The 72089-nt window shown below is 38.5% G+C and overlaps 1 pseudogene; it reads right to left on the reverse strand.

Annotated features, from left to right (window-relative positions):
• Nucleotides 1-19648: 19648 nt before the first annotated feature.
• Nucleotides 19649-23614, reverse strand: LOC147609309 (uncharacterized; annotated as a pseudogene).
• Between the last annotated feature and the right edge of the window lie 48475 nt (nt 23615-72089).

Consider the following 72089-nt stretch of genomic DNA (forward strand, 5'->3'; position numbering starts at 1 on the left):
ATGTTTATTTATGTCAAACAGTGTGGTAGGATTAATTAGAAAACAAATTGACGCATGAGTAGGGTGGAAAGTGGGAGGATGGAATGCCCCGACGGCACCACCCTACAGACGGGTGGACCTGATTAGTCGGGTAGCTTTCCAACATATTAAGTGAAAGCCCTATGCTAGATAAATAGGTTCTTGGGCAATCTATTCTAGAAGACTAGGCCAGCGGCTGTGCCTTGCATGGATGACGAAAAAAGCGTTGCCTCTAGATATCAATTCTAGTAGTTGCCCAATTTATGATCAATTACCCTATGGGTGATTTGATTTTTAGAAGATCACGCTCTCCCAACCGGATAGGACTAGGGGTTACCTATGAATCGTATCCTTGAATCTCTACATGGTCAAGGTGTCAATAAATAGGAAATTTTCTTCAAGTTAAGACTTAGTGGACTATCTTAAGTGTTTCCCCTATTTTAGAAGGGGGGAACCTTACAGGTACCAAGGGAAAGAGTTCGCAAGTCCCCTAGCCTGTTCTCATGCAAAAATTAAATAGACACACCACCTATGCACCCCAATATGAAATTGCCTTTTCTTAGATTCACTATTTCCAAACGGAATTGCAATAAAACCACACTGTTTCCATCATAATCCTTAGTATTCCATTTCCACGGTCCAATTTTCAACTTTTCCACTTAGGTCCACGACCTCATTCCAAATCCAATTTCCAGTCATATTCCCTAGCTCATAGTACTGTGACATGAAAATTTGATATCTTTTATTTTCAATTTTGTGCATATTTTGATGGTTTCTCAATGTAATAAGGTGGAAGCTTGTCCAAGAAGATTGCGGCGCCCACAATGGAATAATGGCGTGGTGATGTGGCAGCTTGGCGGCTACCCCGATAACAGCATTCTATCTTCAAATATAATGGTTTTACTTGATTTAGGGTGTACACATTGTAAATGCCACAAGTATGCTTGATAAATACTTTGGTATGGTAGATAGGCTAGTGATGTGGAAAATAAAAGTGGGCCTTCATGCTCACATGGACTTTAATTGTATTATTAATATGGTATTCACCATAAGGCTACAAGTTGGGGAGTGTGGAAGGCATGTGGAGGAGTGTGTGTGGAGGAGTGTGTGTAGGTGCAAAATTGGGAAAGATTCTTCTAGAATGCCTACATGGAAGAGGAGAATTCCGCCATGTGTAAGTGGGATATCCACCTAAATGCCACTTGGACTTGGCTATTATCTCATCACACTTTCAAAGTAAAAAAGTCTTCAATTTAATAATCAATAGAAGACTTAGCCTAAGAGGACAATTGATGGTGACATCTACCCTTATGTCACTGAAGGGTTGAAGATTTTTATGTTGTAATTTGTAACAATGGAAGAGAGGGTGATTCTCCACCTATAAAGGGAGCCCTCCTCTCCCTTTCAAATCAAGGAATGAGCCTCCTCAATTGAGCATTTTGTGTCATTGCCATTCTCTTATCTTTCAAACCCCTATTCAAACACTCTCTTTACATGTGAATGTCTCATTTAGCATTAGCTCCTCATGCTTAACCCAATTTTGGACCTCTTTGATGATTCATGATAAGTGGGATAAGGAGTTATTATCTTGGCGGGCCTGTGACTTCTCAAGGTAACCCTTGCCTTATTGCCGCTCTCCTTTGGAGGTACCAATGGTTTTAGTGGTAATGAGCATATGGAAAGACTTTGGGGACCATAGGTAAATCTTTACGACTGTCTGCTGAGCAATGTTAACCCTTACCCTCTAGCTTGTATCATGAAGGAGATGAGAGGCAAGAGGCTATGTGAAAATTGAGGTTTCATGCAAAGAGAGGGAAGTGCAGTTTTTGTGGTCCAATACCCAAATTTCAATCGGTAATTACTCATCACTCGGGTATTGGTTTCTAAAATTGATCATATGTCTAGGAAGCTCTTTATATGCTCTTTCCAATCATGTAACTAATTTCTTAATCCCTTACTTCATTGATGATCAGAATTTCTTCCAAAGTTGCTAACTTTTAGGCAAATTTTGACAGTTTTACAGTCTTGTAGTAAAATGCTCATAACTTTTCGCTCGGTTGCCCGTTTTTGAAAGTTTTTATATAGGCACAAAGCTCTCTTCAAGCTCTACGCACCTATGTAATCCTCTTTTGTAGAGTCTATATGGATTTAAAACTGCAATTCACTTTGTATCTCTGTTTTTATAGACTTTTGGCCATTCTTTCTTCTTAATAATGATTAATTCCTCTTAGTCTCTTATCAAAAGGCCAATTCCATGTGTCTTATCCTCTTGTAAGTGATTGCTATATTCATTTGCTTTAATATGTTCCGACCAAATTGCCCAATTCGAACGGATGAACCTTACCAATATTCCCCGTATGTTTCCATTCACATAATTCTGAGTCGGAAGATTTTCTTCTAACAAAGAATTGCCCTCTTGTTTGGAGCTGCAAGACTGGTAGAAATTCTTGCTTCTCCGGAGCCTTTCATCTTTCCTTCCATGAATTATGATCTCACATTTGATGTATATATCTTTATCTTAACTTAGGGAGAGAAAGGGAGGTGAGGAGGCTGTGAGGTTTCATTCAAGTGTGTTTTGATTCTAAGAAGTGACCGAAGTCAAAACCCCAACTTCGTGTCACATCTTTTGGTGGAGACGGCGGGTAGGTTTTACTTAGAATTATTCTATTTTAACCTCAAGGTCCCGCATGATTAAAGAAAATTTATTTTGAAAAAAGTAAATTTTTCTTGTCGCTACTCATCTTTTGGTGCAAGATGTTCAACATTCCGGTGTTACATGGATTGGAAGGAGAAGACCCGAGGAGTTATCTCCGAGAGTTTAACCAAGCATACCGCTTGACGGGTTGGTCTATGAAGAAGAGGGCAGAAATACTTCCAGATTTCTTGGAGGGTGTGGCTTGGCATGAGGCTTTGCCAGAGGAGTCCAAGAATGATTGGGAAAGGTTGACCAAAGCAATGAAGGAGAGATTTGGGACAGTGGAGACACCAAATGCTTTACTATTGCAATTGGATCAAATTTTCCAAAAGGAAGGAGAGTCAGTTTCTACCTTTTCAGTAAGGTATGAAGCCTTATTCATCAAATATCAACAAGCTGCTTTACATGTTGTTGCTTCTTCTTCTTCACCTTCTATGGAAGATTCAAAGAGTTCTTTAGCAATGGAGCACCTTAAGATGAGCAAGTTTATCAGGGCTTTGGATCCCCGCTTGCATGGAAAAGTTCTTAGCAAAGATCCCAATAATTTTAAAGAGGCTCTTTGTATTGCTTTGAAGAAGGAGGCCACTCTTCATATTGAGTCCACATTCCAATCTTCTCCGAGTGTGCCAACCCCACCACGAGTAGAGATAGCCTCAACATCTCAGGTACAAGCTCCATCCTTGGATCATAACATTAACTTATGGCAGAATTTGCTGATTTGAAGTTACACTTAGTCAATGCAAGGCCACCTAGGGTTCCACGAGCTGAGGATAAACCTAGGGATAGAAGTAGTGTCACATGCTATGAATGTCAAGAGAAGGGGCACTATCGCACTGAGTGTCCAAAATTGAGGAAAAGAGAGGATAAAAGTTTAGCACTTTTAGAGGAAACATGCTCAGAAGAAGAAGAGGAAACATTGATGCCATTAATGGCAAAAAGGGGTCGTAAAACTAGAAGCCAGGAAGAGGAAGAACAAGAAGATAAATCTGAAGAAGAGAAGAAAAATAAGAAGAAGAAGAAGTCGTCTAGGAGAAAAATTGGACAATCTGACTTTCCTCTTGGACAAGGATCTCTTAGTTATGACCTCTTAACAGATCTTAGGGAGAAAACAACACAAATCACATTTGGGCAGCTTTTGGCACTCTCTCCAAAGCTCAGAAAGGAATGGGGTAAGCTGGCTAGCACAAGGGAATCTAAGAAAAAGAAGAAGAGGGATAATGGGACTCCTATGGTTCAAAAGGTGGATATTGATGTAGGAGATGATGTGCCTATGATTGATGTCATCATTGAGGGGAAAACAATTTCTAATGCATACATTGATGGAGGTGCGCCAATCAATGTCATGAGTGAAAAAACAATGAAAGATACCGATTTAAAGTTGTCTTCTTCTAACTCTCCCTATCGCATCAAACTTGCTGATAATACTAGGGTGAAAACCTTGGGAATTGTCAGGAATTTGGGAGTGGATGTATGTGGTATTTCTGTGCCTCTACAACTTTTTAGGTCATTCCTACAAAGCTTGATGCTAGGGCTTACCCATTGATATTGGGTAGGCCATGGCTTCGCCAAGTAAAGGCGATTCAAAAGTGGGAGACAGGTGATCTTATTCTACAAGGTGAGAATAAGAAGGTCCACTACAACATCAAGAGTCGCAAGAAAGTGGTGTGCGCTTTTGTCGCACGAGTCGTAGATGGGGACTTGTCGAACACCGTATGTGAGCCACGAATGGCTGCAAGCATACAACCAGGAAAGCAAGCTCGAACAGAATGCAAAGGTGTGTCACTCACCATTAAAACCGCCGCCGTGAAGGATTCCTGCGTCGCAGTGAAGAAGGAGTCGCTGTCGCTGCTCTACCGCCTCTCCACCGTCGTGCCGCTACAAAGTTCTCGATCGCTCTCTCACTCTCTCACTCTCTCTCTCTCTCACACGCAGGAGAAGGAAACCAAGAAGATAAGGCAAGAGCACTCTTGTATTCAACACATGAGAATAATGGTTTTAGGGTTACATTTGACTCTTATAGGTGACTTGGCCGTTCACACATGGGCTCCCATACATGGCCGGCCGATCCTAACCCTTATCCTATTGATATTCAAGGTGCGCCTCTCATCGGCGATCACCCAATCCCTTTATCCTTTGCATATGGTGCCGACAAGCCCGGCCCATGACTCAGAATACTTAAACTAATTACATGACGTAAAACATAGTACGTCTCAATGTCTGTCACATAGGTTAACATGCCCCCTTCCTGATGTAGATTCCGGAAGCTATGGTATGGTAAGCTCGATAGGGTTGTTGTGGTAGACCATCTGCAAAACAGGGAAGTAGAGTGAAAGTATGCTGGAATTCAAAAGATATAGTGTATAAATTCAAGCATGTTAGACCACAATGGATGTTGCTATGAGACTTAGTTTAAGGGGTCACATGAATGAGCTAGTGTAGCAAATTAACAGGAGTTTAAAATTATTGAAAGTAAATCAAGAGTTAGCAAGGTGTCAAAGGTTAATCAAGGTTTATAACTGGCCTAAGTCAAGGAGAATAACCAAGCTTAATAAATAAACAGATGACCACACTGTGTCTACTCTAAGAACAAGTTAATACCGCGAGCCTAGGGACACAAGAAACATCAAAGTTACAGGAGCCTTTTGCCTTTATTTTTTTATGCACGTGACAATTTTTACACACAATGGCGACCTTCCTAAGGTAAAACTAACATCGATCCTGGTACCATGTTTAACACAAGACATTATCCAGGAATCTATTAGTTCACCTTTGTAAGATTCCTCCCCCAACCCCCTTTTTGATGTCTAGTATCTTCCCCTGTAATCAATCCCTCTTCAGAAATATAAAGACCTTGTTTCTAACTGTTTTAGCCTAGAGAGAGAAAATTATTCTAGAGAGAGAATATTCAAATTATGAATATTTTTGGATAGAAAAATAACTCATCTTATTAAAATAAGTTCCCCTGAAACAGAAATTCAAAAAGAATTTTTCAATGTGCAATTGGAATTAATTGAAAATAAGTATAAAGAACCTTAGTCTAAGGGTCTAGATTTTCAGAAATTTTTGGATTATGGTCCAATTAAGGTTCCTATGGGCCAATAGCATCAATCCATGTGTAGGGAGGAGATAAATCCAAATTGTAAAAAAGAAAATACCCAAAAATGAGTAAATGCTCACATGAGGTGAAGAGTTGAAAATGTACAAGGTTTATTAGTAAAAAACTATGAGCAATATTAAAATGATTCCATTATGACACATATGTAAGGAAGGAGAGTTCTTTAAAGGAGGTGCATATTTCACATAAGATGAAGAGTTAAAAATGTACAAGGTTTATTAGTAAAAAACTATGAGCAATATTAAAATGATTCCATTATGACACATATGTAAGGAAGGAGAGTTATTTAAAGGAGGTGCATATTTCACATAAGATGAAGAGTTGAAAATGTACAAGGTTTATTAGTAAAAAACTATGAGCAATATTAAAATGATTCCATTATGACACATATGTAAGGAAGGGGAGTTCTTTAAAGGAGGTGCATATTTCCCTTAAATGATTTTATTATGACACATATGTAAGGAAGGGGAGTCCCTTAAATGCTCACATAAGATGAAGAGTTGAAAATGTACAAGGTTTATTAGAAAAAAAACTATGAACAATATTAAAATGATTCCATTATGACACATATGTAAGGAAGGGGAGTTCTTTAAAGGAGGTGCATATTTCACATGCTTGAATGAGTTTTAAACTCATAAAAATTGAGATATTTCATCTCTCCTCTCTCCTAATCCAAGTCTAGTTCCAAAAAGTTAGCTTAACTGACCTAAAAATGGTCAAAAAGTGACCAAACTGACTTGGAAAAATTCTAGAATCGGTTTGTTTGGTTAGGAGCTCAAATTTTCCTATAAATAGAAGCCTTCCCTTGTTGAAAAAAATATAGAGTCTTATGCCTTGTTACTCTACTCCACCTAAGCCAAATTAGATAGTGTCTTATGCTTTGTTACTCTACTCCACCTAAGCCAAATTAGATAGAGTCTTATGCCTTGTTACTCTACTCCACCTAAGCCAAATTAGATAGAGTCTTATGCCTTGTTACTCTACTCCACCTAAGCAAAATTAGATAGTGTCTTATGCTTTGTTACTCTACTCCACCTAAGCCAAATTAGATAGAGTCTTATGCTTGTTACTCTACTCCACCTAAGCCAAATTAGATAGTGTCTTATGCCTTGTTACTCTACTCCACCTAAGCCAAAATATAGAGTGTCTTATGCATTGTTACTCTACTCTACCTAAGCCAAGAGTTGTGAATGCTTTAATAATTCACTAGTTTTTGATACTTCTCTCTTTCTTCAATCCCCATTGGTGGCTCCATCAACATACTAAACCAATTGATTGGTTGGGGGCCTCTACCGTGAATAAAGAATCAAGCAAATCATAAGGTAAGTATATTGAATTTTGATCTTTTCTATAATTTCTCAATGATTCTCTCTTCTCAACCCCTCTCAAGCTTGAGAAGCTTAATTAGTATGGTTTTTTTAAATGCTATTACAGTTAATTGGTGAGTAGTAGGGAAGAGTTACATAATTTAATAAATGCTATAGGAGTTAATTTCCATTTATGTTTAAATTCAAATGGTTATTATGTAATTTTTCTCTCTCTGTCTCAAGAAATGGTCATACTCATGACCCATTCTCAATCCAAATGAAGCTTTTCATAAAGCTTTTCCTTAATCCAAGATTAAGCTATGCTTGAGGCCAAATTAATGGCTTTTTGCTATGCTTTTAGTTGATGCACATTGATGATTCAATCCATTATGGATTGATGATCCAATTAGAGACCATTCTAATTGTTTTCTTAATGATTCAATTAGAGACCATTATGGATTGATGATCCAATTAGAGACCATTCTAATTATATCTTTAATGATAAGCTTTATTCCTTAGAAAAAAAAAATTGAGATTTATCAGTCATAGTAGCGGAGCTATGGCAAAATTTTTATAGAAATTACGCATAAAATAAATTCATTCAAAGAATATAAAAGGAGGACTTCCTACCATATTCTAGAAACTATCATCCTAGATTAATTAAAAGAATTTTATTATGCATGGAGATGTGGATGTTTGCATGTAGATGTAGATGTATAGATGTAGATGTGGATGTGGAGGTGGATGGATGCATGTAGATGTAGATGTATAGATGTAGATGTGAATGGAGATGTGGATGTATGCATGTAGATGTAGATGTGGATGTGGATGGGGATGTATGCATGTAGATGTAGGTGTATAGACGTAAATGTGGATGTAGAGGTGGATGTATGCATGTAGATGTAGATGTATAGATGTGGATGTGAATGTGGAGTGGATGTATGCATGTAGATGTAGATGTATGGAGGTGAGTGAGAATGTAGATGTGGATGTGGATGTATACATGTAGATGTAGATATATAGATACGGATGTGGATGTGGAGGTGGATGTATACATGTAGATGTAGATGTATAGATGTAGATGTGGATGTGGAGGTAGATGGATGCATGTAGATGTAGATGTATAGATATAGATGGGAATGGAGATATGGATGTATGCATGTAGATGTAGATGTATAGATGTAGATGTGGATGTGGAGGTGGATGGATGCATGTAGATGTAGATGTATAGATGTAGATGTGAATGGAGATGTGGATGTATGCATGTAGATGTAGATGTATGGAGGTGAATGTGAATGTGGATGTGGATGTATGCATAGAGATGTAGATGTATGCATGTAGATGTGAATGTACGCATATAGATGTGGATGTATGGATGTGAATATACGATATGCGATGTGAGGGAATCTGAAGTGATGAGATAGAAATGATGTGATGGGATGAGTATACATATAAATGGAATATGGAATAAGTAATGTAGATTGATGAGGGATAATGTGGAAAAATGAAAGTTAAAATAGAAATTGTGTTGTAAACTGTTTGTAAATACTGTTTGTAAATGCTGTTTGTAAATGATTGTTTTATGTCAAGAATGCTGGGGGGAGCATTTTGACCGTCTTGTGATTAAAGTCGTGATGGTAAAGTTGCAACTGCTGACGGGGAGTCAATGAAGGACGTCTCGCGTAGCAAGGTCGGCCGAGGTCTTGACCAGCCTCGGTGCGATTAAAATGGTGAGCTTCCGGTACGGTGGATGAGGGGCCAAGGAAGCGGCCTATGCGTGAAGCGCTAGGTTACCTGCGAAGGATCCTAGAGGGTGCTGACCATACGGTGCTCGGGCTCTGGGTTGCCTAGGATACCCACGCGTGCGTCGAGGAAGATATTGGAACAGAGTTGGAGTTGTTTTTTGAAATCGAGCATGGATCTGGTTGATTGACCTTGCTGGTCTTCAATGGATGAGTCCATGGCTCCTTATATGGATCTGTTGGTTGATCTTGCTGATCTTCAACGAGAGTCCATCTTGTTAAGTGATTATATTGCCAAGTATTATGGGCTAGGAACTATCGAAACGGCTCCTGAGCGTTCTAGTTGCCAATGATGCCATAGATACTCTGATGAAGGAATGATGGAAAATTAAGAATCAATTGGATAAATTGGAAGATGGTGATCAATGATACTAGGGTTTTATTAAAAGATTGTTTTAAACTGGTTGAATCTGGTTGAAAAAGGCAATTTCATATTGGGTGTGTGAGTGGTGTGACTAGTTTTATTTTGCATGAACATCTGGCTAGGGGGCCTTGGAACTCTTTTCCTTGGTACCCGGGACAAAACCTAACCAAATTTTTAATTGGATCCCATCACTACAGTGGTTGGGCGGTTGGCTAACCCATGGGATCGGATGGGGTTAGGCTGGACTGATGGATCCGTAAATCGAGACTCAAACTTTTGTTTTTACGATAGAAAAAAAAAAAATCCCGGACAGTAACTGTTCTATGGATAGGAATCAACGGCTGTGCCTCTTGAATGGGAAAAAAAGCGTTGATCCCAATGATCCAAGTGCAAGTTTCTTCCTTGAACTGACTAAGTATCTTATAGATGTAATTGGATCATCTCGATCAGAAATGATCTTGACTACGTTAGAGTAAAAAGTTATCCTGGTGGAATCGCCCGTGCTTCCGGTTAAGAAAGTTTTTCCGGGTTTGGTTTTGAAATAACCGACGGATTAGTCTCTTATCCGGATATCCGTGGGCGAGGCCCCGAGTGTGGGACCCCTGTCCCGCGCGATAAGTGCTACTTCCGCTGCCAGTACCCCGAATCCGTTACTCGGTGGGAACAGGGATCTTACAGTTGGTATCAGAGCATTTGGTTAATAAAGATCAACTGAGAAGACAAATATGTCAAAAATTTATCAAGAAACACAAAAAGGTTATAATTGTGTGATATAATTCATACAATTTGATATTCAAACTGAAACTCGTAATTTTGGTAATTGGGTAGTACCGCAATTATATAGAAACCCTGACTTGCTTGAGGCCTAGACATGATAGTATTTACCTTATAATTCCAAGGGCCGTGACTACCCGTATATACCGAGAGTATACTGCAGCTCTTTACTGACAGTATATACGAGTAAATCTAAGACTTGAAATTATAAGCGTTAATGCTATCTAGATGATGATTTCGAATGTGATTGATATGATTTTTAATTATGTTTGAGAATGAATGAATTGATTTGGATTCTGATTGAAAATGCTGATTGAAAAATGTTGCTTTTTTAAAATTAGTTGAAATATAATGAAACCACAATGAGGGGGAATGGGACGAGTCCCTGTGATGATATTCATAACTAGAATGATGATAACGAATTCAGCAAATCACTATGAGATTAGTGGGTTGTGCTGTCAGATTGCTACTGTTAATACTTGACCGGTAGATCAAGTTAAAGGATGTCAAATTGAGAACTTGCTTGACTGAAATTTCCGTGTGGAGGAATGTTCCGAAGGGAACTTTTCGGTCTAATGGACCATTATCATGTTAAAGACATGAATGATATAATCTGAATGAATTGTTATTTAATGATGAGTTCTATATAAGGGATATTTATCCCAGTGTTCTGTGAGTTGACCAGAATATAAGCAACCCCAGAATAAAAATTGGATCTTAAGAATAAGAGCTGTCCTCTACCTTGCGAGATGAGGACATCTCGCACTTTTTAAGTGGGGTAGGATGTAAGATTCCTCCCCAGCCTTCGAGGTATACAGGAGTAAGAATCTCCCTTTCTGATCTTATAATTATTCCCTCTCTAAAATAAAAGAAAGTTTCTGTTTAAAAAAAGGAAGACCCTTTCCTAGAATACTTCTCAGGAGTCACGCCTATTTTAAGGATTCAAAACAATGAGTTCAGAAGTGAAAATCGGTGTTTTGGATACCAAGATTTTGGTTTTCATTCGAGTACGGCCCAAAAGAAGTTCTTTATCTCTTGGGGAGTATAAGAAGTTATCCCCCAGATATTGTGATCCTTATATCTAAATTCAATGAAAGTAGGTGACTTAGCCTACAAGTTTCTTTTATCTCCTCATCTCAAAATTCTTAATGCCTTCTATAGAAAAATGTGTCAAACTCAAATCATGGAAAGACGGTAAAACTTCAGTGGCAAGTTACCGTTGGCTTCTAGGTTACGCTAGCTCCTTCCTTTATATAAGTCGTAACTTTTACTTGTCGATCACAGTAATCTTACTCCCATCAATCTCCTTTCTTTCTTAATCTCCTTCATGGCTTGGCAACAGGAACTAGTTTTATCCCTGATGATTTCTCACCTTCAAGACGCAAGAGAGTCTGTGAAGAAAGACTTTATAGAACAGTATGAGCGCTCACTTTTTCCTCACCTAGGAACTTCTGTAGCGCAGACCAAATGGCGGACCTATCAAAACATAACTAGGGTAACACCCTGGGGTCAGCAGCACTTTCGTAACAATGTCCGCTTGGCCATGGTTATCAAAGCCTTGGGTTTGGGTCCCCGATACTACTGCGTCATGAGATCAAGGCATCTTGGGTTTTCTGAGCGGGTTTTCTTACTGGCATGTTTTCTTCCTCATGAGAAGATATGCCTTTACCCCGTTTTTGGCTTGCCTCTCAGAGGTCCTTTTGTTAGATCACCTCATACCACTGAGATAGGTGCGGCAATAACCAGCAGAATCATTCCCATAGATGAGTTACCCTATACTTGTGCAGCTTGTGAGGACTGCTTTTGTGACCATATGATGGACGGGCTTATGGAAGTGTAAAGAGTTTCTCTATCTTTACTGTATAAGTTCCGAGAATGAATAAAGTTTAAATCTTGTTCTTATTTTGAATCTTGCTCTCTTTAAGACTTTTCTTGGTGGTTAATCGTGATTAAAATTTTTCTCTAAGTCTCATATTCGTGCATCTTGCGAAATTATTCCAAGTTGCGAGATGAGGACATCTCGCGTTTTTTAAGTGGGGTAGAATGTAAGATTCCTCCCCCAACCCCCTTTTTGATGTCTAGTATCTTCCCCTGTAATCAATCCCTCTTCAGAAATATAAAGACCTTGTTTCTAACTGTTTTAGCCTAGAGAGAGAAAATTATTCTAGAGAGAGAATATTCAGATTATGAATATTTTTGGATAGAAAAATAACTCATCTTATTAAAATAAGTTCCCTTGAAAAAGAAATTCAAAAAGAATTTTCCAATGTGCAATTGGAATTAATTGAAAATAAGTATAAAGAACCTTAGTCTAAGGGTCTAGATTTTCAGAATTTTTTGGATTATGGTCCAATTAAGGTTCCTATGGGCCAATAGCATCAATCCATGTGTAGGGAGGAGATAAATCCAAATTGTAAAAAAGAAAATACCCAAAAATGAGTAAATGCTCACATGAGGTGAAGAGTTGAAAATGTACAAGGTTTACTAGTAAAAAACTATGAGCAATATTAAAATGATTCCATTATGACACATATGTAAGGAAGGAGAGTTCTTTAAAGGAGGTGCATATTTCACATAAGATGAAGAGTTGAAAATGTACAAGGTTTATTAGTAAAAAACTATGAGCAATATTAAAATGATTCCATTATGACACATATGTAAGGAAGGAGAGTTCTTTAAAGGAGGTGCATATTTCACATAAGATGAAGAGTTGAAAATGTACAAGGTTTATTAGTAAAAAACTATGAGCAATATTAAAATGATTCCATTATGACACATATGTAAGGAAGGGGAGTTCTTTAAAGGAGGTGCATATTTCCCTTAAATGATTTTATTATGACACATATGTAAGGAAGGGGAGTCCCTTAAATGCTCACATAAGATGAAGAGTTGAAAATGTACAAGGTTTATTAGAAAAAAAACTATGAACAATATTAAAATGATTCCATTATGACACATATGTAAGGAAGGGGAGTTCTTTAAAGGAGGTGCATATTTCACATGCTTGAATGAGTTTTAAACTCATAAAAATTGAGATATTTCATCTCTCCTCTCTCCTAATCCAAGTCTAGTTCCAAAAAGTTAGCTTAACTGACCTAAAAATGGTCAAAAAGTGACCAAACTGACTTGGAAAAATTCTAGAATCGGTTTGTTTGGTTAGGAGCTCAAATTTTCCTATAAATAGAAGCCTTCCCTTGTTGAAAAAAATATAGAGTCTTATGCCTTGTTACTCTACTCCACCTAAGCCAAATTAGATAGTGTCTTATGCTTTGTTACTCTACTCCACCTAAGCCAAATTAGATAGAGTCTTATGCCTTGTTACTCTACTCCACCTAAGCCAAATTAGATAGTGTCTTATGCCTTGTTACTCTACTCCACCTAAGCCAAATTAGATAGAGTCTTATGCCTTGTTACTCTACTCCACCTAAGCAAAATTAGATAGTGTCTTATGCTTTGTTACTCTACTCCACCTAAGCCAAATTAGATAGAGTCTTATGCTTGTTACTCTACTCCACCTAAGCCAAATTAGATAGTGTCTTATGCCTTGTTACTCTACTCCACCTAAGCCAAAATATAGAGTGTCTTATGCATTGTTACTCTACTCTACCTAAGCCAAGAGTTGTGAATGCTTTAATAATTCACTAGTTTTTGATACTTCTCTCTTTCTTCAATCCCCATTGGTGGCTCCATCAACATACTAAACCAATTGATTGGTTGGGGGCCTCTACCGTGAATAAAGAATCAAGCAAATCATAAGGTAAGTATATTGAATTTTGATCTTTTCTATAATTTCTCAATGATTCTCTCTTCTCAACCCCTCTCAAGCTTGAGAAGCTTAATTAGTATGGTTTTTTTAAATGCTATTGAAGTTAATTGGTGAGTAGTAGGGAAGAGTTACATAATTTAATAAATGCTATAGAAGTTAATTTCCATTTATGTTTAAATTCAAATGGTTATTATGTAATTTTTCTCTCTCTCTCTCAAGAAATGGTCATACTCATGACCCATTCTCAATCCAAATGAAGCTTTTCATAAAGCTTTTCCTTAATCCAAGATTAAGCTATGCTTGAGGCCAAATTAATGGCTTTTTGCTATGCTTTTAGTTGATGCACATTGATGATTCAATCCATTATGGATTGATGATCCAATTAGAGACCATTCTAATTGTTTTCTTAATGATTCAATTAGAGACCATTATGGATTGATGATCCAATTAGAGACCATTCTAATTATATCTTTAATGATAAGCTTTATTCCTTAGAAAAAAAAATTTGAGATTTATCAGTCATAGTAGCGGAGCTATGGCAAAATTTTTATAGAAATTACGCATAAAATAAATTCATTCAAAGAATAAAAAGAGGACTTCCTACCATATTCTAGGAACTATCATCCTAGATTAATTAAAAGAATTTTATTATGCATGGAGATGTGGATGTTTGCATGTAGATGTAGATGTATAGATGTAGATGTGGATGTGGAGGTGGATGGATGCATGTAGATGTAGATGTATAGATGTAGATGTGAATGGAGATGTGGATGTATGCATGTAGATGTAGATGTGGATGTGGATGGGGATGTATGCATGTAGATGTAGGTGTATAGACGTAGATGTGGATGTAGAGGTGGATGTATGCATGTAGATGTAGATGTATAGATGTGGATGTGAATGTGGAGTGGACGTATGCATGTAGATGTAGATGTATGGAGGTGAGTGAGAATGTAGATGTGGATGTGGATGTATACATGTAGATGTAGATGTATAGATACGGATGTGGATGTGGAGGTGGATGTATACATGTAGATGTAGATGTATAGATGTAGATGTGGATGTGGAGGTAGATGGATGCATGTAGATGTAGATGTATAGATATAGATGGGAATGGAGATATGGATGTATGCATGTAGATGTAGATGTATAGATGTAGATGTGGATGTGGAGGTGGATGGATGCATGTAGATGTAGATGTATAGATGTAGATGTGAATGGAGATGTGGATGTATGCATGTAGATGTAGATGTATGGAGGTGAATGTGAATGTGGATGTGGATGTATGCATAGAGATGTAGATGTATGCATGTAGATGTGAATGTACGCATATAGATGTGGATGTATGGATGTGAATATACGATATGCGATGTGAGGGAATCTGAAGTGATGAGATAGAAATGATGTGATGGGATGAGTATACATATAAATGGAATATGGAATAAGTAATGTAGATTGATGAGGGATAATGTGGAAAAATGAAAGTTAAAATAGAAATTGTGTTGTAAACTGTTTGTAAATACTGTTTGTAAATGCTGTTTGTAAATGATTGTTTTATGTCAAGAATGCTGGGGGAGCATTTTGACCGTCTTGTGATTAAAGTCGTGATGGTAAAGTTGCAACTGCTGACGGGGAGTCAATGAAGGACGTCTCGCGTAGCAAGGTCGGCCGAGGTCTTGACCAGCCTCGGTGCGATTAAAATGGTGAGCTTCCGGTACGGTGGATGAGGGGCCAAGGAAGCGGCCTATGCGTGAAGCGCTAGGTTACCTGCGAAGGATCCTAGAGGGTGCTGACCATACGGTGCTCGGGCTCTGGGTTGCCTAGGATACCCACGCGTGCGTCGAGGAAGATATTGGAACAGAGTTGGAGTTGTTTTTTGAAATCGAGCATGGATCTGGTTGATTGACCTTGCTGGTCTTCAATGGATGAGTCCATGGCTCCTTATATGGATCTGTTGGTTGATCTTGCTGATCTTCAACGAGAGTCCATCTTGTTAAGTGATTATATTGCCAAGTATTATGGGCTAGGAACTATCGAAACGGCTCCTGAGCGTTCTAGTTGCCAATGATGCCATAGATACTCTGATGAAGGAATGATGGAAAATTAAGAATCAATTGGATAAATTGGAAGATGGTGATCAATGATACTAGGGTTTTATTAAAAGATTGTTTTAAACTGGTTGAATCTGGTTGAAAAAGGCAATTTCATATTGGGTGTGTGAGTGGTGTGACTAGTTTTATTTTGCATGAACATCTGGCTAGGGGGCGTTGGAACTCTTTTCCTTGGTACCCGGGACAAAACCTAACCAAATTTTTAATTGGATCCCATCACTACAGTGGTTGGGCGGTTGGCTAACCCATGGGATCGGATGGGGTTAGGCTGGACTGATGGATCCGTAAATCGAGACTCAAACTTTTGTTTTTACGATAGAAAAAAAAAAATCTCGGACAGTAACTGTTCTATGGATAGGAATCAACGGCTGTGCCTCTTGAATGGGGAAAAAAGCGTTGATCCCAATGATCCAAGTGCAAGTTTCTTCCTTGAACTGACTAAGTATCTTATAGATGTAATTGGATCATCTCGATCAGAAATGATCTTGACTACGTTAGAGTAAAAAGTTATCCTGGTGGAATCGCCCGTGCTTCCGGTTAAGAAAGTTTTTCCGGGTTCGGTTTTGGAATAACCGACGGATTAGTCTCTTATCCGGATATCCGTGGGCGAGGCCCCGAGTGTGGGACCCCTGTCCCGCGCGAGAAGTGCTACTTCCGCTGCCAGTACCCCGAATCCGTTACTCGGTGGGAACAGGGATCTTACAACCTTAGGCAAGGCTACCCCCTACCAACCAAGGCATCGGTTTGGAGTAGAATACTCCTCGCCTACCAAGTATCAATAAGGTGATAGGCCAACATTAGAGCACATCATAGACTTGTATTGCCATTTATTGTAGGCCTTTTTTTTCTTTTGATCTTCGCTCCTGAACTATAATTTGTCTTGCATCCTTTCGACAAAGGGGTAAAAGCTATGTCCTAGAGGTCAACACACACATGGCCAGGTGTCAAACATTAAGATGGTTTGACCCTAGACCTAAGACAATCGTATTCCAAGGTTAACTAAAAACGTCATGCTGACTAGGAATATATTCAATAAAGTTAAGCTCATTAATGATTTACACTAGCACGTCAAGCAACTTCAAAAACTAAGTAGTACATTGACAATTTCCATGTGGTCATGCATTATAGTTCATGCAATTAATTGAACAGTAAAAACGAAAGAGAGTGGGTATGGAAGAATAACACCTGTATTTTTGAGATCTCCTTGATTCGACGAGAAAAATGCCTGCAATTTGATGAGATATTTATGTATGAGCGTTGCGGCTATCTCAGGACTTGAAAGCGAACCCACCTCAAACTTTTCTACCTGTACAACCAACTAACAAGCACTATACCTCGAGAGGCACATCAGTGTGAAAAATTAAAGACTCGTTTAAGGAATCCAAACTAGAAAAAACTTGAAAACACTAACCTACCTACGAGTCACCACACTACTACTGACGATACGGTAAGAGGATGTTGTAGAGTCCTGGCTCTAGCCCTAAGGCTAAGCCTCTATCCGCATCATCCAAATAAATAAAGTCAACCTCAGTAGTGCCATGAGTTTCATCCGTCCATTCATCATTGTCAAATATTTTCTTTTCATTTTCCCATCCACATAAACTCATCAAGAATGTAACCATGCGAGGATAGTCATCTTGTGGAAAAGGAAAGCATTGGGCTATCGGGATATGTCCTCTACGGAGTAGGGGTCAGTCATGGTCAATAGGCGAATTAGCCATTCTAATTCCTCAACATTTTCCTCTCTGGCTAGTATAGTACATCTATATGATCCCATTCAATTTCAATTTACAGGATAGCACATGTGAAATATCTGAGAAAGGTACAGATGATACCTCTCACCAAAGGTGGGAGTGGATGAAGTGTATGATGATCGTGCATTTGCCATATCTGCAAACACAGATATAGCATCAGTAGGTTTATGACAGGTCAATCTAGTTCTTGATTGTATATACGGATATTTCTGCTCTTAACGTGCTCTTGCTCTTTTTACTATTTTTTGCTTTTCTTTTCTTTTCTTTTCTTTTCTTTTCTGTGTATGAAGCTATATATATACATCCCCTTGAAGTGGAAATTACATGGTCACGGGAGAAGGTTAAGGAGGAAGCATTAGAATGTCGAGCGTGAGTACATGCTCCCCCTTTCCTTGGGTAGATCATATTTTTTGCAATGATGTTGCAGCCTTTTGGGACCAATTTGTCCAGAGAGTCATAGGTTGTGATGTGGGCAGATAGCTTTTTATGACCCTTGTGGCCACATCCAATTGCAGAGATGTTAGTGTACGCTCCCATTGACGAATGGAGGAAATGGTTTTCGACGATACTATTACAAGGGGAGACGTAGATGCTTGATGATCCACATAGAAAACAAACTTGATGGCAAGGAGGTAATAACAAAATTTCCTTACTGCATATATCATTGCCAACCCTTCTCGCTTCGTAGTGGTGTAGTTCATCTCAACATCGTTCAACTGGCGACTGGCAAAGCTAATGGGGTAGTCTAGTTTGTGTTCTCCAGGTTGAGTTAACACACACCCAATAGCAAAGTTTGATGCATCAATATGCACATGGAAGAGTAAATCCCAGTTAGGCATTCTCAAGATTGGAGCACTCGCCAAGGCCTTCTTCAATAGCTCATAGGCACGGTCACATTCTTCGGTCCAAATAAACTCGATGAGAAGCTTATACAATGGTCGAGCTATCTCGGCGAAGAATGAAATAAACCTTCGATAATAACCAACATGGCCCATAAAGCGTTGAACTCCCTTATAGTTGGTAGGTGGGGGCAATTCCAGAATGACCTTGATTTTACTCTCGTCAGTGGAAATCCCATTTTTGGACACTATATGCCCTAAGATAACTCCGTGTTTAACCCAAAATTGGCATTTGAAAGGATTCAATGAGATGCGATATAATCTACACCTTTCAAATATTTTTCGTAAACACATCAAGTGCTCGTCCCAAGAGGAATGAACACAAAGATCATCTAAGAAAGCTTCACATAAGTCCCTTAGATATTCCTTAAAGGCCGTGTTTATCAATTGTTGGAATGTTGCAGGTGCATTGGTCAAGCCATAAGCCATGACGCGAAAGGCAAACACTCCAAACTCCGTGATAAATGCTGTTTTAGCTTGGTCCTCGAGACTGCAATTGTGATCTGATTGTAACCCGAGTACCCATCTGAAAAGCTATATGCCTCCTTGCCTACCACTCTTTCAAGCACATGTTTAGAATATGGCAAGGGGTAATGATCCCTTCTGGTGGCGGCATTAACCTTTATGAGATCAACGCACACTCTGAGTTTCCCATTCTTCTTTGGTACGATGACTATCGGAGAAACCCATTCTGCGTGCTCAATAGGGTATATGAATCCACATTTTACAAGCTTTTCAATTTCCTCTTGTACAATCTTTGCGTACTTACTAGGATTCATTGGGTAGGGACGTTGCTGGACTGGTTTAGCAGTGCTAATCATTGGAATCGTGTGTTGCACCACCGAGGGTGGAACACCCTTCATATCATGATATGTCCAAGCAAATATGTCCTTGAATTCTTTAAGAAGCTTCTTAAGTGCAGCTTCCTCTGAATTTAGTAGAAGAATTGACCGAAGTTGAAAATTAAACATAGACTTACCACACCATACCATCCTCAATGCAATGGGTTGGTAGAGAGCTTCAATGGTGTGTTGCAGAGATTATTATTCAAGCTTGTGGAAGATCATCCCAATTATTGGGACTTGTACCTACACAAAGTTTTGGGTATTTAGGGTATCTGAGAAGAATGCTACTGGGTACTCCCCATACCACTTAGTATATGAAGAAGATTGTGTGTTGCCTGTGAATGTGATGTTATCACTTGACTTTTTTTAGAAAATCTGTCAACCACCACAAGAATCTGTGTGTATTGCCTTTAGAAGAACGTGGCAATGAAGACTTGAGCAATAAAAACTGGTTTAGACTCCTCACCTGGATCTTTAAGAAGCTTCTTAAGTGCAGCTTCCTCTGACTGGGTGAGGTCTTAAGTGCAGCTTCCTCTGACTGGGTGAGGTCTTGAGCAATAAAAACTGGTTTAGACTCCTCACCTGGATCTGCTAAGTCTATCTCCTTAACTACCGCAGGGCCATCGTAGACACCGCTACTCCCATTGGTAGGCGTTCGTTGGGTTTTTGTGTAAACCACTTTACGTTCCCCTATGGTGAATGATTTGAAATGCTCGAGTGCGGGGTGTAAGTCTACTGGTTCTTGTTGTGCCAGGCTTTTTTCTTTCAATTCCGCCTCCTTTTGTTGCTGAGCTAACTCTTGGTTTTGCCGTCTTCTTGCAGTACGACTTAGTTTCGGCTTCTCTTCGATTTCTAATTGGGTGACATCATGAGGTTGCGGAATACACCACATGACACTTTGGAGGTATTGTCCCCAATTATCCGCTAACTTCCGATGAGCGTCAATAGCTCCTACATAACTAAGCCATTCTGCAGAGTGGATCTCTCCTTGTTTATTGTGGTTCGCACATTAGCTCGATAGCGTTGGCGCTTATGTCTCGTTTTCTTCTTACCAAGTTTTTGATTTTTGTTTCTATCAGATTCGAACTCACTTGGTCGATCTTCACTTGTGTCCCCCTCACTCTCGGATGAACTGTAGGAGGTCACTGTCCTATGCCTTGAGCACCTTGCTTCCACATTGGGTGAATATTTGATTCATCCCCCCCATTAGGCTCAGAGTCAGTTTGTTCTTGAGATTCATACTCAAAGTTACATTGGTCAGAGTCTTCGCTACTGTCAGTTGAGTTTGCCACTTTCTTGCCATCAGGAGTCAAGTGCATAACACCTATCATGTTTATTGGCACTAACGGTGGCATATCTTGCCCCTGAGGTGTTACCCAACTTGTGCCTCTATTTCCCCATGTGTCTATGGTTGCCGCTAGGTACCCAATCCACGTTATCCGACTCAGTCATACCCGGTAGGACATCCATATAAGGAGAAACTTTCCCATCATCAGTCTCTTTTTTGCATGTATAGCAATACCTTAATGGGGCGGAGTGAATATAGTGGTATCGGATCGATTATCAATGATAACATTGCTTCCTAAAGGATGTGCACGACCATTCTCAAGATCAACTCGAATGACAGAGTCCTGGAATTGTAGGTAGACATGGTTTTTCGACCAGTCATGCTCCATTTGTGCTTCCCTCATGAAAGGATGTCCTAAGATCATTTGATATGACATAGGATGCTTAGAGAAATCCATTACAATGAAGGTATGTCTTACCTTGTATCCCAGAACCTTGATCTTAAGGTCCCTTAACATTCCAATAGGTTTAGCTATGGTTCCGTTTGCCATCTTAACCACTATGTTTGTGACTTCGAGGTGAGGTCTTCCCATAGATTCCCAACAGTTTTTAGTCACAATGCTCACGCCAGCACCACCATCAAGGATTCCCTTTAGAGTTAATCCCTTTGGTAGTAATGGGGAGGGTTGCATTAGATTCGTCACCTTCAAAGTAGTGTCCCAACTTGTCAACAGGTATTTCAACGACCGAGTCTTCATCTGGGTTGGGTTGTAGATCCCAGTGTCTCCCTTCATCTTGAAGCGTGTCGGGTCTATCCATATTTGCAAATTGTGGTAATCCCGCCTTTAGTTCTCCATTGAGAAATGCCCGAAGAGCTAAGAATAGCTCAGGATCTCCGTATAATTTGGATATGATCGTGGTTCTGATTTCAGAGGACATGAAATCCATTAGCTTAGACACATTCAATGGTACTTTTCGAGACATCGCCCCTTGACTAGGGACTGGTGAAGATGGAATCACTTCCTCTTCGATGGGGTTAGGCATTCCCTCACTAAACATTCTTTCAAGCAAAAAGGATGTTTGCCCACTTCCTGATGTCCTATCCTCACTTTCTTCCCAAATGATACTAGGTATAGCTAACGGTTTATGGTTCCTGTGAGGCTGAACTTGTGTAGGAAACACTGTGTCTGGAATTTTGATTTTTCTCGGGTTTGGCTCCAGTTCTCTTTGTGTTTCTTCCACCAAACCCCTTAAGTGTTGCACTTGTTCAATTTCCTCAACTGGGTTTGGGTAAGTTCCAATCTTTTTCTTGAGGGTTTTTGGCCCACATGGCTTGTCTTGGGGAGTAGCGGTGCTTGATTTGCCAACATACGTTTAAGTCCTAGGCAATCCTTGGATTGATGGCCATACTTACCACATGCATTGCAATTCCCATTGAATTTGACTCTGAATGTGGGACATTCACTCATGCTATGTGGTCCTAAGCAAACCGAACACCATTGTTGCTCTCTTCTTGGGTACATATGGCTATTTTGAGGAGCTCGATTACCCCTAAAGTATTCTTGGAGAGCCTTAGTAAGGTCGGTCACAGATATTTCGGATATCTTGGGCTCCTTGGCAATAGGTTTTACCGTCATTGACTCGTGCCCAGATACTTGCGAACTAACAGATTTTGTCTCCGAAGACACCTTTTTACCTACAATCATCAAGTTGTCTTCTAACTGGATTGCATTGGCAGTGATTGCTTCCCACGTTGTAAGACCTCTAATGACTAGGCCATTGTATATGTCCTCGTGGCGCAATCCTCGGATGAATCTATCGAGCAGTTGGTTATTATTGAAGCGCTCATCGGGAGTGCAGCGAGAATTTAGATGCTTCAATCGACTTATAACGTCTCTCACTGACTCCCCTTCCTCGCGTTCAGCTTTTTGGAGTTGAGATGCTACTCCCCAAAGCACACCCTCACGTATGTATTTATTCAAGAACAATCTCTTGAGAGTGGGGTAGTGAGTACGCTCTTCAACCCTTAAGGTTCGATAATCTCCGGCCTTCCCACTCAAAGTTAAGCCTAAGGCTGTACTCTTATGCAGCTCATTGTGCTCTTCCAAGGAATCACACACGTGTTCAAAGACTTCAATGTGCTTCCTAACATTCTCGTTACCACTGAAGTTTTGAGTGAGCTTAGCCACTTGTACTGCCTTGCTTCTAGGCTCTCTCTCAGGCGTGCCCCGCATGTTTTCCGCAATAGATCGTCTGATCGTCTGAGCAAACGCTGCGAGATCACCTAGGTGAGCACCTAGGTGAGCAGGTATAGCTAGTGGAGGCACTTCTGGGATAGCATGGTTGATAGGAGTTGGCGTTGGTCTGGGTATGTAGGTAGCTGACGTAGGATATGATATGTGACTAGGCCTAGCTCCTCTTGGATAAGGGTTGTGATAAGGCGATCGTGGAGCATATGCCATTGGCATACTAAGAGGCGTAGGAGCTACATGAGCATGAGTAGCGATAGGTACATATGGTTGATAGGCACTGGCACGCACTGTTGTATGTACTGTTCCACTAGGTAGCGGCGTCGTACTAACTACAGCGGTAACAGGTGCACTTTCCATTATGCTCATCATTGGGGTATTGTGGATTCCTTAATGGAAAGTTGAGCCAAGGTTGGAAAGCTAAAGTTACTGCTCGTGGGCTCAACCTGCATTGAGACTCTAGGCGAAACAACATACGAAGGGTCTATGGAACTCACCGCCAATTGTGATAGGTTGGTTGTTTGGCCTTGCCCGTATCCAAAAATCTCATAGGGCCAGTGGAAACTAGGTTCACTCCCCTATTTTGCCTCTCAAATTGGATAATTCTATGAATAACCTCACATATCATGTGTTGTTGCTCCTCTAGATTAGTGGCGCTAGATGTAGATTGTATGACTTCTAACCAACCTACATGGTATGTGTAACTCGTGTATAGGTCAGTTAGAGTCTCTGTGTGTAGATCATATTCCCAATTTTCATTGAGAAATATTCTATCCAGACTTGATGTGCCAAACGGTTCTCTTAAAGTGGACGCAATGTCACTTCTTATGGATTGGCTTCTAGGGACCTCTACTTTAGGAAGAGCATCGGAAGGTGGTAGCTCAGTAGGGCCCTCATTAAACGAAGTGGGTAGAATATCCACATGGACACTCTTTGGGAGGGTAGGGTCTACATAAGATGTGAATGGCGAATCTACTACCCCTCCTTCTTTATTTACTTCGCTTGTCGCATGTTCAAAGCGTGTAGCTCTACTAAAGGTCTCTATTAGACGACTAAACATGCTAGATCCGGGTTGTGGGGCCCAAACTGGCATGTTTTGGCTTGTCTCCTCAGGGTTCTTGGTAGGGTGCCCTTCCATGGCTTCTGAGTCAGAGGACGAGTCACCATCCACTATTCGTGGATCTTGGGTTGCACTCCCTTGGGTTCCAACCGACGAAGGCCAAGATGCTAACGTGGAGGGATGGTGTGAGCCTGCGTAGACTCAAACGCTTTCTAGTGGCTCAAGCTCTAGCACCCGACCAGAGCGTAGATGCATATGACGTGGGTACCCTACGGGCGTTGGTAACTAAAGAGCCATGGACTCATCCGTTGAGGACCAGCAAGGTCAATCAACCAGATCCATGCCCGAATTCAGATAACAACTCTTACTCCTTGTTCCAATATCTTTCTCGACGCATGTGTGAGTATCTTCGACGACCCAGAGCCCGAGCAGCGTATGGTCAACACCCTCTAGGATCCTTCGTAGGTCACCTAGCGCTTCACTCATAGGCCGCTTCCTTGGTCCCTCATCCACCGTACTGGAAGCTCACCATTTAAATCGAACCGACCTTGCTACGTTGTGAGACATCCACTATTGACTCTTCGTAAGAAGTTATTGCAACTTTATCAGTTCGGTCTCTACAACCTCATTACAAGCTTGTCAAAATGCTTCACCAGCATTCTTGACATAAAATAGTTATTTAAAAACAAGTCATAAATACAGTTTCTAACGAACTCATCTTTTCACACCGGTCCACAACAACAACGTTTCTCTCACTATGACAATCGGAGGGTAGGGGAGCCAACCGGCCTCCTATAAATGCACCTCCTGAAATGCGGGTAACAAGATCTTTGGAGGGGGTTGGTGAGGCAGGTAATAGGGGACCCACACCAACAACGTTTCTTTCACTATGACAATCGGAGGGTAGGGGAGCCAACTCGGCCTCCTATAAATGCACCTCCTGAAATGCGGGTAACAAGATCTTTGGAGGGGGTTGGTGAGGCAGGTAATAGGGGACCCACACCAATTTGGGATGCATGTGGACCATCTTACCAAAGAGAGGAACAATTCCCACTGAGAGTGAGAGGCCCTATGATGAGTATTCAAGACAAGTAAGGCCATCAACTCTTCAGAAACTGGTAAAGAAGTACGAAGGGTCGGGAGATCCATATGACCATGTAGCAGCATTTAGGCAAGCAGTTCAAGCTGAGCAAGTGACTGACAAGCATACGTAAATTGAAGGATTTGGGCTTACTCGTTTTTGTATTGTTTTTAACCCGTTTCTAACCCCCTTATTTATGGTCAAACCTGAACTAGGGCGTGTGATAGCTTGAAACGAGCGTATCGTTTAAAGGGTCCTAGCGTGCTTTACAGCACCGTGTTCGCCTATACAGAGCTCCTGTGGTCCTCAAAACAGTCTGTTTCCTTGTGGGGGAAGGGTGAAGGCCTATTTGCTTGTGGAAGAAAGGGTGAAGGCGTTATCCCACATGCTCACTTCACTCCTTGGGGAGTGGGCTACATATAGGGCTCAACTTCCCATAAGCTCTCACTTGAAAGAAAGCTATGGAGGCTCACTCTCCTATATATATATATCAAAAGACCAAGGCCAAAGTCAGGGTCAATTGGGGTTTTTCTTTTCAAAATTTTTTTCTCCAAATAAAAAATCTTTTCTTTCCACACGTTTGGTTTTTTTCTTTAAAAAAAATATAATTTTTTATTTTTATTTTTTTTTCAAAAATATTTTTTTTGGATAAGTTTTCTAGGGTTTCTTTCTAGGGTTCAACCTTGGCTGCGGCGCAGTTCGCACACAGCACAGGTCTGGGGATTCAGAAATCCCCCCTCACACGTAGAAAACCAGATAACAGAACGCACGCCCACACGCGGAGCGAAAAAATAACAAAAGAAACAGAAATGCAGAAGACAAATTGCAGAAACAGATTGCAAAACACGGAAACACCTCAACAAGAAACACACAGTCGCCTTTCCTACAGTGTAAATTTCACTTCACGCAGCAGCCCGAGCTACAAACTGGAGCTTGGTGCAGGACAACTCCCCGACAGCGGTGCCAAAAATGTGCGCTTTTGTCGCACGAGTCGCTGGGGACTTGCCGAACACCGTATGCGAGCCACGAATGGCTGCAAGCATACAACTAGGAAAGCAAGCTCGAACAGAATGCAAAGGTGTGTCACTCACCACTAAAACCGCCGTCATGAAGGATTCCCGCATCGCAGTGAAGAAGGAGTGAAGAAGGAGCCGCCATCGCCGCTCTACCGCCTCTCCGTCGCCGTGCCGCTACACAGTGCTCGATCGCTCTCTCACTCTCTCACTCTCTCTCTCTCACACACGCAGGAGAAGGAAACCAAGAAGATAAGGTAAGAGCACTCTTGTATTCAACACATGAGAATAATGGTTTTAGGGTTACATTTGACTCTTATAGGTGACTTGGCCGTTCACACATGGGCGCCCATACATGGCCGGCCGATCCTAACCCTTATCCTATTGATATTCAAGGTGCGTCTCTCATCGGCGATTACCCAATCCCTTTATCATTTGCATATGGTGCCGACAAGCCCGGCCCATGACTCAGAATACTTAAACTAATTACATGACGTAAAACATAGTACATCTCAATGTCCGTCATAGGTTAACAAGTGGTAAGGGGTGAACCTTCAACTTCTGAAAGTTCAGAGTCAGAGTCATTCGATGAAGAAGAGACAAGTGGTAGCTCCGAGGATTCCATCTCAGAAGGGGAGGTGGAGGGAGTTGCATTTGGTCTTTCCTTGGGAAGGGATCGAGGGGGTGCTAAAGACAATGGAGCCCTGGAAGGGGAAGCTTCTTAAACCATGTGCAAGAAAGGAGATGTGGACCTCACTAGTCTTCACCAATAGAATGAACTTCTTCTTAAGTCCATAGCAGGTACTTAAAGGGAGGATTACTTAAAAATGTTGGATGGATTTCCTAACCTTTTTGCAAACAAATAGCTACTCACAACAAGTACGCTAAGTTACCCTAGTAGAGCACAAGATTGATCTCAAGCCCCAAATTAAGCCAGTGGTACAGCGGCTAAGGCATTTGGGAGTAGTGCAAGCAGAGGTGCTTAAGAAGGAGGTAACTAATTTGCTTGAAGCTGGATTTATTTTTCCAGTAGAGAATTCAGAGTGGATTTCCCCAGTTGTAGTCACTCCCAAAAAGGGTGGAAAATGGCGTATGTGTGTGGAATTTCGCCCTTTGAATGCCTGCACAAAGAGGGATTATTATTCTCTACCCTTTTAGGATGAGATTTTGGATCAAGTTGCAGGTCATGAGTTATATATTCAGTGTGTGATGGATACTCTGGATACTTTCAAATCCGGATTTGTGAAGAAGATCAAAGGAAAACCTCATTTATCACCCCTTGGGGAGTATATGTGAGATCACCCTATTCCCACCCAGCAACGGATTCGGGTACTAGCAGCGGAAGTAGCACTTCTCGCACGGGACAGGGGTCCCACATTCGGGGCCTCGTCCACGGATATCCGGACAAGAGACTAATCCGTCGGTTTTTCCAAAACCGAACCCGGAAAAAACTTCCCTTACCTGGAAAGCACGGGCGATTCCACCAGGATAACTCTTTACTCTAACGTAGTCAAGATCATTACGGATCAACTGATCTGACTGCACCTTTAACGGTACTTGGTCAAATCAAGGTAGAAACTTGCACTTGGATCATTGGGATCAACGCTTTTTTCCCCATCAAGAGGCACAGCCGTTGATTCCTATCCATAGAACAATTTCTATCCGGGATTTACTTTATCTATCGTAAAAACAAAGTTGAGTCTCGATTTATGGATCCATCAGTCCAGCCTAACCCCATCCGATCCCATGGGTTAGCCAACCGCCCAACCACTGTAGTGATGGGATCCAATTTGGAATTTGGTTAGGTTTTGTCCCGGGTACCAAGGAAAAGAGTTCCAAGGCCCCCTAGCCGGAATTTCATGCAAACATAAAACTAGCCACACCACTTACACACCCAATATGAAAATTGCCTTTTTCTTAGCATCAGCTAACTTTAAAACAATCCTTTAATGAAACCATAGTACCACTGATCACAATCTCCCAATTTATCCAGTTGATTCATAATTTCCCATCATTCCTTCATCAGAGTATCTATGGCATCATTGGCAACTAGAACGCTCACCACCTGTCCACACAGAGGCCGTTTCCATAGTTCCTAGCCCATAATACTCGGCAATATAATCACTTATCAAGATGGACTCTCGTTGAAGATCAGCAAGATCAACCAACAGATCCATATAAAAGAGCCATGGACTCATCCGTTGAGGACCAGCAAGGTCAGTCAACCAGATCCATGCCCGGTTTCACAAAACAACTCTTACTCCTTGTTCCAATATCTTCCTTGATGCACGCGTGGGTATCCTAGGCGACCCAGAGCCCGAGCACCGTATGGTCAGCACCCTCTAGGATCCTTCGCAGGTGACCTAGCGCTTCACTCATAGGCCGCTTCCTTGGTCCCTCATCCACCGTACCGGAAGCTCACCATTTTAATCGAACCGAGGCTGGTCAAGACCTCGGCCGACCTTGCTACGCGAGACGTCCTCCATTGACTCTCCGTCAGCAGTTGCAACTTTATCAGTTAGGTCTCCACGACCTTAATCACAAGACGGTCAAAATGCTTTCCCAGCATTCTTGACATAAAACAGCCATTTACAAACAGCATTTACAAACAGTTTACAAATACAATTTCTATATTAACTCTCATTTTTCCACATTATCCCTCATGCAATCCACATTACTTATTCCACATTTCATTTATATGTGTACTCATCCAATCATATCATTTTCCATCTCTTCACTTCAGATTCTTTCACATCACATATCATATATTCACATCCATATCCACATCCACATCCACATTCACATCCATACATCCACATCTACATGCTTATCTCCATTTTCACATCCTCATTTATACATCCACATCCCATATCCACATTCATACATACACATCCATATCCACATCCATATCCGCATTCATACATACACATCCATATCCACATCCACATGCATACATTCATTATCACGTCCTCATTCATACATCCACATCCACATACATACATACATACATCCACATCCACATCCACATTCTCATTCACATCTATACATCCATATCTACATGCACATTCACATCCATACATCCACATCTATATCCTCATTCACATCCATACATCCACATTCATGCATCCACATCTACATGCCTACATCCATACATACACATCCACATTTACATCCATGCATCCACATCCACATCCTCATTCACATCCATACATCCACATTCATACATCCACATCCACATCCACATCCACATTCACATCCATACATCCACATCTACATGCTTATCTCCATTTTCACATCCTCATTTATACATCCACATCCCATATCCACATTCATACATACACATCCATATCCACATCCACATGCATACATACATCCACATCCACATTCCCATTCACATATATACATCTTTATCTACATGTACATTCACATCCATACATCCACATCTATATCCTCATTCATATCCATACATCCACATTCATGCATCCACATCTACATGCATACATCCATACATCCACATCCACATCTACATCCTCATTCACATCCATACATCCACATTCATACATCCATACATCCGCATTCATACATCCACATCCACATCCACATTCACATCCATACATCCACATTCATACATCCACATCCACATCCATACATCCACATTCATACATCCACATCCACATCCACATTCACATCCATACATCCACATTCATACATCCACATCCACATCCACATGCATCTTATCATATCTTATCACTTCCCATATCTTTTATGCATACCTCTATGCATGAAATTCAATTATGCTAAAAGTAACACTTTTATAATAAAATATTCAACTTTTATGCATACCTCTATGCATGAAATCCAATATGATAAAAGTAACACTTTTGATATAAAAAAATTATCCTTTATGCATACTTCTATGCATGAAAATTAAAAATGATAAAAGTAACACTTTTGATATAAAAAATTTTCCTTTATGCATCCTTCTATGCACGAAAATTAAAAATGATAAAAATAACACTTTTAATATAAAAAAATTATCCTTTATGCATACTTCTATGCATGAAAATTAAAAATGATAAAAGTATCACTTTTGATATAAAAATTTTCCTTTATGCATACTTCTATGCATGAAAAATTAAAAAATGATAAAAGTAACACTTTTGATATAAAAATTTTTCCTTTATGCATACTTCTATGCATGAAAATTAAAAATGATAAAAGTAACACTTTTGATATAAAAAAATTATCCTTTATGCATGATATTTAAATTCAATTTCTCCATGATTATAATGAAATTCTTTCAATTAATCTAGGATGATAATTCCTAGAATATTGTAGGAAGTCCTCTTTTTATGCTTTGAATGAAATTATTTTATGCATAATTTTTATAAAATTTTTGCCATAGCTCCGCTGCTATGACTGATAAATCTCAATTTTTTCTAAGGGATAAAGCTTATCATTAAGGAAATAATTAAAATGATCTCTAATTGGATCATTAATCTATAGTGGATTGAATCATCAATATGCATAAACTAAAAGCATAGAAAAAAGCCATTAAATTGGCCTCAAGCATAGCTTAATCTTGGGTTAAGGAAAAGCTTTATGAAAAGCTTGATTTGGATTGAGAATGGGTCATGAGTATGACCATTTCTTGAGTGAGAGAGAGAATTTACATAAAAATCATTAGAATTTAAACATAAATGAAAATTAACTTCAATAGCATTTATTAACTTATGTAACTCTTCACTACTATTCAAACTTCAATAGTATTTAAAAAAAAACCATACCAATTAAACTTCTCAAGCTTGAGAGGGGTTGAGAAGAGAGAAACATTGAGAAATTATAGAAAGATCAATATTCACTAATTACCTTACAACTTGCTTGATTCTTTGTTCACGGTAGAGGCCCCCAACCAATCAATTGGTTAAGTATGTTGATGGAGCCACTAATGGGGATTGAAGAAAGAGGGAAGCTCCAAAAACTAGTGAATTATTAAATGAATTCACAGTTCTTGGCTTAGGTGGAGTAGAGTAACGATGCATAAACATTAACTATTTTTCAACAAGGGGGAGGCTTCTATTTATAGGAAAAATTGAGCTCCTAACCAAACAAACTGATTCTAGAATTTTCTAAATCAGTTTGGTCAATATTTGACCATTTTTAGGTCAGTTAAGCTAACTTTTTGGAACTAGACTTGAATGAGGAGAGAGGAGAGATGAAATATCTCAATTTTTATGAGTTTAAAACTCATTCAAGCATGTGAAATATGCACCTCCTTTAAAGAACTCCCCTTCCTTACATATGTGTCATAATGGAATCATTTTAATATTGCTCATAGTTTTTTTTTACTAATAAACCTTGTACATTTTCAACTCTTCATCTTATGTGAAATATGCACCTCCTTTAAAGAATTCCCCTTCCTTACATATGTGTCATAATGGAATCATTTTAATATTGCTCATAGTTTTTTACTAATAAACCTTGTACATTTTCAACTCTTCATCTTATGTGAAATATGCACCTCCTTTAAAGAATTCCCCTTCCTTACATATGTGTCATAATGGCATCATTTTAATATTGCTCATAGTTTTTTACTAATAAACCTTGTACATTTTCAACTCTTCATCTTATGTGAGCATTTACTCATTTTTGGATACCCAAAATATCTCATATTTTTAATATTGCTCATAGTTTTTTACTAATAAACCTTGTACATTTTCAACTCTTCACCTTATGTGAGCATTTACTCATTTTTGGGTATCTTCTTTTTTACAAATTTGGATTTATCTCTTCCCTATACATGGATTGATGCTATTGGCCCATAGGAACCTTAATTGGACCATAGTCTAAAGATTTCTGAAAATCTAGACCCTTAGACTAAGGTTCTTTATACCTATTTCCAATTAATTCCAATTGCACATTGGAAAAATTCTTTTTGAATTTCTATTTCAGGGGAACTCATCTGAATTATAAGAGATATTTTTCTATCCAAAAATATTCAAAATCTGAATATTCTCTCTCTAGAATATTTTTCTCTCTCTAGGCTAAAACAGATAGAAACAAGGTCTTTATATTTCTGAAGAGGGTTGATTACAGGGGAAGATACTAGACATCAAAAAGGGGTTGGGGGAGGAATCTTACATTCTACCCCACTTAAAAAACGCGAGATGTCCTCATCTCGCAACTTGTGATAATTTCGCAAGATTCACGAATATGAGACTTAGAGAAAAATTTTAATCAAGATTAACCACCAAGAAACGTCTTAAAGAGAGCAAGATTCAAAATAAGAACAAGATTTAAACTTTATTCATTCTCGGAACTTATACAGTAAAGATAGAAGAACTCTTTACACTTCCATAAGCCCGTCCATCATATGATCACAAAAGCAGTCCTCACAAGCTGCACAAGTATAAGGTAACTCATCTATGGGAATGATTCTGTGGGTTATTGCTGCGCCTATCTCAGTGGTATGAGGTGTTCTAACAAAAGGACCTCTGAGAGGCAAGCCAAAAACGGGGTAAAGGCATATCTTCTCATGAGGAAGAAAACACGCCAGTAAGAAGACCCGCTCAGAAAACCCAGGATGCCTTGATATCATGACGCAGTAGTATCGGGGACCCAAACCCAAAGCTTCAATAACCATGGCCAAGCGGACATTGTTACGAAAGTGCTGCTGACCCCAGGGTGTTACCCTAGTTATGTCTTGATAGGTCCGCCATTTTGTCTGCGCTACAGAAGTTCCCAAGTGAGGGAAAAGTGAGCGCTCATACTGCTCTATAAAATCTTTCTTCACAGACTCCCTTGCGTCTTGAAGGTGAGAAATCATTAGGGATAAAACTAGTTCTTGTTGCCAAGCCATGAAGGAGATTAAGAAAGAAAGGAGATCGATGGAAGTAAGATTACTGTGAGCGACAAGTAAAAGTTACGACTTATATAAAGGAGGAGCTAGCGTAACTTAGAAGCCAACGGTAACTTGCCACTGAAGTTTTACCGTCTTTCCATGATTTGGGTTTGACACATTTTTCTATAGAAGGCATTAAGAATTTTGAGATGAAGAGATAAAAGAAGCTTGTAGGCTAAGTCACCTACTTTCATTGAATTCAGATATAAGGCTCACAATATCTGGGGGATAACTTCATATACTCCCCAAGAGATAAAGAACTTCTTTTGGGCCGTACTCGAATGAAGACCGAAACCTTGATATCCAAAACATCGATTCTCACTTCTGAACTCATTGTTCTGAATCCTTAAAACAGCGTGACTCCTGAGAAGTATTCTAGGGAAAGGGTCTTCCTTTTTTTTAAACAGAATCTTTCTTTTATTTTTGAGAGGGAATAATTTTAAGATCAAAAAGGGAGATTCTTACTCCTGTATGCCTCGAAGGCTGGGGAGGAATCTTACATTCTACCCCACTTGAAAAGTGCGAGATGTCCTCATCTCGCAAGGTAGAGGACAACTCTTTTTTTTACGATCCAATTTATTCTGGGGTTCCTTATATTCTGGTCAACCCAACAGAATACGGGGATAATTATCCCTTATATAGAACTCATCATTAAATAACAATTCATTCAGATCATATCATTCATATCTTTAACACGATAATGGTCCATTAGTCTAAAAATTTTCCTTCTGAACATTCCTCCACAGGAATTTTAGTTAAGCAAGTTCTCAATTTGTCATCCCTTAACTTAATCTACCGTCTCAAGTGTTAACAGTAGCAATCTGACAGCACAATCCACTAATCTCATAGTGATTTGCTGAAATCATTATCATCATTCCAGTTATGAATATCATCACTGGGACTCGTCCCATTCATCCTCATTGTGGTTTCGCTCAGCTTATTACATTTCAACTAAATTTCGAAAATCGTCATTTTTCAATCAGAATCCAATTCAATTCATCAATTCTCAAACAGAATTAAAAATCATATCAACCACATTCGAAATCATCATCTGGATAGCATTAACGCTTATAATTTCAAGTCTTAGATTTACTCGTATATACTATCGGTAAAGAGCTGCAGTTATATCCTCGGTATATACGGATAGTCATGATACTCGAAACTATAAGGTAAATACCATCATGTCTAGGTCTCAAGCAAGTCAGGGTTCCATATAATTGCGGTACTTCCATCTGAAGACCCAATTACCAAATTACGAATTTCAATTTGAATATCAAATTGTATGAATTATATCACACAATTACAACCTTTTTTTTTGTTTCTTGATAAATTTTTGACATATTTGTCTTCTCAGTTGATCTTTATTAACCAAATGCTCTGATACCAATTGTGTGATCACCCTGTTCCCTCCGAGCAACGGATTCGGGTACTAGCAGCGGAAGTAGCACTTCTCGCACGGGACAGGGGTCCCACATTCGGGGCCTCGTCCACGGATATCCGGACAAGAGACTAATCCGTTGGTTTTTCCAAAACCGAACCCGGAAAAAACTTCCCTTACCTGGAAAGCACGGGCGATTCCACCAGGATAACTCTTTACTCTAACGTAGTCAAGATCATTACGGATCAACTGATCTGACTGCACTTTTAACGGTACTTGGTCAAATCAAGGTAGAAACTTGCACTTGGATCATTGGGATCAACGCTTTTTTCCCCATCAAGAGGCACAGCCGTTGATTCCTATCCATAGAACAATTTCTATCCGGGATTTACTTTATCTATCGTAAAAACAAAGTTGAGTCTCGATTTATGGATCCATCAGTCCAGCCTAACCCCATCCGATCCCATGGGTTAGCCAACCGCCCAACCACTGTAGTGATGGGATCCAATTTGGAATTTGGTTAGGTTTTGTCCCGGGTACCAAGGAAAAGAGTTCCAAGGCCCCCTAGCCGGAATTTCATGCAAACATAAAACTAGCCACACCACTTACACACCCAATATGAAAATTGCCTTTTTCTTAGCATCACCTAACTTTAAAACAATCCTTTAATGAAACCATAGTACCACTGATCACAATCTCCCAATTTATCCAGTTGATTCATAATTTCCCTAATTCCTTCATCAGAGTATCTATGGCATCATTGGCAACTAGAACGCTCACCACCTGTCCACACAGAGGCCGTTTCCATAGTTCCTAGCCCATAATACTCGGCAATATAATCACTTATCAAGATGGACTCTCGTTGAAGATCAGCAAGATCAACCAACAGATCCATATAAAAGAGCCATGGACTCATCCGTTGAGGACCAGCAAGGTCAGTCAACCAGATCCATGCCCGGTTTCACAAAACAACTCTTACTCCTTGTTCCAATATCTTCCTCGACGCACGCGTGGGTATCCTAGGCGACCCAGAGCCCGAGCACCGTATGGTCAGCACCCTCTAGGATCCTTCGCAGGTGACCTAGCGCTTCACTCATAGGCCGCTTCCTTGGTCCCTCATCCACCGTACCGGAAGCTCACCATTTTAATCGAACCGAGGCTGGTCAAGACCTCGGCCGACCTTGCTACACGAGACGTCCTCCATTGACTCTCCGTCAGCAGTTGCAACTTTATCAGTTAGGTCTCCACGACCTTAATCACAAGACGGTCAAAATGCTTTCCTAGCATTCTTGACATAAATCAGCCATTTACAAACAGCATTTACAAACAGTTTACAAATACAATTTCTATATTAACTCTCATTTTTCCACATTATCCCTCATGCAATCCACATTACTTATTCCACATTTCATTTATATGTGTACTCATCCAATCATATCATTTTCCATCTCTTCACTTCAGATTCTTTCACATCACATATCATATATTCACATCCATATCCACATCCATACATCCACATCCACATCCACATTCACATCCATACATCCACATCTACATGCTTATCTCCATTTTCACATCCTCATTTATACATCCACATCCCATATCCACATTCATACATACACATCCATATCCACATCCATATCCGCATTCATACATACACATCCATATCCACATCCACATGCATACATTCATTATCACGTCCTCATTCATACATCAACATCCACATACATACATACATACATCCACATCCACATCCACATTCTCATTCACATCTATACATCCATATCTACATGCACATTCACATCCATACATCCACATCTATATCCTCATTCACATCCATACATCCACATTCATGCATCCACATCTACATGCCTACATCCATACATACACATCCACATTTACATCCATGCATCCACATCCACATCCTCATTCACATCCATACATCCACATTCATACATCCACATCCACATCCACATCCACATTCACATCCATACATCCACATCTACATGCTTATCTCCATTTTCACATCCTCATTTATACATCCACATCCCATATCCACATTCATACATACACATCCATATCCACATCCACATGCATACATACATCCACATCCACATTCCCATTCACATATATACATCTTTATCTACATGTACATTCACATCCATACATCCACATCTATATCCTCATTCATATCCATACATCCACATTCATGCATCCACATCTACATGCATACATCCATACATCCACATCCACATTTACATCCATGCATCCACATCTACATCCTCATTCACATCCATACATCCACATTCATACATCCATACATCCGCATTCATACATCCACATCCACATCCACATTCACATCCATACATCCACATTCATACATCCACATCCACATCCATACATCCACATTCATACATCCACATCCACATCCACATTCACATCCATACATCCACATTCATACATCCACATCCACATCCACATGCATCTTATCATATCTTATCACTTCCCATATCTTTTATGCATACCTCTATGCATGAAATTCAATTATGCTAAAAGTAACACTTTTATAATAAAATATTCAACTTTTATGCATACCTCTATGCATGAAATCCAATATGATAAAAGTAACACTTTTGATATAAAAAAATTATCCTTTATGCATACTTCTATGCATGAAAATTAAAAATGATAAAAGTAACACTTTTGATATAAAAAATTTTCCTTTATGCATCCTTCTATGCACGAAAATTAAAAATGATAAAAATAACACTTTTAATATAAAAAAATTATCCTTTATGCATACTTCTATGCATGAAAATTAAAAATGATAAAAGTATCACTTTTGATATAAAAATTTTCCTTTATGCATACTTCTATGCATGAAAAATTAAAAAATGATAAAAGTAACACTTTTGATATAAAAATTTTTCCTTTATGCATACTTCTATGCATGAAAATTAAAAATGATAAAAGTAACACTTTTGATATAAAAAAATTATCCTTTATGCATGATATTTAAATTCAATTTCTCCATGATTATAATGAAATTCTTTCAATTAATCTAGGATGATAATTCCTAGAATATTGTAGGAAGTCCTCTTTTTATGCTTTGAATGAAATTATTTTATGCATAATTTTTATAAAATTTTTGCCATAGCTCCGCTGCTATGACTGATAAATCTCAATTTTTTCTAAGGGATAAAGCTTATCATTAAGGAAATAATTAAAATGATCTCTAATTGGATCATTAATCTATAGTGGATTGAATCATCAATATGCATAAACTAAAAGCATAGAAAAAAGCCATTAAATTGGCCTCAAGCATAGCTTAATCTTGGGTTAAGGAAAAGCTTTACGAAAAGCTTGATTTGGATTGAGAATGGGTCATGAGTATGACCATTTCTTGAGTGAGAGAGAGAATTTACATAAAAATCATTAGAATTTAAACATAAATGAAAATTAACTTCAATAGCATTTATTAACTTATGTAACTCTTCACTACTATTCAAACTTCAATAGTATTTAAAAAAAAACCATACCAATTAAACTTCTCAAGCTTGAGAGGGGTTGAGAAGAGAGAAACATTGAGAAATTATAGAAAGATCAATATTCACTAATTACCTTACAACTTGCTTGATTCTTTGTTCACGGTAGAGGCCCCCAACCAATCAATTGGTTAAGTATGTTGATGGAGCCACTAATGGGGATTGAAGAAAGAGGGAAGCTCCAAAAACTAGTGAATTATTAAATGAATTCACAGTTCTTGGCTTAGGTGGAGTAGAGTAACGATGCATAAACATTAACTATTTTTCAACAAGGGGGAGGCTTCTATTTATAGGAAAAATTGAGCTCCTAACCAAACAAACTGATTCTAGAATTTTCTAAATCAGTTTGGTCAATATTTGACCATTTTTAGGTCAGTTAAGCTAACTTTTTGGAACTAGACTTGAATGAGGAGAGAGGAGAGATGAAATATCTCAATTTTTATGAGTTTAAAACTCATTCAAGCATGTGAAATATGCACCTCCTTTAAAGAACTCCCCTTCCTTACATATGTGTCATAATGGAATCATTTTAATATTGCTCATAGTTTTTTTTTACTAATAAACCTTGTACATTTTCAACTCTTCATCTTATGTGAAATATGCACCTCCTTTAAAGAATTCCCCTTCCTTACATATGTGTCATAATGGAATCATTTTAATATTGCTCATAGTTTTTTACTAATAAACCTTGTACATTTTCAACTCTTCATCTTATGTGAAATATGCACCTCCTTTAAAGAATTCCCCTTCCTTACATATGTGTCATAATGGCATCATTTTAATATTGCTCATAGTTTTTTACTAATAAACCTTGTACATTTTCAACTCTTCATCTTATGTGAGCATTTACTCATTTTTGGATACCCAAAATATCTCATATTTTTAATATTGCTCATAGTTTTTTACTAATAAACCTTGTACATTTTCAACTCTTCACCTTATGTGAGCATTTACTCATTTTTGGGTATCTTCTTTTTTACAAATTTGGATTTATCTCTTTCCTATACATGGATTGATGCTATTGGCCCATAGGAACCTTAATTGGACCATAGTCTAAAGATTTCTGAAAATCTAGACCCTTAGACTAAGGTTCTTTATACCTATTTCCAATTAATTCCAATTGCACATTGGAAAAATTCTTTTTGAATTTCTATTTCAGGGGAACTCATCTGAATTATAAGAGATATTTTTCTATCCAAAAATATTCAAAATCTGAATATTCTCTCTCTAGAATATTTTTCTCTCTCTAGGCTAAAACAGATAGAAACAAGGTCTTTATATTTCTGAAGAGGGTTGATTACAGGGGAAGATACTAGACATCAAAAAGGGGTTGGGGGAGGAATCTTACAGTATATGCCTATAGGGTGATGCCATTTGGCTTGACCAATGCACCAGCAACTTTTTAACGCTTCATGAGTCAGGTATTTGCACCTTACTTGGGAAAGTTTATAAGGGTCTTTCTGGATGATTTTTGCTTTTATTCAAGCCGCATGGATCACTTGGAAAAGTTGAGGTTGGCCTTGCAAAGTATTGATGATGCAAAAGGGTGTCTTAATCCTTGAAAATACCGCTTGGCACGAAAGAAAGTGGTTCTCTTGGGATATGTTATCTCAGAAGAAGGCATAGAGATGGATCCTGAGAAGGTGCAGGCAATTGTGGCCCTCCCACTACCTACCAATGTACGAGAGGTAAGGAGGATTTTGGGTAAAACAAAGTATTACCAACGCTTTGTTGACATGTTCTCTGAGAAGATGTATCCTATAAATCTATTGACAAAGAAGAATGTTCCTTTCAAATGGGGGCCGATCAAATTCAATCTTTTTGTTTGCTCAAGGAATGCATGAGTCAAAGTCCAATTGTGCAGCCTCCTAGGTGGGGGGAGGACTTTTATGTGAACCCAAGTGTCTCATCACATTCAGTGGGTTCTATACTCTTGCAAAAGGGAGAGCAAGGGCGTATGCAACCAGTGTATTATGCAAGCCGACAACTCACTGATGCCGAGGAGAGGTATGGTGAAATGGAGAAAGGTGGTTTGTCTCTTGTTTTTGCAGTAAAGAAGTTCAGGTCATACTTGTTACCTCGCTCTTTTTTCTTCCTCACATCTCAACCTTCTTTACAATTCTTGATCCGCAAACCCAATCCTGTAAGAGGAAAGTTTGCAAAGTGGATTTGTGAGCTTCAAGAATCCTCTTTCACTTTTATTACAGAAAACACCACTAGGGCCTCTCTTGCAGGTTTGCTTACCAGGAAGGAAGAGGAAGAAGGAACAGGAGTAAAGGAAGAAGTATATGAAGATTTGGAGACACCACCAACTGCTTTCACTATGCATTTTGATGGAGCCTTTAGCCCTTCCAGGCAATGTGGGGCTGGGGGGATAGTTTTATTTGATCCAGGAGGAAAAGAGGTATGATGGCTGTGTGGAGAAACGGCTGGATAAGAAGCTTCTTCGACGCTGGGAAGGCCCCTTCAGGATAAAGCAAAAGTTCAAAAATAACACCTATCTTCTAGAGGATGCAAGTGGCCAGGAGGTTCCCGGACATGCCAATGAGTACCGGCGGCGGCTAAAGATATTTTACCCTCGAGCACCATGGCCAGCAGATCCCCAAGGCAAGCATGGAGGATTTGCTAGGGGGGAAAGATGTGACATGAAAAAATGATATCTTTCATTTTCAATTTTGTGCATATTTTGATGGTTTCTCAATGGTAATAAGGTGGAAGCTTGTCCAAGAAGATTGCGGCACCCACAATGGAATAACGGCGTGGCAGCTTGGCGGCTACCCTGATAACATCATTCTATCTTCAAATATAATGGTTTTACTTGATTTAGGGTGCACACATTGTAAATGCCACAAGTATGCTTGTTGATAAATACTTTGGTATGGTAGATAGGCTAGTGATGTGGAAAATAAAAGTAGGCCTTCATGCTCACATGGATTTTAATTGTATTATTAATATGGTATTCACCATAAGGCTACAAGTTGGGGAGTGTGGAAGGCATGTGGAGGAGTGTGGGTAGGTGCATAATTGGGAAAGATTCTTCTAGAATGTCTACATGGAAGAGGAGAATTCTGCCATGTGTAAGTGGGATCTCTACCTATATGCCACTTGGACTTGGCTATTATCTCATCACACTTTCAAAGTCAAAAAGTCTTCAATTTAATATTCAATAGACGACTTAGCCTAAGAGGACAATTGATGGTGACATCTACCCTTATGTCACTAAAGGGTTAAAGATTTTTTTGTTGTAATTTGTAACAATGGAAGAGAGGATGATTATCCACCTATAAAAGGAGCCCTCCTCTCCCTTTCAAATCAAGGAATGAGCCTCCTCAATTGAGCATTTTGTGTCATTGCCATTCTCTTATCTTTCAAACCCCTATTCAAACACTCTCTTTACATGTGAATGTCTCATTTAGCATTAGCTCCTCATGCTTAACCCAATTTTGTACCTCTTTGATGATTCATGATAAGTGGGATAAGGAGTTATTATCTTGGCGGGCCTGTGACTTCTCAAGGTAGCCCTTGCTTTATTGCCGCTCTCCTTTGGAGGTACCAATGGTTTTAGCGGTAATGAGCATGTGGAAAGACTTAGGGGACCATAGGTAAATCTTTACGATTGTCTACTGAGCAATGTTAACCCTTACCCTCTAGCTTGAATCATGAAGGAGATGAAAGGCAAGAGGCTATGTGAAAATTGAGGTTTCATGCAAAGAGAGGGAAGTGCAGTAAAATTGTGGTCCAATACCCAAATTTCAATCGGTAACTACCTCTGATTTTATATTCACGTGATCACAAAATTTTTTTTGTTAATAACATGTGTGAACATGTTATTAACATGTTCACATGTTAACATGTTCTCAAAAAAGCCGGTGGCAAGCGACCTGGTAACCGGGAAAAATCCCGCCGGGCTTTTTTGTACCCCGGCGGGCCCGCCAGGGTACAGCAAAAGCCCGGCGGGTCCCTGCGGGGTCGTCACATAGCCCGGCGGGGTACATTTTTCTATATATATGGGCCCGGGGGGCCCTTTGGGATTTCATTGCTGACAGCATACACAGGTAATGAAAACTTGTGTGTGTGTGTGTGTGTATGTGGGTGTGTTCGTGCGGGCAGCCGCCCACTGTCGCAATGCGCGGCAGGATGTGGGTGGTCCGCCACACGAGGGATGTGTGTGTGGGTGAGTTCGTGCGAGCAGCCGCCCATTGTCGCAATGCGCGGCAGGATTTGGGTGGCCCGCCACACGACTGGTGTGTGTGTGTAAGGCCATTCTTCGGAATGGTGCTTACCCTGGGGCACTTAGTCGGTAACGCGGCTAGTCTGTGTCCTATGGTAAGTATGGCACGCCGTAGCGGTACTAGTCGGTAACGCGGCAAGCATAGTATCGTTATGGCGATGTCACCTTCCCTTCCCTTCCCTTTGTCAAATGCGGACATATGGTCGGTAACGCGGCCAGTGTATGTATGTATCCTATTGGTATTCCCATAGAATCGGGCGGCATTTTGTCATTAACACGGCAAGTTGGTGTCGTCCGCTAGTGCATAAAATGTTTTTTGCATATTGCGGCATTTGATCGTTAACGCGGTCGAAAAAGTGTCGTAAATTTGCTTGCGTATTTCAGTATATGATCGTTAACGCGGTCGAATAAATGTCGTAAATTTGTTTGATTTGACTTGTATTGTTTTTATTGTGTTTGATCCATGCGATACTTGGTTGCTAACGCAGCATTAGTATTTCATGGATCAAAGTTTACATCATATTGTCTAAACGTTTTATTTTATAATATCGTGATTCGTAACTCGAAAAATATGAATCTCTCTCTTCGTACCCCCCTCTCTCTCTCATGATACACTTCACAACTCTTTCTCTATCTCTCTCATGATTCACTTTACAACACGATAGATGTGTAGATAATGATTTTTTTTATTTCTCTTAAAATATACATAATTTTTAATAATTTCTTTTTTCTCCCTTTATTTACTTAAAAATTAAAACAATATATTATTTTTCTCTTTAGGAACTCACAAAAACATTAAAAATGTCATTTAATGTTTCTTCTCTCTATCTGTCACAACTCTCTCTTCCTCTCCTCTCTCTCTCTCTCTCTCATGATACACTTCACAATTCTCTCTCTCTCTCTCTCAATGATACACTTCACAACTCTTTCTCTCTCTCTCTCTCTCATGATACACTTCACATCTCTCTCTATCACGATAGGTATGTAGATGAGGAGTGCTTTAGGATTACAAAACATTATTTTTCTCTCTTTAGGAACTCACAAAACTATAAAAAATGTCATTTAATTTTTCCTCTCTCTATCTGTCACACCTCTCTCTCTTCCTCCCCCTCTCTCTCTCTCTCATTCGATAATGTATACACTTCGTAAGTAATAATGCGCTTGTTGCGGTTGTCTCATGTTCGATAATGTATTGCATGATGTTGAGTTCAGTAATGTTGTTTGATATATTCTGTTTTTGTTTGATCATTGATAAGTAATGATACACTTATTGCTGTTTTCTCACGTTTGATGTATTGGATGATGTTGAGTTCATTAAAATTATTTGATATTCCGTTTTTGTATGAACATTGACGATATTGATATACTTGTTGCTGTTCTCTCACGTTTGCTTGATGTTTATTTCAGTAATGTCTGATATTCTGTTTTTTTGTGTTTAGTGATATTTGCTAGATTTACGAAGACGATCAACATGCTTTCTCCCGAAGAGCGCAAAATTGTTCTGCGAGCAATTCGCGTTGAAGCGGTCATCACAGTATCACAATGTACTGATGATGTCGTCAAAAAGATCAACGAGTTTGAGATACTCATGCGAGATCTCATAGACCAAATATGGAAAAATGCACAGCGTCGGCTTCGAAGCGGAGGCAACGCTGAGCTGCTAGATAGACAGAAGATAGCAGATTTCAACCATCAGCACATAACACGAACCATTTTGGAGAGCATGCGTGTAGCATGCAGTGATCTTAGAGATGCTGCCTCGCCTGAAACCAATATGCAACGTCTACAGTTATGGGACGTTGTATGGAGCGAGCAAAGAGCCAAGAGCAAGCGCATGAAGGCGTTGGATGCAGAGTCCCTCCCCAAAAGAGTGCGAATTGCCTAGGACGTCACTGCAACGTCCAGTCAGGCAAATGCAAGTGGTACAGGTGTCATTAATCGTACCATCTACAATTCTATGTGCACACATCTTATTGGCATCCCGCACGAAGCTCTTCACGAAGGAAACAATAGGCTCCGGTGTGTTTGGAACAGTAAAAGAGTATGCAATTAAAGGTATATCATTTTTACCGGAGCACATCACTTTTTGCGGAAAGCACTACAAAGGAGAAGGCAGCGCGAAGTTCGAGAGCTTCCAGGCAGAGCAGGGTATGCAAGTGCTACATCCATCGATTGTCCGATGTATTGCCTTTACAAAAGAGGCTCCTTGGATCACAATTTTCCCGTACTATAATGGCGGCGCTCTTGGTGATACTCTTCTGAAGGTTCCCTTCAGATTCAGTGAGTTCACCAGAGCAATTTTTCACTTGGATCGAGGATGGAGACAACCCCCGCCTGATAATATCCCTTTAAGTCATCTAGAACTCTCAAAAATAAAAGAGGTAGTAATAAACGTGCCACATATTATGCATGCCCTAGTGGAAGGTCTAGCGGCAGCACATATGGCAGGTATTGTACATACCGACCTACATCCTTTTAATGTAGTGTTGGATTATACAAAAGAGCTAAAGCCACGCATAGGTATTATCAATTGGGGGTTGCTGCTGAGAGTGCCCAAAAAACGGGTGTCTCTCAATTTTGTTTTTGAAGCAGACAAGAACCCGGAGAAGGTGGCACAGGAAGTCTCCTACGCAGATAGAGAGCGAAATAAACGGCCGTGGATAGCCCCAGAGCTTTATGATCCATTTTTGGCAGATGCATACACTCCTGCATCTGATGTTTTTGCCTTGGGATATTTATTACAAACTTTATATGACTTTTGGAAGAAAGTGCAAGAGTTGTGGATGGATAATAGTTCCCATGACAAAGTTACCATGGATACTATTATTCATAGAGTCAAAAATTGGATGTTTCTGCCTAATCGCGATGAGCGAAAACCAATTTTGCAAGTAGTTGAATTTTTTAGATCACTAAATACTGACCCTACGAGGGCACAACGTCCTCTTATAGAGCTATCGGTGGCATTCACCCCAACTTTGTAATGATACAGTATCAAGAGATGAAGTTTCAGGAATTTGAAAATTTGATGTGTCCAATGTTTCAAAATTTTGTTTCTCTTCAAAATTTGATGTGTCCAATGTTTCAAAATTTTGTTTCTCTCTTCATTGAGTCTTTGCAATATCTCTCTCCTCTTGTGGTGTTTAAGTTTATGTTTTCTCTTCAAAATTTGATGTGCGAGCATTGTTTGAAGTGTTTTTGGAGTCAAGTGGATATTTCTCATCGAGTAATGGTCAATTTATCTTACGTTGATCTTTACAGTTCATTAAAATCCTAAAGTCGTTTACGTTCATGCAGATATGGAGCAGGCGCAAGCGAACGAGCATCAGGAGTTAGCCAAGAAGGCATACGAGCGAATGAAGGCCCTTGCACATGGCCTGACAGCCCGCGAAGCTACAAGAACAGCGTGCAGGTTATCGAAATGGACAAATCCAACTTATGCCCAATGGAAAGACATAAACAAACGCGTAACCACAGAGATGATAAAGGAAATATGGCCATGTCCAGATGGCGAGATTAAGAAGGGAAGATGGAAGATTTCTCGTTGCACTCACAATGATATCAAAACTAATGCCGAGCGCATTTTCTTGGAGGTGTACGGTCGTCCTCTCCATAACGCCGACGCTCCACTCTATTTTGCTAAAATGCTATATGCTCACTTTATCCTGGAAACTCCAGTGGACTTCGCCTCCAGAGAGGCCACTGTCAACACCCACGACATACGTGAAGAGACAGTGACATTCACAAGAGAAGAACTTGCTCTCATGGTGGAGGGCGCCGGACTGGAGTTAAACCAGGTCAAAGAAAGCTTAGGGGCACAGCTAGCAGAGAAGGAGAAAGAAGCTGACCGATTAACTCAAGCGTCAACTCCTCCCCCGGCCAATAGAGGGATTCAAGAGCAGCTAACAAAGATCAACCAAGATGTGCAGAGCATCTCTTCACGTATTGCTCCTGTGCGCCAAGGAAACCACATCTCTCATTTTTTGATACATCCTGATCTTGTGGGAGTTTCTGCTGAGGCTACAAGTTCCTCCACCCCAATGTCCTGTATGTTACAAAGTATTCGATGGGTGGAGCGGCCAGTATATACTACCGTGTGGACACTACTACCACTTAATATGTTTAGTGAGACAAATGCAAAGTACTTCCACATGTGCATTGTGCAATGTCCCAATAAATCAAGGTATTTATACAGTGTTCGGCATGGCTAGCGAATATAAACCACCAGGACCTTTAGATGCAACTCCTAGTGCAATTCACAATTTATTTCAAGATGAGAGCTAAGAAAAACAAATTCTACTTTTGTATTGATAATTTCTCCAAATATGATCATTTGTACAAGTACTTTTTATTAAATTAATGAAGTGACTTCTTCCTCTATGTCAGTATCTTGCTCCAAAATTCTTTCACCGTTTACTCTCTCGTCTGCTAAATAAAGCTCATCTAAGTCAATGTCTAAATTGTCTTCTATCTCAAGGGTGGTGCACAACGTACGTCCAACATCAAAGTTCTCGTCTACTACATCTTCACAATTGTACATCCATCTGGGCATATCTTCTTCATACTCTTCGCTTTCGATGTCTCGCAAGATCTTTTCATTGCAGTACATGTAAACAAGTTTATCTGCTCGATCTACAAGAAGTCGATTGTGAATAGTACTATGAATATATTTATACATGCTCCAGTTTCTTTCTGAGACTGAGTTTGAAGAGCACTGACTTAGAACCTTCATCGCAAGGTTGCGCAATAAAGCATAATACTCACCACCATTCATCATCCACCACTTCCATGCAGGTTGCTCTTTAGCCATTTGTTGAACAAGGGAGTTGGAAAATAAACCCTCTTTCAACCGAAATGAGGTCATCTCCTTTATGCACTGTACACGATCATCATCATTATTATAGAAAGTGTTTACCACTTTATAAAAATCTTGCACCACCTCAACGTTGGACATCAAATCCATATTCCAATATTCAGGATCTAACATGTAAGCAGCACTGTGCAGTGGTGAATGCGCTCCAATCCATCTAGCATGAAAGTACTTCAACACAACTTTTCTTTGTCTACTGGAGAATGGTACACGCCATTGCTTTTCCACCATTGAATGCTCTAATTTCTCAGGACACTCCAAACTCCGCTGGACAGTCCACCATTGCATCCATGCTTTTCCGAGATTAGGTGCTCTTTGATCAAGGCTTCGTACAGCATACATAACAGGCATCATTACATGGTATGCATCCATCACACTGTTCCACCAACTTCTTCTCGTAAGCGCTCCCTTCAAGACTTTGATTTTCTCTTTCACTTTTTCAAGTTTGAGTGTTCTCCCAGTCATGAAATGCCATGCATGTAAATGTTTCACAAACTGCACCTTTATTTCTAAGAAGAGACTCAAAAGTGTAAAAGTGAGTGCAAAACCTAGTCTCCGCAGGAAGCTTTAACATAACTGACATGCGAGGTTGTAAGATTCCTCCCCCAACCCTTTTTGATGTCTAGTATCTTCCCCTGTAATCAACCCTCTTCAGAAATATAAAGACCTTGTTGCTAACTATTTTAGCCTAGAGAGAGAAAAATTATTCTAGAGAGAGAATATTCAGATTTTGAATATTTTTGGATAGAAAAATATCTCTTATAATTCAGATGAGTTCCCCTGAAACAGAAATTCAAAAAGAATTTTCCAATGTGCAATTGAAATTAATTGGAAATAGGTATAAAGAACCTTAGTCTAAGGGTCTAGATTTTCAGAAATTTTTGGATTATGGTCCAATTAAGGTTCCTATGGGCCAATAGCATCAATCCATGTGTAGGAAGGAGATAAATCCAATTTGTAAAAGAAGATACCCAAAAATGAGTAAATGCTCACATAAGATGAAGAGTTGAAAATGTACAAGGTTTATTAGTAAAAAACTATTAGCAATATTAAAAATATGAGATATTTTGGGTATCCAAAAATGAGTAAATGCTCACATAAGATGAAGAGTTGAAAATGTACAAGGTTTATTAGTAAAAAACTATGAGCAATATTAAAATGATTCCATTATGACACATATGTAAGGAAGGGGAGTTCTTTAAAGGAGGTGCATATTTCACATAAGATGAAGAGTTGAAAATGTACAAGGTTTATTAGTAAAAAAAACTATGAGCAATATTAAAATGATTCCATTATGACACATATGTAAGGAAGGGGAGTTCTTTAAAAGAAGTGCATATTTCACATGCTTGAATGAGTTTTAAACTCATAAAAATTGAGATATTTCATCTCTCCTCTCTCTTCATTCAAGTCTAGTTCCAAAAAGTTAGCTTAACCGACCTAAACATGGTCAAATATTGACCAAACTGATTTAGAAAATTCTAGAATCAGTTTGTTTGGTTAGGAGCTCAAATTTTCCTATAAATAGAAGCCTCCCCCTTGTTGAAAAATAGATAGTGTTTATGCATCGTTACTCTACTCTACCTAAGCCAAGAACTGTGAATTCATTTAATAATTCACTAGTTTTTGGAGCTTCCCTCTTTCTTCAATCCCAATTAGTGGCTCCATCAACATACTTAACCAATTGATTGGTTGGGGACCTCTACCGTGAACAAAGAATCAAGCAATTTGTAAGGTAATTAGTGAATATTGATCTTTTCTATAATTTCTCAATGTTTCTCTCTTCTCAACCCCTCTCAAGCTTGAGAAGCTTAATTGGTATGGTTTTCTAAATGCTATTGAAGTTAATTGAATAGTAGTGAAGAGTTACATAATTTAATAAATGCTATTGAAGTTCATTTCCATTTATGTTTAAATTCTAATGATTTTTATGTAATTTCTCTCTCTCACTCAAGAAATGGTCATACTCATGACCCATTCTCAATCCAAATCAAGCTTTTCATAAAGCTTTTCCTTAACCCAAGATTAAGATATGCTTGAGGTCAAATTAATGGCTTTTTTCTATGCTTTTAGTTTATGTATATTGATGATTCAATCCATTATGGATTAATGATCCAATTAGAGATCATTTTAATTATTTCCTTAATGATAAGCTTTATCCCTTAGAAAAATTGAGATTTATCAGTCATAGCAGCGGAGCTATGGCAAAATTTTTATAAAAATTATGCATAAAATAATTTCATTCAAAGCATAAAAAGAGGACTTCCTACCATATTCTAGGAATTATCATCCTAGATTAATTGAAAGATATTCATTGTAATCATAGAGAAATTGATTTTTATATTATGCATCATTGATTTTCATGCATAGAGTTATGCATAAAAGATTATTATTTTAACATAAAAGTGTTACTTTTATCATATTTGGATTTCATGCATAGAGGTATGCATAAAAGATTATTATTTTAACATAAAAGTGTTACTTTTATTAAATTTTAATTTTCATGCATAGAAGTATGCATAAAGGATGATTTTTTATATCAAAAGTGTTACTTTTATCATTTTTTAATTTTCATGCATAGAAGTATGCATAAAGGAAAATTTTTTATATCAAAAGTGTTACTTTTATCATTTTTAATTTTCATGCATAGAAGTATGCATAAAGGAAAATTTTTTATATCAAAAGTGTTACTTTTATCATTTTTAATTTTCATGCATAGAAGTATGCATAAAGGAAAATTTTTTATATCAAAAGCGTTACTTTTATCATTTTTAATTTTCATGCATAGAAGTATGCATAAAAGAAAAATTTTTATATCAAAAGTGTTACTTTTATCATTTTGGATTTTATGCATAGAGGTATGCATAAAAGTTGATTATTTTATTATAAAAGTGTTACTTTTATCATATTTGGATTTCATGCATAGAAGTATGCATAAAAGATATTCTTTTTATACTAAAAGTGTGATTTTCATCATAAAGGGATTTTATGCATAACTTAGATGCATAAGAGAAATTCTTTTATTCTAAAAGTGTAATTCCTACCAAATTGAATTTATGCATAGGAAGATGCATAAAAGATTGATTCAAAAGTGTCATTCTCATCTAAATTGAATTCATGCATAGGAAGATGCATGAAAGATTGAATTTTAATTCAAAAGTGTCATTTTCATTTAAAATGAATTTATGCATAGGAAGATGCATAAAAGATTGATTTTTACTTCGAAAGTATTAATCTCCTTAAATGGAATTTATGCATAAATAAATGTGTAAAGAAATCTTATATCAAATATAAGAATTCTCTTGTATTCTATAAATAGAAATAAGAGGTGATAGGATGTGATAAGAAGTGTATAAGATGTGATAAGAGGTGATAAGATGCTTATGAAATAAGTTAGGAGGTGATAAGATGAATTAAGATGTGTATGGGATGAGGTAAGAAGTGTATGTGATAGGATAAGGGTTGTGATAGGGCGAGAATGGATGTGATGTAAAAGATTAGATGTGAAGGCATATGGGGTTATATGAATGGGAATGTGGAAATGGATGTATGTATGTGGATGTGTGGATGTGGAGATGGGAGTGTGGATGTGTGAATGTGAATGTGGATGTATGCATGAGGATGTATATGCATAGATGTGAATGTGGATGTATAGATGTGAATGGGAATGTGGATGTGGATGTGGATGTATGTATGCATGAGGATGTATATGCATAGATGTGAATGTGGATGTATAGATGTGAATGGGAATGTGGATGTATATGCATAGATGTGAATGTGGATGTATAGATGTGAATGGGAATGTGGATGTGGATGTATGTGAATGTGGATGTAGATGTGGATGTATAGATGTGAATGTGGAATGTGGATGTGGATGTATGTATGTATGTGGATGTAGATGTGGATGTATAGATGTGAATGGGAATGTGGATGTGGATGTGGATGTATGTATGTATGTGGATGTAGATGTGGATGTATAGATGTGAATGGAAATGTGGATGTGGATGTGGATGTATGTATGTATGTGGATGTAGATGTGGATGTATAGATGTGAATGGGAATGTGGATGTGGATGTATAGATGTGAATGGGAATATGGATGTGGATGTATGTGAATGTGGATATAGATGTATGGAAATGTGGATGTGGATGTATGTGAATGTGGATGTAGATGTGGATGTGTAGATGTGAATATATGATATGTGATGTAAAGGAATCTGAAGTGAAGAGATGGAAAATGATGTAATTAGATGAGTACATATATAAATGGATGTGGATAGGGATATGGATGTGAATATATGATATGTGATGTGAAGGAATCTGAAGTGAAGAGATGGAAAATGATGTGATTGGATGAGTACATATATAAATGGAATGTGGAATAAGTAATGTGGATTAATGAGGGATAATGTGAAAAAATGAGAGTTAATATAGAAACTGTATTTGTAAACTGTTGTAAATGCTGTTTGTAAATGGCTGTTTTATGTCAAGAATGCTGGGAAAGCATTTTGACCGTCTTGTGATTAAGGTCGTGGAGCCTAACTGATAAAGTTGCAACTGCTGACGGAGAGTCAATGGAGGACGTCTCGCGTAGCAAGGTCGGCCGAGGTCTTGACCAGCCTCGGTTCGATTAAAATGGTGAGCTTCCGGTACGGTGGATGAGGGACCAAGGAAGCGGCCTATGAGTGAAGCGCTAGGTCACCTGCGAAGGATCCTAGAGGGTGCTGACCATACGGTGCTCGGGCTCTGGGTCGCCCAGGATACCCACGCGTGCGTCGAGGAAGATATTGGAACAAGGAGTAAGAGTTGTTTTGTGAAACTGGGCATGGATCTGGTTGATTGACCTTGCTGGTCTTCAATGGATGAGTCCATGGCTCTTTATATGGATCTGTTGGTTGATCTTGCTGATCTTCAACGAGAGTCCATCTTGATTTTTATAAGTGATTATATTGCCGAGTATTATGGGCTAGGAACTATTGAAAAGACCCCTGTGTGGACAGGTGGTGAGCGTTCTAGTTGCCAATGATGCCATAGATACTCTGATGAAGGAATGATGGGAAATTATGAATCAAAACCGGATAAATTGGAAGATTGTGATCAGTGGTACTATGGTTTCATTAAAGGATTGTTTTAAAGCTAGCCGATGCTAAGAAAAAGGCAATTTCATATTGGGTGTGTAAGTGGTGTGGCTAGTTTTATGTTTGCATGAACTTCCGGCTAGGGGGCCTTGGAACTCTTTTCCTTGGTACCCGGGACAAAACCTAACCAAATTCCAAATTGGATCCCATCACTACAGTGGTTAGGCGGTTGGCTAACCCATGGGATCGGATGGGGTTAGGCTGGACTGATGGATCCGTAAATCGAGATTTAATTTCTATTATTACGATAGATGAAGTAAATCCCGGATAGAAATTGTTCTATGGATAGGAATCAACGGCTGTGCCTCTTGATGGGGAAAAAAGCGTTGATCCCAATGATCCAAGTGCAAGTTTCTTCCTTGATTTGACCAAGTACCGTTAAAGGTGCAGTCAGATCAGTTGTTACGTAATGATCTTGACTACGTTAGAGTAAAGAGTTATCCTGGTGGAATCGCCCATGCTTTCCGGGTAAAGGAAGTTTTTCCGGTTTCCGTTTTGGACAAACCGACGGATTAGTCTCTTGTTCGGATATCCGTGGGCGAGGCCCCGAGTGTGAGACCCCTACCCACGCATGATGTGCTACTTCCGCTGCTAGTACTCCGAATCCGTCGCATGGTGGGGACAGGGATCTCACAGTTGGTATCAGAGCTTTTTGGTTAATAAGGATCAACCGAGAAGCCAAATATATCAAAAATTTATCAAGAATCAAAAAGGTTGTAATTGTGTGATATAATTCATACAAATTGATATTCAATCTGAAAATTCATAAATTAGTAATTGGGTCTTCAAATGGAAGTACCGCAATTATATAGAATCCTGACTTGCTTGAGGCCTAGACATGATGGTATTTACCTTATAATTCCAAGGGCCTTGACTACCCGTATATATCGAGAGTATACTGCAGCTCTTTACTGACAGTATATACGAGTAAATCTAAGACTTGAAATTATAAGCGTTAGTGCTATCTAGATGATGAATTCGAATGTGGTTGATATGATTTTTAATTCTGTTTGAGAATCGATGAATTGATTTGGATTCTGATTGAAAAATGACGATTTCCGAAATTTAGTTGAAATGTAATAAGCTGAGCGAAACCACAATGAGGATGAATGGGACGAGTCCCAGTGATGATATTCATAACTGGAATGATGATAATGATTTCAGCAAATCACTATGAGATTAGTGGGTTGTGCTGTCAGATTGCTACTGTTAACACTTGGACCGGTAGATCAAGTTAAGGGATGACAAATTGAGAACTTGCTTAACTAAAATTTCCCGTGGAGGAATGTTCAGAAGGTATTCTGTTGGGTCGACCAGAATGTAAGGAACCCCAGAATAATTTGGGTCGTAAGAAAAAGAGTTGTTCTCGTCCTACGAGATGAGGACATCTCGCGCTTTTTTTTTAAGTGGGGTAGAATGTAAGAATTCTCCCCAGTTTTTGAGGTATTCAAATGTAAGATCCCTGTTCCCACCGAGCAACGGATTCAGGGTACTGGCAGCGGAAGTAGCGCTTCTCGCGCGGGACAGGGGTCCCACACTCGGGGCCTCGCCCACGGATATCCGGATAAGAGACTAATCCGTCGGTTGTTCCAAAACCGAACCCGGAAAAACTTCCTCTACCGGAAAGCACGGGCGATTCCACCAGGATAACTTTTTACTCTAACGTAGTAAAGATCATTTCTGATCGAGATGATCCGATTACATCTATAAGATACTTAGTCAGTTCAAGGAAGAAACTTGCACTTGGATCATTGGGATCAACGCTTTTTTCCCCATTCAAGAGGCACAGCCGTTGGTTCCTATCCATAGAACAGTTTCTGTCCGGGATTTATTTTTTTTTTCTATCGTAAAAACAAAAGTTTGAGTCTCGATTTACGGATCCATCAGTCCAGCCTAACCCCATCCAATCCCATGGGTTAGCCAACCGCCCAACCACTGTAGTGATGGGATCCAATTAAAAATTTGGTTAGGTTTTGTCTCGGGTACCAAGGAAAAGAGTTCCAAGGCCCCCTAGCCAGATGTTCATGCAAAATAAAACTAGTCACACCACTCACACACCCAATATGAAATTGCCTTTTTCAACCAGATTCAACCAGTTTAAAACAATCCTTTAATAAAACCATAGTATCATTGATCACCATCTTCCAATTTATCCAATTGATTCTTAATTTCCCATCATTCCTTCATCAGAGTATCTATGGCATCATTGGCAACTAGAACGCTCAGGAGCCGTTTTGATAGTTCCTAGCCCATAATACTTGGCAATATAATCACTTAACAAGATGGACTCTCGTTGAAGATCAGCAAGATCAACCAACAGATCCATATAAGGAGCCATGGACTCATCCATTGAAGACCAGCAAGGTCAATCAACCAGATCCATGCTCGATTTTAGAAAACAACTCCAACTCTGTTCCAATATCTTCCTCGACGCACGCGTGGGTATCCTAGGCGACCCAGAGCCCGAGCACCGTATGGTCAGCACCCTCTAGGATCCTTCGCAGGTAACCTAGCGCTTCACGCATAGGCCGCTTCCTTGGCCCCTCATCCACCGTACCGGAAGATCACCATTTTAATCGCACCGAGGCTGGTCAAGACCTCGGCCGACCTTGCTACGCGAGACGTCCTTCATTGACTCCCCGTCTCAGCAGTTGCAACTTTCTCATCACGACCTTAATCACAAGACGGTCAAAATGCTCCCCCCAGCATTCTTGACATAAAACAATCATTTACAAACAGCATTTACAAACAGTTACAATACAATTTCTATTTTAACTTTCATTTTTCCACATTATCCCTCCTCAATCTACATTACTTATTCCATATTCCATTTATATGTATACTCATCCCATCACATCATTTCCATCTCATCACTTCAGATTCTCTCACATCACAATCGTATATTCACATCCATACATCCACAACTATATGCGTACATTCACATCTACATGCATACATCTACATCTCTATGCATACATCCACATCCACATTCACATTCACCTCCATACATCTACATCTATATGCATACATCCACCTCCACATTCACATCCACATCTATACATCTACATCTACATGCATACATCCACTTCTACATCCACATCTACATCTATACACCTACATCTACATGCATACATCCACATCTCCATTCACATCTACATCTATACATCTACATCTACATGCATCCATCCACCTCCACATCTCTACATCTACATCTACATGCATCCCTCCATATCTCCATTCACATCTACATCTATACATCTACATCTACATGCATCCATCCACCTCCACATCCACATCTACATCTATACATCTACATTTACATGCATACATCCATATCTCCATTCCCATCTACATCTATATATCTACATCTACATGCATCCATCCACCTCCATATCCACATCTACATCTATACATCTACATCTACATGTATATATCCACATTTCCATTCACATCTACATCTACACATCTACATCTACATGCATCCATCCACATCTCCATTTACATCCTCATCTACACATCTATTTCTACATGTATACATCCACATCTCCATGCATACATCCACCCCCACATTCACACTCACATCCATACCTCTACATCTACATGCAAACATCCATATCTCCATGCATAATAATATTCTTTTAATTAATCTAGGATGATAGTTCCTAGAATATGGTAGGAAGTCCTCTTTTTATGCTTTGAATGAAATTATTTTATGCGTAATTTCTATAAAAATTTTGCCATAGCTCCGCTACTATGACTGATAAATCTCAATTTTTTCTAAGGGATAAGGCTCATTATTAAAGAAATAATTAGAATGGTCTCTAATTGGATCATCAATCCATAATGGTCTCTAATTGGATCATTAAGAAAATAATTAGAATGGTCTCTAATTGGATCATCAATCCATAATGGATTGAATCATCAATATACATAAACTAAAAGCATAGAAAAAAGCCATTAATTTGGCCTCAAGCATAGCTTAATCTTGGATTAAGGAAAAGCTTTATGAAAAGCTTCATTTGGATTAAGAATGGGTCATGAGTATGACCATTTCTTGAGTAAGAGAGAGAAATTACATAAAAACCATTAGAATTTAAACATAAATGGAAATTAACTTCTATAGCATTTATTAAATTATGTAACTCTTCACTACTATTCACCAATTAACTTCAATAGCACTTAAAAAACCATACCAATTAAACTTCTCAAGCTTGAGAGGGGTTGAGAAGAGAGAATCATTGAGTAATTATAGAAAAGATCAAAATTCAATATACTTACCTTATAATTTGCTTGATTCTTTATTCACGGTAGAGGCCCCCAACCAATCAATTGGTTTAGTATGTTGATGGAGCCACCAATGGGGATTGAAGAAAGAGAGAAGTATCAAAAACTAGTGAATTATTAAAGAATTCACAGTTCTTGGCTTAGGTAGAGTAGAGTAACAATGCATAAGACACTCTATATTTTGGCTTAGGTGGAGTAGAGTAACAAAGCATAAGACACTCTATATTTTGGCTTAGGTGGAGTAGAGTAACAAAGCATAAGACCCTATCTATTTTGGCTTGGGTGGAGTAGAGTAACAAAGCATAAGACACTATATTTTTTCAACAAGGGAAGGCTTCTATTTATAGGAAAAATTGAGCTCCTAACCAAACAAACTGATTCTAGAATTTTCCAAGTCAGTTTGGTTGAATTTGGACTAGATTTGGACCTAGTTTGGTTACTTTTTGATTCGGTTTGGTTCCATTTTGATTTGGTTTGGTTCAAGAGAGATGAGAGATAAAAATATCACATTATTTTTGAGTTTAAAACTCATTCAAGCATGTGAAATATGCACCTCCTTTAAAGAATTCCCCTTCCTTACATATGTGTCAAAATTTTATTGCTCATAGTTTTTTACTAATAAACCTTGTACATTTTCAACTCTTCATCTTATGTGAAATATGCACCTCCTTTAAAGAACTCCTCTTCCTTACATATGTGTCATAGTTTTTTTACTAATAAACCTTGTACATTTTCAACTCTTCATCTTATGTGAAATATGCACCTCCTTTAAAGAACTCCCCTTCCTTACATATGTGTTTATTTACTAATAAACCTTGTACATTTTCAACTCTTCATCTTATGTGAGCATTTACTCATTTTTGGATACCCAAAATATCTCATATTTTTAATATTGCTCATAGTTTTTTTTTTACTAATAAACCTTGTACATTTTCAACTCTTCATCTTATGTGAGCATTTACTCATTTTTGGGTATCTTCTTTTACAAATTGGATTTATCTCCTCCCTACACATGGATTGATGCTATTGGCCCATAGGAACCTTAATTGGACCATAATCTAAAAATTTCTGAAAATCTAGACCCTTAGACTAAGGTTCTTTATACTTATTTCCAATTAATTCCAATTGCACATTGGAAATTTCTTTTTGAATTTCTGTTTCAAGGGAACTTATTTTAATAAGATGAGTTATTTTTCTATCCAAAAATATTCATAATCTGAATATTCTCTCTCTAGCATATTTTTCTCTCTCTAGGCTAAAACAGTTAGAACAAGGCCTTTATATTTCTGAAGAGGGATTGATTACAGGGGAAGATACTAGACATCAAAAAGGGATTGGGGGAGGAATCTTACATTCTACCCCACTTAAAAAATGCGAGATGTCCTCATCTCGCAAACTGGGATAATTTTACAAGATGCACGAATATGAGATTTAGAGAAAAATTTTAATCAAGATTAACCACCAAGAAAAGTCTTAAAGAGAGCAAGATTCAAAATAAGAAGAAGATTTAAACTTTATTCATTCTCGGAACTTATACAGTAAAGATAGAGAAACTCTTTACACTTCCATAAGCCCGTCCATCATATGGTCACAAAAGCAGTCCTCACAAGCTGCACAAGTATAGGGGAAACTCAACTATGGGAATGATTCTGCTGGTTATTGCCGCACCTATCTCAGTGGTATGAGGTGATCTAATAAAAGGACCTTTGAGAGGCAAGCCAAAAACGGGATAAAGGCATATCTTCTCATGAGGAAGAAAACACGCCAGTAAGAAGACCCGCTCAGAAAACCCAAGATGCCTTGATCTCATGACGCAGTAGTATCACGGACCCAAACCCAAAGCTTCAATAACCATGGCCAAGCGGACATTGTTACGAAAGTGCTGCTGACCCCAGGGTGTTACCCTAGTTATGTTTTGATAGGTCTGCCATTTGGTCTGCGCTACAGAAGTTCCTAGGTGAGGAAAAAGTGAGCGCTCATACTGTTCTATAAAGTCTTTCTTCACAGACTCTCTTGTGTCTTGAAGGTGAGAAATCATCAGGGATAAAACTAATTCCTATTGCCAAGCCATGAAGGAGATTAAGAAAGAAAGGAGATTGATGGGAGTAAGATTACTGTGAGCGGCAAGTAAAAATTACGACTTATATAAAGGAAGGAGCTAGCGTAACCTAGAAGCCAACGGTAACTTACCACTGAAGTTTTACCGTCTTTCCATGATTTGTGTTTGACACATTTTTCTATAGAAGGCATTAAGAATTTTGAGATGAGGAGATAAAAGAAACTTGTAGGCTAAGTCACCTACTTTCATTGAATTCAGATATAAGGATCACAATATCTGGGGGATAACTTCTTATACTCCCCAAGAGATAAAGAACTTCTTTTGGGCCATACTCGAATGAAAACCAAAACCTTGGTATCCAAAACACCGATTCTCACTTCTAAACTCATTGTTCTAAATCCTTAAAATAGGCGTGACTCCTGAGAAGTATTTTAGGAAAAGGGTATTCCTTTTTTAAACAGAAACTTTCTTTTATTTTAGAGAGGGAATAATTATAAGATCCGAAAGGGAGATTCTTACTCCTATATACCTCAAAGGCTGGGGAGGAATCTTACATCCTACCCCACTTAAAAAGTGCGAGATGTCCTCATCTCGCAAGGTAGAGGACAGCTCTTATTCTTAAGATCCAATTTTTATTCTGGGGTTTCTTATATTCTGGTCAACCCAACAGAACACTGGGATAAATATCCCTTATATAGAACTCATCATTAAATAACAATTCATTCAAATTATATCATTCATATCTTTAACATGATAATGGTCCATTAGACGGAAAAGTTTCCTTCGGAACATTCCTCCACACGGAAATTTCAGTCAAGCAAGTTCTCAATTTGACATCCCTTAACTTGATCTACCGGTCAAGTATTAACAGTAGCAATCTGACAGCACAATCCACTAATCTCATAGTGATTTGCTGAATTCGTTATCATCATTCTAGTTATGAATATCATCACAGGGACTCGTCCCATTCCCCCTCATTATGGTTTCATTATATTTCAACTAATTTTTAAAAATCAACATTTTTCAATCAGCATTTTCAATCAGAATCCAAATCAATTCATTCATTCTCAAACAGAATTAGAAATCATATCAATCACATTCGAAATCATCATCTAGATAGCATTAACGCTTATAATTTCAAGTCTTAGATTTACTCGTATATACTGTTAGTAAAGAGCTGCAGTATACTCTCGGTATATACGGGTAGTCACGGCCCTTGGAATTATAAGGTAAATACTATCATGTCTAGGCCTCAAGCAAGTCAGGGATTCTATATAATTGCGGTACTTCCATCTGAAGAACCAATTATCAATTTATGAATTTCAGTTTGAATATCAAATTGTATGAATTATATCACACAATTATAACCTTTTTGTGTTTCTTGATAAATTTTTGACATATTTGTCTTCTCAGTTGATCTTTATTAACCAAAGGCTCTGATACCAACTGTAAGATCCCTGTTCCCACCGAGCAACGGATTCAGGGTACTGGCAGCGGAAGTAGCGCTTCTCGCGCGGGACAGGGGTCCCACACTTGGGGCCTCGCCCACGGATATCCGGATAAGAGACTAATCCGTCGGTTGTTCCAAAACCGAACCCGGAAAAACTTCCTCTACCGGAAAGCACGGGCGATTCCACCAGGATAACTTTTTACTCTAACGTAGTCAAGATCATTTCTGATCGAGATGATCCGATTACATCTATAAGATACTTAGTCAGTTCAAGGAAGAAACTTGCACTTGGATCATTGGGATCAACGCTTTTTTCCCCATTCAAGAGGCACAGCCGTTGGTTCCTATCCATAGAACAGTTTCTGTCCGGGATTTATTTTTTTTTCTATCGTAAAAACAAAAGTTTGAGTCTCGATTTACGGATCCATCAGTCCAGCCTAACCCCATCCAATCCCATGGGTTAGCCAACCGCCCAACCACTGTAGTGATGGGATCCAATTAAAAATTTGGTTAGGTTTTGTCCCGGGTACCAAGGAAAAGAGTTCCAAGGCCCCCTAGCCAGATGTTCATGCAAAATAAAACTAGTCACACCACTCACACACCCAATATGAAATTGCCTTTTTCAACCAGATTCAACCAGTTTAAAACAATCCTTTAATAAAACCATAGTATCATTGATCACCATCTTCCAATTTATCCAATTGATTCTTAATTTCCCATCATTCCTTCATCAGAGTATCTATGGCATCATTGGCAACTAGAACGCTCAGGAGCCGTTTCGATAGTTCCTAGCCCATAATACTTGGCAATATAATCACTTAACAAGATGGACTCTCGTTGAAGATCAGCAAGATCAACCAACAGATCCATATAAGGAGCCATGGACTCATCCATTGAAGACCAGCAAGGTCAATCAACCAGATCCATGCTCGATTTCAGAAAACAACTCCAACTCTGTTCCAATATCTTCCTCGACGCACGCGTGGGTATCCTAGGCGACCCAGAGCCCGAGCACCGTATGGTCAGCACCCTCTAGGATCCTTCGCAGGTAACCTAGCGCTTCACGCATAGGCCGCTTCCTTGGCCCCTCATCCACCGTACCGGAAGCTCACCATTTTAATCGCACCGAGGCTGGTCAAGACCTCGGCCGACCTTGCTACGCGAGACGTCCTTCATTGACTCCCCGTCAGCAGCAGTTGCAACTTTCTCATCACGACCTTAATCACAAGACGGTCAAAATGCTCCCCCCAGCATTCTTGACATAAAACAATCATTTACAAACAGCATTTATAAACAGTTACAATACAATTTCTATTTTAACTTTCATTTTTCCACATTATCCCTCCTCAATCCACATTACTTATTCCATATTCCATTTATATGTATACTCATCCCATCACATCATTTCCATCTCATCACTTCAGATTCTCTCACATCACAATCGTATATTCACATCCATACATCCACAACTATATGCGTACATTCACATCTACATGCATACATCTACATCTCTATGCATACATCCACATCCACATTCACATTCACCTCCATACATCTACATCTATATGCATACATCCACCTCCACATTCACATCCACATCTATACATCTACATCTACATGCATACATCCACTTCTACATCCACATCTACATCTATACACCTACATCTACATGCATACATCCACATCTCCATTCACATCTACATCTATACATCTACATCTACATGCATCCATCCACCAATATCTTCCTCAACGCACGCGTGGGTATCCTAGGCGACCCAGAGCCCGAGCACCGTATGGTCAGCACCCTCTAGGATCCTTCGCAGGTAACCTAGCGCTTGACGCATAGGCCGCTTCCTTGGCCCCTCATCCACCGTACCGGAAGCTCACCATTTTAATCGCACCGAGGCTGGTCAAGACCTCGGCCGACCTTGCTACGCGAGACGTCCTTCATTGACTCCCCGTCAACAGTTGCAACTTTCTCATCACGACCTTAATCACAAGACGGTCAAAATGCTCCCCCCAGCATTCTTGACATAAAACAATCATTTACAAACAGCATTTACAAACAGTTACAATACAATTTCTATTTTAACTTTCATTTTTCCACATTATCCCTCCTCAATCTACATTACTTATTCCATATTCCATTTATATGTATACTCATCCCATCACATCATTTCCATCTCATCACTTCAGATTCTCTCACATCACAATCGTATATTCACATCCATACATCCACAACTATATGCGTACATTCACATCTACATGCATACATCTACATCTCTATGCATACATCCACATCCACATTCACATTCACCTCCATACATCTACATCTATATGCATACATCCACCTCCACATTCACATCCACATCTATACATCTACATCTACATGCATACATCCACTTCTACATCCACATCTACATCTATACACCTACATCTACATGCATACATCCACATCTCCATTCACATCTACATCTATACATCTACATCTACATGCATCCATCCACCTCCACATCTCTACATCTACATCTACATGCATCCCTCCATATCTCCATTCACATCTACATCTATACATCTACATCTACATGCATCCATCCACCTCCACATCCACATCTACATCTATACATCTACATTTACATGCATACATCCATATCTCCATTCCCATCTACATCTATATATCTACATCTACATGCATCCATCCACCTCCACATCCACATCTACATCTATACATCTACATCTACATGTATATATCCACATTTCCATTCACATCTACATCTACACATCTACATCTACATGCATCCATCCACATCTCCATTTACATCCTCATCTACACATCTATTTCTACATGTATACATCCACATCTCCATGCATACATCCACCCCCACATTCACACTCACATCCATACCTCTACATCTACATGCAAACATCCATATCTCCATGCATAATAATATTCTTTTAATTAATCTAGGATGATAGTTCCTAGAATATGGTAGGAAGTCCTCTTTTTATGCTTTGAATGAAATTATTTTATGCGTAATTTCTATAAAAATTTTGCCATAGCTCCGCTACTATGACTGATAAATCTCAATTTTTTCTAAGGGATAAGGCTCATTATTAAAGAAATAATTAGAATGGTCTCTAATTGGATCATCAATCCATAATGGTCTCTAATTGGATCATTAAGAAAATAATTAGAATGGTCTCTAATTGGATCATCAATCCATAATGGATTGAATCATCAATATACATAAACTAAAAGCATAGAAAAAAGCCATTAATTTGGCCTCAAGCATAGCTTAATCTTGGATTAAGGAAAAGCTTTATGAAAAGCTTCATTTGGATTAAGAATGGGTCATGAGTATGACCATTTCTTGAGTAAGAGAGAGAAATTACATAAAAACCATTAGAATTTAAACATAAATGGAAATTAACTTCTATAGCATTTATTAAATTATGTAACTCTTCACTACTATTCACCAATTAACTTCAATAGCACTTAAAAAACCATACCAATTAAACTTCTCAAGCTTGAGAGGGGTTGAGAAGAGAGAATCATTGAGTAATTATAGAAAAGATCAAAATTCAATATACTTACCTTATAATTTGCTTGATTCTTTATTCACGGTAGAGGCCCCCAACCAATCAATTGGTTTAGTATGTTGATGGAGCCACCAATGGGGATTGAAGAAAGAGAGAAGTATCAAAAACTAGTGAATTATTAAAGAATTCACAGTTCTTGGCTTAGGTAGAGTAGAGTAACAATGCATAAGACACTCTATATTTTGGCTTAGGTGGAGTAGAGTAACAAAGCATAAGACACTCTATATTTTGGCTTAGGTGGAGTAGAGTAACAAAGCATAAGACCCTATCTATTTTGGCTTGGGTGGAGTAGAGTAACAAAGCATAAGACACTATATTTTTTCAACAAGGAAAGGCTTCTATTTATAGGAAAAATTGAGCTCCTAACCAAACAAACTGATTCTAGAATTTTTCAAGTCAGTTTGGTTGAATTTGGACTAGATTTGGACCTAGTTTGGTTACTTTTTGATTCGGTTTGGTTCCATTTTGATTTGGTTTGGTTCAAGAGAGATGAGAGATAAAAATATCACATTATTTTTGAGTTTAAAACTCATTCAAGCATGTGAAATATGCACCTCCTTTAAAGAATTCCCCTTCCTTACATATGTGTCAAAATTTTATTGCTCATAGTTTTTTACTAATAAACCTTGTACATTTTCAACTCTTCATCTTATGTGAAATATGCACCTCCTTTAAAGAACTCCTCTTCCTTACATATGTGTCATAGTTTTTTTACTAATAAACCTTGTACATTTTCAACTCTTCATCTTATGTGAAATATGCACCTCCTTTAAAGAACTCCCCTTCCTTACATATGTGTTTATTTACTAATAAACCTTGTACATTTTCAACTCTTCATCTTATGTGAAATATGCACCTCCTTTAAAGAACTCCCCTTCCTTACATATGTGTTTATTTACTAATAAACCTTGTACATTTTCAACTCTTCATCTTATGTGAGCATTTACTCATTTTTGGATACCCAAAATATCTCATATTTTTAATATTGCTCATAGTTTTTTTTTACTAATAAACCTTGTACATTTTCAACTCTTCATCTTATGTGAGCATTTACTCATTTTTGGGTATCTTCTTTTACAAATTGGATTTATCTCCTCCCTACACATGGATTGATGCTATTGGCCCATAGGAACCTTAATTGGACCATAATCTAAAAATTTCTGAAAATCTAGACCCTTAGACTAAGGTTCTTTATACTTATTTACAATTAATTCCAATTGCACATTGGAAATTTCTTTTTGAATTTCTGTTTCAAGGGAACTTATTTTAATAAGATGAGTTATTTTTCTATCCAAAAATATTCATAATCTGAATATTCTCTCTCTAGCATATTTTTCTCTCTCTAGGCTAAAACAGTTAGAACAAGGCCTTTATATTTGTGAAGAGGGATTGATTACAGGGGAAGATACTAGACATCAAAAAGGGATTGGGGGAGGAATCTTACATTCTACCCCACTTAAAAAATGCGAGATGTCCTCATCTCGCAAACTGGGATAATTTTACAAGATGCACGAATATGAGATTTAGAGAAAAATTTTAATCAAGATTAACCACCAAGAAAAGTCTTAAAGAGAGCAAGATTCAAAATAAGAAGAAGATTTAAACTTTATTCATTCTCGGAACTTATACAGTAAAGATAGAGAAACTCTTTACACTTCCATAAGCCCGTCCATCATATGGTCACAAAAGCAGTCCTCACAAGCTGCACAAGTATAGGGTAACTCATCTATGGGAATGATTCTGCTGGTTATTGCCGCACCTATCTCAGTGGTATGAGGTGATCTAATAAAAGGACCTCTGAGAGGCAAGCCAAAAACGGGATAAAGGCATATCTTCTCATGAGGAAGAAAACACGCCAGTAAGAAGACCCGCTCAGAAAACCCAAGATGCCTTGATCTCATGACGCAGTAGTATCACGGACCCAAACCCAAAGCTTCAATAACCATGGCCAAGCGGACATTGTTACGAAAGTGCTGCTGACCCCAGGGTGTTACCCTAGTTATGTTTTGATAGGTCCGCCATTTGGTCTGCGCTACAGAAGTTCCTAGGTGAGGAAAAAGTGAGCGCTCATACTGTTCTATAAAGTCTTTCTTCACAGACTCTCTTGCGTCTTGAAGGTGAGAAATCATCAGGGATAAAACTAATTCCTGTTGCCAAGCCATGAAGGAGATTAAGAAAGAAAGGAGATTGATGGGAGTAAGATTACTGTGAGCGGCAAGTAAAAATTACGACTTATATAAAGGAAGGAGCTAGCGTAACCTAGAAGCCAACGGTAACTTACCACTGAAGTTTTACCGTCTTTCCATGATTTGTGTTTGACACATTTTTCTATAGAAGGCATTAAGAATTTTGAGATGAGGAGATAAAAGAAACTTGTAGGCTAAGTCACCTACTTTCATTGAATTCAGATATAAGGATCACAATATCTGGGGGATAACTTCTTATACTCCCCAAGAGATAAAGAACTTCTTTTGGGCCATACTCGAATGAAAACCAAAACCTTGGTATCCAAAACACCGATTCTCACTTCTAAACTCATTGTTCTAAATCCTTAAAATAGGCGTGACTCCTGAGAAGTATTTTAGGAAAAGGGTATTCCTTTTTTAAACAGAAACTTTCTTTTATTTTAGAGAGGGAATAATTATAAGATCCGAAAGGGAGATTCTTACTCCTATATACCTCAAAGGCTGGGGAGGAATCTTACATCAAAAATAAGAATCTCCTCTCCAATCTTATAACTATTCTCTCTCTAATATATAAATTTTTGACAGAATCATGAGACGAGGAAATCGTAGCCGTCAGTAGCCAGACCCTGTCACTGAAGATAACGAACTTGATCCTGATGTTCGCAAGGCTCTTCATAGGACTCAACCAGGACCCTTCAAAGGAGAAGGGGAGAACCTGGGTGAGACTGTGGAGAAATGGGTGGAAGCCATGGAAGAGTATTTTGACGTCACAGGTTATAATGAGCTGAGCAAAATAGCTCTTGGCCGGTTGAAAATAGTGGAAACAGCCAGGGTAGCATGGAGGAACCACTGTGACACCAACCGTCTGAACAGAAATACTCAATCTTGGAACGACCTAAAAACCTATTTGAGAAAGAGATTTTGTCCCCCTGGATTTTTGGAAACCAAAATGAACGAATTTTTAGAGCTAAAGCAGGAGAACAAAACCATTGAAGAACATCACCAGGCCTTTGCTCTTCTACTCAAATACTCACCACCTCTAGATGAAGAACAGCTCATGGCCAGGTTCATTCGGGCAATGAACGAACCTTTGGACACACTGGTCAAAAATGCCAAACCCGTGTCCATGGCTGAAGCAGTAAAAATGGCAAAGGATTTTGCCAAAGCCTTTGTAGTAAAGGTCACGCCAAAGCCTGCACCCTCTAACTTTAAAAGATTCCAAGCCCAGGAAGGTACTTCAAACTTTCCACCCCCAAAGAGACAGCAAGGACCGATTCAGAATCAAGGTGCAGGAAGATTCCAAAGTGAAGGAAGATCCTTCCCCCAGAATACTTTCTCAGGAGGACTATCTATTTTAAGGATGCAGAACAATGAGCCCAGAAGTGAGAACCGGTGTTTTGGATGCCAAGGTTTTGGTCATCAGTTAAAAGACTGCCCAACTCCTGCCATGTCAAGGGAACAGGGAAGTCTAGGACCCCGAATTCAGAGACCAATTCCTTCATACCAGTCTAATCGGGGTCCATCTCACCCAAGCCAGGGTAACCCCAGAAGAACTCCAAATCAACCGTCTGCCTCTACCCAGAGTAACCTCATAACTCCTTTCCAGAACAGGGGCAACCAAAGAGAAAGAATTCCACCTCAGACTGTAGCAGCCAGAGCAGTCACAATTTCAGAAGAAGTAGAAGAGGAAAGAAGGGCAGATTTTTACTGCAATTGAAAAACCAAGGGCTTAACCGACAGTTCTCAAGTCATCCATACTCCAGCAGAATACCAGGGAAAAATCAACCGTTCACTTCCAAGGCGTAAAGTTGAATGTGATTGAAGAAGAAGAAGATGATGAAAGAAATCATACTCCAACTGCGAGATGAGGACATCTCGCGCTTTTTAAGTGGGGTAGAATGTAAGATTCCTCCCCCAACCCTTTTTGATGTCTAGTATCTTCCCCTGTAATCAACCCTCTTCAGAAATATAAAGACCTTGTTGCTAACTATTTTAGCCTAGAGAGAGAAAAATTATTCTAGAGAGAGAATATTCAGATTTTGAATATTTTTGGATAGAAAAATATCTCTTATAATTCAGATGAGTTCCCCTGAAACAAAAATTCAAAAAGAATTTTCCAATGTGCAATTGGAATTAATTGGAAATAGGTATAAAGAACCTTAGTCTAAGGGTCTAGATTTTCAGAAATTTTTGGATTATGGTCCAATTAAGGTTCCTATGGGCCAATAGCATCAATCCATGTGTAGGAAGGAGATAAATCCAATTTGTAAAAGAAGATACCCAAAAATGAGTAAATGCTCACATAAGATGAAGAGTTGAAAATGTACAAGGTTTATTAGTAAAAAACTATTAGCAATATTAAAAATATGAGATATTTTGGGTATCCAAAAATGAGTAAATGCTCACATAAGATGAAGAGTTGAAAATGTACAAGGTTTATTAGTAAAAAACTATGAGCAATATTAAAATGATTCCATTATGACACATATGTAAGGAAGGGGAGTTCTTTAAAGGAGGTGCATATTTCACATAAGATGAAGAGTTGAAAATGTACAAGGTTTATTAGTAAAAAAAACTATGAGCAATATTAAAATGATTCCATTATGACACATATGTAAGGAAGGGGAGTTCTTTAAAAGAAGTGCATATTTCACATGCTTGAATGAGTTTTAAACTCATAAAAATTGAGATATTTCATCTCTCCTCTCTCCTCATTCAAGTCTAGTTCCAAAAAGTTAGCTTAACCGACCTAAACATGGTCAAATATTGACCAAACTGATTTAGAAAATTCTAAAATCAGTTTGTTTGGTTAGGAGCTCAAATTTTCCTATAAATAGAAGCCTCCCCCTTGTTGAAAAATAGATAGTGTTTATGCATCGTTACTCTACTCTACCTAAGCCAAGAACTGTGAATTCATTTAATAATTCACTAGTTTTTGGAGCTTCCCTCTTTCTTCAATCCCAATTAGTGGCTCCATCAACATACTTAACCAATTGATTGGTTGGGGGCCTCTACCGTGAACAAAGAATCAAGCAATTTGTAAGGTAATTAGTGAATATTGATCTTTTCTATAATTTCTCAATGTTTCTCTCTTCTCAACCCCTCTCAAGCTTGAGAAGCTTTATTGGTATGGTTTTCTAAATGCTATTGAAGTTAATTGAATAGTAGTGAAGAGTTACATAATTTAATAAATGCTATTGAAGTTAATTTCCATTTATGTTTAAATTCTAATGGTTTTTATGTAATTTCTCTCTCTCACTCAAGAAATGGTCATACTCATGACCCATTCTCAATCCAAATCAAGCTTTTCCTTAACCCAAGATTAAGCTATGCTTGAGGCCAAATTAATGGCTTTTTTCTATGCTTTTAGTTTATGTATATTGATGATTCAATCCATTATGGATTAATGATCCAATTAGAGATCATTTTAATTATTTTCTTAATGATAAGCTTTATCCCTTAGAAAAATTGAGATTTATCAGTCATAGCAGTGGAGCTATGGCAAAATTTTTATAAAAATTATGCATAAAATAATTTCATTCAAAGCATAAAAAGAGGACTTCCTACCATATTCTAGGAATTATCATCCTAGATTAATTGAAAGATATTCATTGTAATCATAGAGAAATTGATTTTTACATTATGCATCATTGATTTTCATGCATAGAGTTATGCATAAAAGATTATTATTTTAACATAAAAGTGTTACTTTTATCATATTTGGATTTCATGCATAGAGGTATGCATAAAAGATTATTATTTTAACATAAAAGTGTTACTTTTATTAAATTTTAATTTTCATGCATAGAAGTATGCATAAAGGATAATTTTTTATATCAAAAGTGTTACTTTTATCATTTTTTAATTTTCATGCATAGAAGTATGCATAAAGGAAAATTTTTTATATCAAAAGTGTTACTTTTATCATTTTTAATTTTCATGCATAGAAGTATGCATAAAGGAAAATTTTTTATATCAAAAGTGTTACTTTTATCATTTTTAATTTTCATGCATAGAAGTATGCATAAAGGAAAATTTTTTATATCAAAAGTGTTACTTTTATCATTTTTAATTTTCATGCATAGAAGTATGCATAAAAGAAAAATTTTTATATCAAAAGTGTTACTTTTATCATTTTTAATTTTCATGCATAGAAGTATGCATAAAGGAAATTTTTTTATATCAAAAGTGTTACTTTTATCATATTGGATTTTATGCATAGAGGTATGCATAAAAGTTGATTATTTAATTATAAAAGTGTTACTTTTATCATATTTGGATTTCATGCATAGAAGTATGCATAAAAGATATTCTTTTTATACTAAAAGTGTGATTTTCATCATAAAGGGATTTTATGCATAACTTAGATGCATAAGAGAAATTCTTTTATTCTAAAAGTGTAATTCCTACCAAATTGAATTTATGCATAGGAAGATGCATAAAAGATTGATTCAAAAGTGTCATTCTCATCTAAATTGAATTCATGCATAGGAAGATGCATGAAAGATTGAATTTTAATTCAAAAGTGTCATTTTCATTTAAAATGAATTTATGCATAGGAAGATGCATAAAAGATTGATTTTTACTTTGAAAGTATTAATCTCCTTAAATGGAATTTATGCATAAATAAATGTGTAAAGAAATCTTATATCAAATATAAGAATTCTCTTGTATTCTATAAATAGAAATAAGAGGTGATAGGATGTGATAAGAAGTGTATAAGATGTGATAAGAGGTGATAAGATGCTTATGAAATAAGTTAGGAGGTGATAAGATGAATTAAGATGTGTATGGGATGAGGTAAGAAGTGTATGTGATAGGATAAGGGTTGTGATAGGGCGAGAATGGATGTGATGTAAAAGATTAGATGTGAAGGCATATGGGGTTATATGAATGGGAATGTGGAAATGGATGTATGTATGTGGATGTGTGGATGTGGAGATGGGAGTGTGGATGTGTGAATGTGAATGTGGATGTATGCATGAGGATGTATATGCATAGATGTGAATGTGGATGTATAGATGTGAATGGGAATGTGGATGTGGATGTGGATGTATGTATGCATGAGGATGTTATGCATAGATGTGAATGTGGATGTATAGATGTGAATGTGAATGTGGATGTGGATGTATGTGAATGTGGATGTAGATGTGGATGTATAGATGTGAATGTGGAATGTGGATGTGGATGTATGTATGTATGTGGATGTAGATGTGGATGTATAGATGTGAATGGGAATGTGGATGTGGATGTGGATGTATGTATGTATGTGGATGTAGATGTGGATGTATAGATGTGAATGGAAATGTGGATGTGGATGTGGATGTATGTATGTATGTGGATGTAGATGTGGATGTATAGATGTGAATGGGAATGTGGATGTGGATGTATAGATGTGAATGGGAATATGGATGTGGATGTATGTGAATGTGGATATAGATGTATGGAAATGTGGATGTGGATGTATGTGAATGTGGATGTAGATGTGGATGTATAGATGTGAATATATGATATGTGATGTAAAGGAATCTGAAGTGAAGAGATGGAAAATGATGTAATTAGATGAGTACATATATAAATGGATGTGGATAGGGATATGGATGTGAATATATGATATGTGATGTGAAGGAATCTGAAGTGAAGAGATGGAAAATGATGTGATTGGATGAGTACATATATAAATGGAATGTGGAATAAGTAATGTGGATTAATGAGGGATAATGTGAAAAAATGAGAGTTAATATAGAAACTGTATTTGTAAACTGTTGTAAATGCTGTTTGTAAATGGCTGTTTTATGTCAAGAATGCTGGGAAAGCATTTTGACCATCTTGTGATTAAGGTCGTGGAGCCTAACTGATAAAGTTGCAACTGCTGACGGAGAGTCAATGGAGGACGTCTCGCGTAGCAAGGTCGGCCGAGGTCTTGACCAGCCTCAGTTCGATTAAAATGGTGAGCTTCCGGTACGGTGGATGAGGGACCAAGGAAGCGGCCTATGAGTGAAGCGCTAGGTCACCTGCGAAGGATCCTAGAGGGTGCTGACCATACGGTGCGCGGGCTCTGGGTCGCCCAGGATACCCACGCGTGCGTCGAGGAAGATATTGGAACAAGGAGTAAGAGTTGTTTTGTGAAACTGGGCATGGATCTGGTTGATTGACCTTGCTGGTCTTCAATGGATGAGTCCATGGCTCTTTATATGGATCTGTTGGTTGATCTTGCTGATCTTCAACGAGAGTCCATCTTGATTTTTATAAGTGATTATATTGCCGAGTATTATGGGCTAGGAACTATTGAAAAGGTCCCTGTGTGGACA

This window comes from Cibotium barometz, chromosome 51, assembly GCF_041138505.1.
Source record: "Cibotium barometz isolate CiBa-2024 chromosome 51, ASM4113850v1, whole genome shotgun sequence".
In the NCBI taxonomy this organism is placed as follows: Eukaryota; Viridiplantae; Streptophyta; class Polypodiopsida; order Cyatheales; family Cibotiaceae; genus Cibotium; species Cibotium barometz.